Source organism: Engraulis encrasicolus, chromosome 20 (genome assembly GCF_034702125.1).
Source record: "Engraulis encrasicolus isolate BLACKSEA-1 chromosome 20, IST_EnEncr_1.0, whole genome shotgun sequence".
NCBI lineage: Eukaryota > Metazoa > Chordata > Actinopteri > Clupeiformes > Engraulidae > Engraulis > Engraulis encrasicolus.
Window position 1 is genome coordinate 8,284,567 of NC_085876.1, and position 72,089 is coordinate 8,356,655.

Below are 72,089 nucleotides of genomic sequence, written 5' to 3' on the forward strand. Positions count from 1 at the left end.
AAGCTTTAAATGTCATAGCTGCTTCATATTTGAATAGATTAAAACCGGCAACAAGAACATAAAGTACATGTGTAGATATTCACTACAGTTTTTCCCCTTTCTCTCTCTTTTCTGTCATTCTCTCTCCCTCTCTCTCTCTCCCTCTCTCTCTCCCTCTCCCTCTGCTCCCCAGTCGACCCAGATGTGGAGGTGAGCCCCACGCGGCTGGACGTGTCCTTCACCACGCCGGAGCCTCCCCCGCTCTCCACCACCCAGGCCACGGGCGTCGCCCCCTCCGCGCCTCCCGCCCCCGAGCCCAGCGCCACCACCTCCGCCCCGGGCACCATAGGAGGAGGAGACCCGGTGGCCAGCGGAGGTGCCGGCCCCGAGGAGAACACCACGGAGGAAGGGGAGGTGGTGGTGGCCGGAGCCGTGGAGGAGGACGAGGAGGCCAAGAGGAAAGAGGAGGAGGAGAAGAGGATACGAGAGCAGGAGCTGCTGGCGGAGAGAGAGCGAGAGAAGGAGAAAGAGAAGGAGAGGGAGAGGGAACGAGAGCGGGAGAGGGAGAGAGAACGGGAACGAGAGCGGGAGAGAGAAAGAGAAAGAGAGAGGGAACGCGAGCTGGAAAGGGAACGCGAGCGCGAGAGGATTAAAGAGAGGGAGCGCGAGAGGGAGCGCGAGCTGGAGAGGGAGAGGGCGAGGATCGCGGCGGAGAAGGAGAGGGCGGACCGGGAAAGGACAACGGTGTCCCCGTGGGCCGCCTCCATCCCCATGGTGACCACCAGCCCGGCGCCCCCTCCCCCCATGCCCGACGGCGACTCGCTGGCGCCCTCCGGAGGCCCCGAGGAGTTCAGCACAGCCGAGGAGGCGGAGGAGGAGATCTTCCTGTCGACCGACGAGCCCCGCCAGCCCTTCCCCACAATCCCCTGGGACCGGGACACCACCACCGAGCCGCCGCCCACGCCCGCCGATGACGACGACGTGGCCGTGACGGACACACCCCCCTCTATCGACACGGACACGTTCCCGCCGGACGCGGAGGACCCTGCGTGGGGGGAGGAGGAGGAAGAGACGGAGTATGACGAGGAGGAGGAGGAAGTGGTCACTATGGAGCCCACTACTACGACTGTTAGCACGACCACTGAGAGCACCACAGAGCAGACCACAGTGGTGGCACAGGTAGGCAGTGGCTTTGAAGCATGAACCCACACACACACACACACACACACACACACACACACACACACACACACACACACACACACACATACACATACACAATCTGACACTTTGCCACTCACAAGGTCTCATACAAACACACATGTTTGACTGTTTGACACACACACACACACTGCTACAGTGTCACACGTGTACACACAGACACCGCACACACGCGCACACACACAGATCGGACACATACCATGCATTAACTACCACATCGACCAGACAAGTAAGCAGTGGAACAGTAGTGGTTTGGTTTCCACCAGTCCACTTTACATAAACACCCAGAGTGACACACCTAGATATTAACCGCCGCAGTTTACACCACTATGATTTCCAACTGAGGCATGGAGACGTACCAACCACACACACACACACACACACACACACACACACACACACACACACACACACACACACACACACACACACACACACACACACACACACACACACACACACACACACACACAGCTGCCCACTCACTACTACACACTCCCTACCGCTTGGATTAACAGTTCTTCTGCCACTTTGGCATGGGAACAGAGCCACACACATACACAATAAAAACACAAAATAGTGCTTGCTCCCTGGCAGGTGCGGTCCACACACACACACACACACACACACACACACACACACACACACACACACACACACACACACACACACACACACACACAGAGACACACACACACACAGAGACACACACACACACAGAGACACACACACACACAGAGACACACACACAGAGACACACACACAGAGACACACACACAGAGACACACACACAGAGACACACACACAGAGACACACACACAGAGACACACACACACAGAGACACACACACAGAGACACACAGACACACAGACACACACACACACAGACACACACACACACAGACACACACACACACAGACACACACACACACAGACACACACACACAGACACACACACACCAAACACGTGTCATTCTCCAATCTTTATGTGCACATGTAAAATGGCGTTTGAAGCTCACACACTAACACACCTGTCTCATTTAACAGTCTTTGTGTCCATGTGTGAATTGAAGCTCACACACTAACACACAGGCACACACACACTCACACGTGTCTCCTTTTCGCCCCCCTTTTCAGACAGAGGCACCCGTCATCGGGAAGGAAGTGAACAACGAGGTGGGGCTGGGCCCCGTCCCCGGAGACGACTTTGAGATCCGCGACAACAACAGTCGCCCGGACAACGAGCTGGGCGCGGGCCGCGAGGTGCCCGAGACGGCGCCCGAGGTGCCTGACCTGACGGGCAACACTGTGGACCGCGTAGGCAGCTCAGCCGCCCAGATGCCACAGAAGAACATCCTGGAGAGGAAAGAAGTGCTCATAGGTCAGTATTATATGCTCATAATTATGATATTAAACATCCTGGAGAGGAATGAGATGCTCATAGGTCAGTATTATTTATGAATAATTATTGTATTAAATATCCTGGAGAGGAATGATGTGCTCTTAGGTCAGTATTATATTATTTTTTATCATATAAGCAGATCGTCTTCCTGTGTTGGTAATGTTATGGCTTTTATTTAGTTTACCAAGGCTGAGTATACAGTAGCCGGTACAGCTCCGTTTTCCAGGATGAGAAAGAATAGCTCATAATTCAGTGTTTGTTATTAATCTTTTAAAGTAATGCCTTTTGTTTTTTTAACCCAAGAGGTGAACATAATTTATTTATCCTCTAACGTAACCTTGGGTAAACCCATGACCAAAGGACACATTTGACATTTACATTTGTATGTTTTAACAGATCTTCTTTCTGTGTTATTTAATAAATCCCTTTATTTATTTAACCAAGGGTGAATATGCTTCTGATTTCTAGGGATAGTCCCCACTTTTCCTGTGAGTCCCCAGTTGGTCGACTCTAAAATATAAAGTTATTTTAAAAACACACGCTGTAGATACAGGAACGTGTCCAGTTTCCAAGGAAATGCAGGGAAATGTTTTGTTTTCATCTTCTTCTTGGAGGTCTACTGGCCTCCCTGGTAGAGAAAGGGGCACCTGGGGTACCCCTCCATGCGCAACCGATGTCCGTCTCAAAAAATGTCAGTATAGGAAAATAAGCAACAATTGAGGCCAGGGGGATTTCTAGCCCTCACGGACTCCCTGCGCAGAAGAATACAGAACTGTGGCTATAGTAATAAACATGGCACAGAAAAAGAGTTAGACGGTGAAATAAATTAAAATAAATAAAATAAAAGAACAATTACACCTGGCTGTTTGCTACATAAGTTACTTTAGAGAAACACTCAAAACATTTCAAAAAATGTAACCCATGTTTTTATGTTAGATTTTTTTTACCTCCCTTAAAGGGAAATGTTTCAGTTTTCCTGTGCATTCTACAACAGGGCTAATCCAATAAAGCTGTAGTGGCAGATCTGCACACTAGCTGAATGGACTCCAAAAATGATTAAAAAAAAATAAAATAAATCAACTCCTACGCCTACGGCAGTGTTTCCCCAAGAAAAGTGGAGTGTTCCTTTAAGCCTGGGCTAAATTGGGTTGCGACGCCCTGTAATGGAGGGGTATTGATTTTAGCATATCAAAGCACCCTGCACAGTGCACAGATCGGTGTTGTATAACTGCCAGAGCATTGCTACTGTAGGTGCACCAATAAACAGGCACTGCCAAGGCACAATCTTCTCAGCCCAGCTGCTGATCCTGAATTTCAAAATCTTTCACTTCCATCACTTTTCTTTTCCTGTGCAACGTATTTTTATTTCAAACACATCGTAGACTAAAATCTTTTAAAAACCGGAATTCTCCGGACTGTGTTTATAGCTACTGGCCTTGCTTAATGACACATTTAGAATGACCTTGGCAGGCTTTTTAGAAGCCACTTTCCCTTAGCAGACTACCAACGATTTCACATCGGGAAAGCTCCTGCAGCAATTAACCTATAAGGCTGGCCCCGTTAAAAGGAAACAATACTTAATACACTGGCACTAATGACTGCACTTGTGGTCCGGGCCAGCTTCTGCCAAAACGCAGCTTATCTGCTGGTGCAGTGGCGGGCGGATCAGTGGCCTTCGCCAGTTGTCTCTTGGGTGCATGGCGGATGTGTGGCGTTTCTGCTCCAATTGACCCCTCATCCTGCCCCGGCCGCACAAAGCCAGAGAGACGCCATACGTTTGACGTAAATGCCCGTTCGTGCAGCTCCGCTCGGCTCGCTAATTGCCAGGCATTACAGAAACCATCTGATATACTTACAGGGAGTGGTTGAGGGCTGTGTGAAAAAAAGACATGTTTTTCCAAAAACCAAAGTCACGATATGAGTAAGCATGAGGAATGCGTTCAACAAAATGGTAGAATATTATATGCTGCCACTGACCATCAATGTAAGCTACCTCTAAAAAAGCTCTGAAACAGCAGTGTAAGATTGTAGCATTCCACACGTTGTCCTACAGAGCCCGCCATTACTTAGAACTACTGACATTCTGCCTTCACACCAGCGTGGCAGGATAACCTCAAAGGTTAGCTCAAATACACGGCTCCAAAAAAGAGGGTGATTGTGACTGAACTTGCCACTCTTCCTGTAAGAGCCCACAGTCACCAATTTCAGAAAAATGTGCTCATTGCACCAGCCCCCACCCGCTGCTTTTTTGCTTACACAATCATAATGCGCTGCCAGTTCATCAATGTAAGTTGATAAATTACTGTTGACGTGACGGGACAAATTAAATCAAGGACATCGGTTGCCATGCCACAACAGATTTTCAAGCCAGCATCATTTAAAAAAATGAGGAAATCTTTGACAGGGAAACTTTTTTGGTATGAAAAGAAGTATGTTTACCACCCCATTCCCATGGTTTCACTCCTCCACAAGAACAAGATAAAAATAGAGCATGCAAACCAAGTCCAGGGATTTGTCACAAGAGAGAAAAATATCTTTCTTGTTTTTTGCCCAGAAAAATGACCATCTGTCTCCTGATGTCTCATCTCTGTGTCCAATGTTTTGTCTCCATCTTCTCTCCATCTGTCTGTCTGTCTGTCTGTCTGTCTTTCTGTCTGTCCGTCCTCAGCTGTCTTGTTTGGTGGGCTCTTTGCTCTGGTCTTTGCTGACTTCCTGGTCATAGGTAAAAAAAATTCTAAAGACGAAACTAAGCTCATTAGAACAGTGCCTATGGTGTGCTTAGAAGGTAGTAAGTGTCCCTGTTCGAATCATATGTGTTTTAGAAGTTTGAACTTTGCTATTGCTATTTAGCAAGTGCCTATGGTAAGTTAGAAAGTGCTTATTACATGTTTAGAGGTTAGAGAGTGGCTATGGTGAGTTAGAAGAAAGTGCCTATTGTGTGCTTGTTGCCCTGTGTAGAACACGTACAGGCTTCTAGTCTCCCTGTGGTTTTGAATGTGACGCTGTGCTCCCAGAGTTCCTTGCTTCCCCCGAAAAGTCATATCCATACAGTATATCCATATGTTTACAGTTAGCGCTTATTATAAACCAGATCAATTGGAGCAGAATAAAACCACTTCAAGTTTGTGTGTGCGCGCACGCGTGTGTGTGCGCGTGTGAGGGCGAGGGAAAGAGAAAGAGAGGCTTTGTTTAAAAAATAAATAAAAAACAAAGCCAGAAGACGAACATTTTCTTAATAAGCTGCTCAGTTGTAATTAGAGGCCCTGTAATTAAACTTTTTATAGGTCTCTGAATGGAACGTACACACACACACACACACACACACACACACACACACACACACACACACACACACACACACACACACACACACACACACACACACACACACACACATACGTCCTTCACCCTTTTAGTGGTGAACGTGACCTATAGAGTTCCATTTCTTTAAAAGAAGGCCACTGTAACAATCCCGGCCGGCCTATGTCAGAGAGGCCTGGCCAAATGCCTCCCCAAACATGCCTCTCTGACCGCACATGGGCTAGATGCTGCTTTCTTAGAAACCGCCCCGCCTGAGGTACGACAAGGGCTCTACTTTTGAGGCCGACGACACAACGAAATGACATACAATTTCCAGTGGTTCCTGAATTGGAAACCTGACCACTGGCCCTACAGTAGTTCTTTTCGTGTCTGTGTGTGTCTGTGTGTGTGTCTGCTACACTCGTTTTCTTCTCCTGCATTTCATTTTAATTGTATAGTCCGCTTCTCCTGAAGCCGAGGCTAGTGAATTAGATAGCATGGCTCCTGGCAGAGACTACCAGACCATTTTAACCCTGTCCACAGACGGGAGGCACAGTCAGTCAGAGTCAGTCAGTCAGCATTTCTGCCTATAGATGCTTCTCTGTACCACATGTCTCAAAATATGCACCTTAGTCTCCTCTCGTCTCCTCTCCTCTCCTCTCCTCTCCTATGGCAAAGCTGTAGGGGCTCTTCTAGTGCTGTGTGCTGAAATGTGTCCCTGTCCCTTTTTCCATGGCAGAAGACTAGTAGCTCATAGATGTGACGGCAATATCATCATATCTGCAGATATGACGTGTGTCGTTGGCATTTGTGAATATAGATGTGTGTGTGTGTGTGTGTGTGTGTGTGTGTGTGTGTGTGTGTGTGTGTGTGTGTGTGTGTGTGTGTGTGTGTGTGTGTGTGTGTGTGTGTGTGTGTGTGTTTGTACGGGCAGATGGGGTATTGCCTCTGCCAATGCGGATGGAGCCATTTCTGTCTCTTCCTTTGTCTCCGGTGATGCATTTGAACGTGTGAATGTGTTTTGAGTGCCTCGGTGGGTGAGTGTGTAGGTGTGTGAATGTGACGTGATGTCTATGTGAATGTGGGAGAGTGTGTGTCCACGCCTGTGTGTGTGTGACGTGAGTTAGTGCGGGGGATGTGTCCGGGTGAATGCATCCATGTGTGGGTGGGTTTTGTGTGTGCGCGTGTGGTGTGTGTGTGTGTCTGTGTGTGTGTGTGTGTGTGTGTGTGTGTGTGTGTGTGTGTGTGTGTGTGTGTGTGTCTGTGTGTGTCTGTGTGTGTCTGTGTGTAGAAGCACAGATGATGCCATTACCGTCTCTTGCTTTCCCCACAGTGTTTGTGTTTGTTTGTTTGTGTGTATGTTTTCTAATGGTAATGACAGCATCTCATCCCCTGCTACAGTTGTTTGTGTGTGCGCATGTGCACACTGATAATGTTAATGGTGTGCGTGTGTGTGTGTAGGTAGTGGAGGTAGTGGAAATAGCCCAGCCTCAGCTATTGGTGTTTGTCCGTGTGTGTATTGCATATACGTGTATACATATCATGTGTGCTAAGTACGATAGTATTCTGGTGTCTGCAGCGGGGTGCGTGTGCGTGGGTGTGTGTATGCGTGTGTGTGCACTGTGCACGCATGTTTGAACGTAGACAAAGGGGAAGGGAGTGTGTGTGTGGATATGTCTGTGCATGTACTTGGCATGCGTGTACTTTTCCATGTGAACTAACTGGCGTGTTGTGCTGCTGTGTCCGCAGCGGTGATCGTGGGGGGCGTGGTGGGGGCGCTGTTCGCCGCCTTCCTGGTGATGCTGCTGGTGTACCGCATGAAGAAGAAGGACGAGGGCAGCTACACGCTGGAGGAGCCCAAACAGGCCACCGTCACCTACCACAAGCCAGACAAGCAGGAGGAGTTCTACGCATAACACACACACACACACAAGGACAGACACACACACACACACACAAGGACAGACACACACACACACACACACACGTACTGACACACACACACACATGGACAGACACACAAATATACATACACTCACGCATAGACATGCAGACACAAATATGACATGCCACAAGGCAGACAAGCAGGAGCTCTACGTATAACACACACACACACACACACACACACACACACACACACACACACACACACACACACACACACACACACACACAGACCTACAAATACATGAACAGACACAAATGAACACACACACACACAGACAGACATGCTTCACAAGCAGGAGGAGTACTTCGCATAACACACGCACACGTGGACCGACATAAAAATATACACATACATGCATACAGACACGCATATACACAAAGAGGAGTTTTATGCATAAAACACATAGACACACAAATGTACACACAAATCAACATACGAATATAGACACAAACACACCTTGCACACATACACCCAAATACAGACACAGAACAAAATACATACACCATCCACGTGCATACACATGCATACCAACTGAAAAGGTTTACATATTACTACTAATGAGTTCTGTAATTTATTCTGAAATTCCTTTTTACCGTAGCTACCTTCTTCCTCTCTTCTCCTTGCCCTGTCTCCCCCCCCCCCTCTTTTTGTCGTAACCTGCTTGTCTACCCTGCCCCCTATCCCTCTTCCTGGTTCTGTGTCTTCTGTCTGCACCTGAAGCACCCCCACACCTCGTTCCTCTTAGGAGAGTGTCTGTGTCTCTCTCCGTGTAGTTACGTGTCTCAAAAGCAGCAAAAAATGAGCAACCGAGTTTAAAAGGTGGTAATGGAATAAGAGAACGGCGTGTGGAGGGGTTAGGTGGGTGATGCTCTTGGCATGATTGACATGTCGGGACTGTTTCAAAGAAGCAGCTCTGTGCTTGCTCGCTGCTGCTGGACGTTAGATCAACATTGAATGACATTTCATTTGTTTTCCTCCTTTTTTTAAGAAAAAGAAAAAAAAAACCAAAACATTTCATTTTTTTAGTTATTTGCATGAAAAGCAGACAATACAAACCATGGCAATATGATAAGACTGATAGAGAGAGAAAAATAAGGAAAAGCAAACAAACAAACAATCACAGCAATGACGACAACTGAGCAGTTTTTTGTTTTGTTTCAAAAACAACACTGAGCGAACGGAGCTGAGATGAGGAGGTGAGGTGTGTTGAAGGGAGAGGTCATGTGGTGCCTTCCATTGCTCCGGTGCTATAAGACGAGAGGCTTAAGGGGACAGGAGAGGAGAGGAGAGCAGAAGAGATGAGAGGAGATGAGAGGAGAAGAGAGGAGAGGAGAAGAGGGCTGTGGGGTAGCAGGTCAGTGGGGTAAGCTCTGGCAGACTTACCTTTCACTGTTGACACTCGCTCACGTGCGCAGGTCCCACTTCACTCTAACCCGCCATCTTGGAAACAATCTTCTCTTCTCCTACAACTACTACTTTTTATTACGACTTAATGTTCTGTTACGTTTCTTTTTCTCTCTGTCCAATTTATACATATCTTTTTACTTTTACTTTGCCATCCTTCTTTCACTGTCGTTCTCCTCTTTTGGTCGCATATACACACATACACATATGAACACAATGTCTCCCTCTGCTGGTGACTGGGTGTTAGTGAACCTGGCCTTTTGTATCGAAGACGGAAAAAAATAGAACGTTTACATATAGGTCCAGGAATGTTTATGAAACTGTTCAGTGACACTCAGAATAAAAAAAACAAGAGGATCAGTCCTCTGCGTTGTACAAAGACAATTAGCTATCCATAGTAATAGTATTAATAATAATGATGATGATGACAATAACCAATAACAATATATCAACGGGGTCGTGCGGGGGAATGGTGAATATTCTATTTGTAGTGGGTAAGGGGGCTGTATTAGCTGTAAAATAAAGTTTATCTGTAAATACACATTTGTTCTTTAATTTAAAACCCATAAGATACATTCTCCACGGGCTCAGGTCACAAAACACACACACACACACGCACCCACAATGCATGTCCACACGCTCACAAACACACGCACACACCTCTGACACTCACACACACACACACGTTCTGCATTCCAATGCGGTTTCATGGATTCTTTTCACAGTCTTATTGTGACATATCAAAAAAAGAGAAATAAAAAAGTGGAAGTCGAGAGATTTCATTGGACATATCTCTCCCTAGATATCATGAATATTGAATAGCAAAAGTCTGTACTTGCCTGTAATCATCATCCGATGGGTACGGGGCACCCAAACCTTTTTTCTAAGAAGTGTAATGATTCTGATTGGGAGCAGATTCTGGAATTGGATCTTTTTGAATGCATGTTCGTGTTGTACTATTATTTTTTATATATATACACATATATTAATATGACTGGTTGGACATGTTTCATTCGCAATCTGATATCAATCGAATGGGACACTAATATAGCCTTAAGGGGGAGCAGAAGCACAAAGGCACAAACACACACACACACACACACACACATGTTCACACACACACACACACACACACATAGGCCAACAAAAGCATGTTTATCAGCAACTCTGATGAAACGCACCTTTCTTCCCTAACGTCGGCATATATGTGTCGTGTGTGTGTGTGTGTGCACGTATGTGTGTGTGTGTTTGTGCGGAGATGCCACCTTGGCTGGAAGACTATCCCTGAACAAACAGGTGTGTGTCCTCACCTAAAGTCCATATCCCGACCCCACATGCTGTACACGCGGCCAAGTCGACCTTATCTGGCTTGTGTTAGGTGTATACTGTACATATCCTTTTATATTTCTTTTCTTTTTTCTTTTGAAACATATGGCTGACATGGTCCACACATTGACTCGAGCCCCCACACACTGTAAAAAGCGCTGCATGGAATGACTTTTATTTTATATGAAAGAAGAAAGTTAATGTGCTGTATAAACCTCTTTGTGTATTGGTTTAACTGAGCAATGCCATGCATGTTCGGAGGCTACATCTTGACACAGCTGCTGCTGTCTGCAGCATGGGAGAGTAAGGGATCTCACATAGACCCAAAGAAGAGCAAAGTAACTGACTGCTAACGTAAACTAACGGGGGCATGGCGAAATGAAAGTAAAAGTTTGTTTCCCCGTGCCCCTGTTAGGTCATCGACTAAAAGTGAGTTCAAATCCCCCTTTGCTGTAATGAGCCTCTTGAAGCTCAAGGCTTGGAGGTCATCAACACCAGATTCCTCCTTTAAGTTCAACAAACGTAACATTATCCAGGCGGGAAAAAAATGGCGTTGAACGTACTGTAGTTGAAAGATTAACATGTCATTTGTTAGGTTAAATCAATGCAAACCAACTGAGGGGGGAAACAAAGGTAAAATAAGATCTGTGCAACAACTTGAGCTTTTTTTGTGTAAAAGTTGCTTCAAAGCGGCGCTTCTTCCAGTGCACCTATGTGCTGTTTGACCTCTGACACACATGCACACACACAGACATTAAGCTCACCGGAGCTCACATCCAGTCCTCACAAGACAACCTTGTTTGTAGAATGTGTGTGAGTTTGTGTTTATGTGTGTGTATGTGTGTGTGTGAGAGAGAGAGACAGAGAGAGAGACTGAAAGGCTGGTTTCTAGGAGTCTTTTCTATGTAAGCTCTTTGGATGTTTGTACCCTTAACCAAATATGAGGCCAAGCATTACAGTGTTTATTGTTTATTTCTTTTCTTTTTTTTGAGTGCATGTGTGTGCACACGTATACACACGCACATGCATATGAGTTGAGTGTGCGTGTGTGCATGTGTGCGTAATGTATGTGTGTGGAGCTGGTATGGATGTTCATTGTGTTTTTATACATTAGCATTTTTAAAGTTGTCTCTTTTTTTGGTGAGCTTTTTGGCTCTCCCCCACACTCACTAACTTGCCACTCTGTTCTCAATAAAAACACCTGTCTAGGTGACCTGAAAATGTCTCATGTCTTTGTATTCTTTGGACAGAGAGGGGAGGGCATGGATGTGTTTGCGCGTGTGGCTGTATGTGCAGCATGCGCGTGTGCGTGCGTGTATGTAGTCATAGGGGAAGGGAGTACTACAGAGAACTGAGTTACCCTTAATTGTATATTGTGTGTGATGGCATGTTGAGAACAGGCCTACAGTATACGTACGTATGTGGCAAAGAGAAGTAACAAGAAAGCACAGTGTGACTCAAACAAAAAAATATGACGTTTCAAGTTTACCAACTCTGTTGAATTGGAATACATTCTGCTTCATACTAGCCTCATAGCCTACACTAAATGTGACAACAAATACACAACGATAACTAATAAAAATGTTGTGGGGTTATTTTCAACCCCTCTTTACTCAAAGCTGACAAAGCAAGCCATTCCAAATGTTCAAATACTGTACAAATACTTTTATCCGCTATTGGGATGGTACGGCCTTTGAATAACCCCACCTTGTAGGCCTATGGTATATCTATTCGTTTATAAAAAGAATACTTTACTTTCACACACTGTTTACTTAATAAGTGTTAGAACCTGGTGACCTTGGTGTAAAATAAAACTCTCTGAAACCAACAGTACTGTGCAATGTGTACACAAGTAGTATTCAGTCAGGGTTGCTGCTCGTGGATGCAGCTTTAAGCCTCTACTGCCCTCTGCAGGCTGCTTACAATAACACATTTTAGAGCGTTCTGCCACCCCCATGGTAATGTGGTCTTAGGCGCCTTGGAATGTTATTAGCTACTCTGGTAACCCATTTTAAGGATGGAGTTTTCAACAATTGCATTAAATATTGTAATACGTGGGTCTTAAAGGGACACTGTGCAGGTTTTTTAGTTGTTTATTTCCAGAATGCTACCTATTCACTAATATTACCTTTTTCATGAATACCTACCACCACTTTCAAATTCAAAGTGTTCATTATGACTGGAAAAAATGCACTTTTCATACATGAAAAGCGGGATCTTCTCCATGGTCCGCCATTTTGAATTTCCAGAAATAGCCATTTTTAGCTGTAAAACTGACTGTACTTTGGCCAGAAAATTATTACTTAGTAAACTATCATGAAAAGATAAAATGTGGCAATAGGCAGCCCAGTTTCAATGAGCAGTATAGTTGCAGTACCTTTTTTGACCATTTCCTGCACAGTGTCCCTTTAAATCGATTGCACGATACAGGCAGACCTGAATTTAAAGTAGGCCATTGACCGAATAGCGTCCTCCTCCTCACTTCCATGCTGGCTGATAATCTTTGTCTTTCCACTAATCTTTTGGCTGGGCCTGGATTTCGCTTATGAAAGGAAGTATTGGCTACATCAAAACATAAACTCTAATAATCTCCACCATTGCCTCTAGTCTTCTAAATTATGGCATGGTGCACCTTGGCGGCCCACTGTTCTTATCCACACACACAAAAAATGAAGAGACTATTTAACTCTAAAACTCCGAGATGCACTATTATCCACAACAAATGGCCTGTAATTAGTGAACACACTAACAGAAACTAGAGGAGAAACTTTCTGGGTTTTTCTGGCTTAGGCTATGAAAGCAGAGGGCCTGTAAGCAGGAAGAAGAGGCTAATTTGGCTCGTCATTGTCCATGAGATAAACACAATCACTACAGTCTGTAAAAGTCTGACTGAGATAGGAATAATCACTAACAATTCTGTAAAAAAGCATTTCAGGATATAAGATATGCCTGTACTGTAGGTCCTGAGAATTTCTGACAGAGAGCCTGCACAAAAGGAGGAGCAAGCTACTTTTAATTGCCAGTATTCATGCAATAAATACAAACTAAATCGTAAACTTGTGAAACAAAACTGTAAGACCGTGTGACATAGTGACATTGAGACAATGAACCATTCTATTAAAAAAAACATCACGACCTGATCTTTTCCTTTGAGTGGAGTCATTCCTGAAAGAAAGAAAAAAAATGTTCTGGAATTTTCTAGCATTGCCCAGAAAGCACCCTTAGAGCAGAGGGAATGAAAAGGAGAATTACACTCTTAAACGGTGTGACTGGAATATGGTGTAACTGGTAATTCAGTTAAAAAAAGAGTTGAGTAGGGTCTGTCGTTACAGGCCGAAAGGGGCCCCCGATTTTAGGCTCGTTACACTGTGGGGGGATTACTCTATCAGTGTACTCTGTCCCAGGACCAGCCGTTAGTGGCCCTGGCCCTTGAGCCAAAATATTTTCCCATCTAGGAGAAGGCTGGGCTGCCGTGACTATAAGCCAGGCTGGGAGGCTCTGGTGCGGCATACCTGTGGGTGCTGAGCTAAACCTTAGAGCCGCCATCAATCCAGACAAAAAAAGCAAACTGCTGACACCAGCGACGGTGCAGAAGAGTGGAACTAAGTAACACCAAGTAACGCCGGTAAATCCCTACAAAGACATAAATGTGGGACAGTTATTAGAAGAAAAATAAAATACAGTAGACACTTTGTTACAGTAGATGAAGCCTGTAATTCGACCTTTGTTTTCTTTCGTGGGAACTACAAAAAATGACAGCCTCTGTGAGTACACAACCTGCATGTCAAGTTGGGAGAGGAGTTGTCTGTCAGAGGGAGATTTGCATACTACACGGTGTTTCTCGAGGCGTAGTTCAACCAATAGCAGCAGGGCAGCTTTGATGTTTATGTGTGATCTGTAGTTAATTTCTGAACATGACGATAAAATAGACATAGTACTATTTTCAGTGTTTACACTCTGGGATTATATTTAGGGCCCGTCCGAGTGTGTGGTAGGATCATGGGTGTGCACAGATAGGGACGAGGTGGTGATAAAGCACCTGCCCCTTTGCCCTATTGGACAAAAATGCCCTTTTTGAAAGTTATTCTTTTGGGAGATTTTTATTACAATGTACTGTGGTTCATGTTGACATGATCATCTAATACCTGACAATTAAACTCATGTGACAATAATGGTCAGATATAACATATAGGCCTACGGTAGATTACAACCTCTTCAAAGAGCTGCATGTAATAACCGCAGGTTGAAAAGAACAGAAACATTGTTGTACTCAAGTAAATGTATCTTGGCTTAAATTCTACCCGAGCAAAAGTTAAAGCACCCATCTAAAAACCTACTCAAGTAAAAGTAAATAGTGTTTCACTTAAAATGTAATTTGAAAAAAACGTTCTTGGTTACTACTCAGGCCAGTTGATTTAAGTATTTGGGTCAAAATGTAATCAAGTACAAATTAAAGTACTAATTAAAAAACTAGAACTAATTTAAAAACTACTTAGTCTTAAAGGTGCAATGTGTAATATTTTTTGTAGTTTATTTCCAGAATTCATGCTGCCCATTCACAAGTGTTACTTTTTTCACAAATACTTACCACCACCATCAGATTCTAAGTTTTCATTATGACTGGGAAAATTGCACTTTTCACACATGAAAAGGGGGATTTTCTCCTTGGTCCGCCATTTTGAATGTCAAGAAATGGCCATTTGTAGCTGCGAAAATTGCCGTACTTTGGTCATACTACTAGTAAATAGTGTCTTATTACTTAGTAAATATCATGAAAAGGTCATATTTGGCAATAGGTAGCACAGTTTCAATGAGCAGGGTAGTTGCAATACCTACTCTGGCCACATCCTACACAGTGCACCTTTAACATGACAATGTAGACCTACTCATGAAAGCTATCAATTACAATACATGAATAAATGTAATTAGTTACTTTCCAGCCCCTGGTAATAACCCTCTATAAAACCACATGTACATGCCAAATAAGAACATGAATGGCAGCTGTATGACTAGTGTACACATTTTCCACAGGGTTCTGCTCGCAGCGGTATATTCTTTCTGTCTGTATACTGCTGGCCACCCAATCGTATATGACATTTATGAAGTCCTAGCTGTAGGCAGCGCTCCGTGGATTCGAGAGCACAGGTATGCCATACCAGACATGTCAAGAAAATGTAATCCCACAATCGTTGACCTTTTGTTCACAGAAAGTTCCCTTCAGGTAACTGTAAGAAGAGGTGCGGTGAGGATGTAAGAGGAGGGGAGTGGAAAGGAGGAATGTCAGGTAAAGTCAGCGTGTCTTAAAGGCTGGGTCCCTTTCACTGGTGTTAGTGAAGAGTGAACGTTCAGAAACACCATGTTGCACACCTTTAAAATGACAGAACTGCTCCCTTTATTGGTAATTATTTTATTATGACAGGACTGCTAACCAACACTGATACTACGGCCATATATTCAAAGAGAGGCAAAACACAAAATGAAAAAGGATAATTTTGTTTTACTTGATTGGTAATACGATAATGCCAGTTTTCAACATGCTGTGTACAGTATGTTGGACTGTGACCAACACTGATACGGTAACATTCCTTGTAAAATCCCTACATAAAAAGCTCATTATTCTCCCTACAGAAGCCAGAGGTAAACATAAAATTGACTTCTTTTGACTGTATATTTTGCCGGTGAAATCTCAACAGTGTTTTTAAGGATTTTAAGAATTACATTTTTCCTTTCTAGGAATCAAGAAATGAATCCCAGCCCACACAAAGACAGTGAGAGTTGACGAAACAGTTAAAAGTGTTTTACTGTGTGTTGTGTGTACTTATTTTACATAAAAGAGAAGCCCACCACTAAACTCAGCCACGGTACAGCTATGAATCAGCAAGAGTAAATTACCACATTAGTGGTGTGAAGTTAAGGTGGGGTCAACAGCACTGAGAGAGAGAGAGAGAGAGAGAGAGAGAGAGAGAGAGAGAGAGAGAGAGAGAGAGAGAGAGAGAGAGAGAGAGAGAGAGAGAAGCTTATCAGCTGAGAACAGATTTGAAAGGAACCTGAGGCTCTGATGCAATTACCATCCATGCCTTCACAATCACGAGGCCCCTTCTGAAGTGGCCGTGTCTATTTACATAGGAGGGCTCTCGCTTTGAGATGGGATGTGATGTGACGTCCTGTACGCTTGCTGAGTGAGATAAGTCAGAGGTGAAGTGATTATCATTGCCTTTGGCAGTTGATGTTTGGTAAACTTATGGCTCAATGTGTGTGATTCATTATTGTTACGTCATTGGAGCATAGGGGGATATAAATGCCCATAAACGCCTATTAACAGTTCCCTGGTGGTGCTATTGTGAACAGAGCAGTCGTGTACCATCCATTTCCCAACACTACCCATTACACAGCACAACACATTTCCCTACCCTACTAACTACTCTCTCACACACATTCTCCTGTCTCCTGTCAACTCTTCTCTGTCTTATCAATAAATACAGAAGCAAAATGCTTAAAATGTTTTAGCTTTTTTTATAGTCCCTTATGTCATGGATAAGGATACACATATTTTGCACATCTGGTTTCTTGGGATTTTACTATTTTTCGGATAGGACAGTGGAGGAGAGACAGGAAGCGAGGTGGGAAAGAGAGACAGGGAAGGATTGGGAAATGACTCGAACCCGGGCCGGGCCGGGAATCGAACCCTGGCCGCCCGCATAGCAGTCCAGTGCCCAGCCGTTAGAGCCAAAGCTGGGCCACATCTGTTTTTTTTAAGACAATAACTTTAACATCTTAACATGGAGACTGAAAGTCACTATTCATTATAGAGTATTCTTTCTGAATTCACGTTGAAGAGTAGGACTGATCAACAGTTGAGAATACATAGAAAACACAAGTGACTCCCATATCTAATACTCTGTAATAAAGTTTTGGAGTGGGGAGTTCCGTGTCAGGATTATGCTTCGGCCATTGTTAGACAATTCTCTACTAAAGAAAGAACCCAATGGCTGAAACGTAGTCCATTGTCTTCTTCATATATAGTACAGAATCTGCAAAAGACAATTGAATCCTGCCATGAAATTATTTTTTTTAAAGGATTTTATGTGTGCAGACTCACTCCAAACTTCAGTTAACATTTGTCCTGCACCTTTACCTGGGGAGAGCTTCTTCTACTCTACTGCGCAATAACCACAGCTGTAAATCGCATTACGATAACTCTTTAACATTCTTACTCTCAAATGCCGTTGCTCTCCCCTGTTTCTCCCACCAAACTTTCCACAGAAGCTATGGCACACACACACACACACACACACACACACACACACACACACACACACACACACACACACACACACACACACAATGTGTGTGTGTGCAGGGCACAAACACATTACTGAGATGTCACAGCCATGCATCATAACCACAGCTCTGTTGGCCTCTGGCCTGGGGGCTACCGAGGATGTGGGCGGGCTTAGAAGCATTGACGCCATTGGCCAGAATAGACATGTCAGACATGCTGCGGCAGATAATATGTCCCACTCAACAACACATCACTGCCAAATCTTCATTCACTCTCACACACACACACACACACACACACACACACACACACACACACACACACACACACACACACACACACACACACACACACACACACACACACACACACACACACACACACACACACACACACTATCTCTGTCTCTCTCTCATTCTCTCTCCCTCTGGCTGTTGTCCTCCTCGCACTTGCTCTTGCACAGTTAATTGCACAGTTAATTCAAAACTCTACTACACTCTACTGAAGAGTGTTAATCACTTGAGTTGCATTTAACCTTTCTTCTATACAGTGCATTTGGCTCCACTTCAACACTGTAACATTTACTCTGTGCTCTCTTGTTTTCACTCTGTTTCCTTCCTCTCCTCTCTCCCGTGCTTTTGCTCTTCCCTCTCTCTGTCTCCTCCTCCTCCTCTGTCTCTCCCTCTCTTTCTCGATCGACAGCAGCTATGTTCTCTTTCCTTAACACATCCACGCTAGGTCTTCACTCACTCTCCTCCTCTCCCCTTCTCGCTGTCTCTCACTCTCTTTTCGTCAAACTCTCTCCTGCTCACTGTGTGTAGCTCTCTCTCTCTCCCTCTGGCCCTCTCCTTGCTATCTCTCTCCCTCTGTTTCTTCCTCCTTACTAGTTTGCTCTTCCTCCTTCTCTCTCTCTCTCTCTCTCCCTCTCTCTCTCTCTCCCTCTCTCTCTCCCTCTCTCCCACCTCTCTCTCTCTCCGTCTCGATCAGCAGACGCTTTAATATCCACCCAATAACACATCCCTGCAAAGTCTTTACTCATTCTCTCTTCCTCTCACTCACTCTTACTCACCCTCTGTCATCCTCTCTCTTTCTACCTCTTGCCCTCTCTCACACTTCCTCTGTCTCTCCCTTCCTCACATGACAGCTTAGTTTGTTTTCTTTTTTTTTCTCGATCCATCTCTCCTCTGCTCTCTCTTTTCTCTTCCTTGCCTTTTCTCTGTGCTATTCATCCCATCTCGTCCAACAGGTCCAATCTCCCCCCCAACCCACCCACTCTCTCCATGCCTCGCTCTTTCTCTCTTACTGTTTCTTTTATGTATATCTCTCCATCTCTTCTCTCTCTCTCTCTCTCTCTCTCTCTCTCTCTCTCTCTCTCTCTCTCTCTCTCTCTCTCTCTCTCTCGCGCTCTCCCATGACCCAGACATGCACAGGTAACTACTGCTTCAATAAGTAATTTCGGCACACATATATGCCTGAACACACACGCACATACCCAAGCATGCACGCATGCGCATATATGGGTAGATGACGTGACGTGAACATTTTGCTGTCACAGGCTCTTAAAATTAAGTAAATTCATGCTTTCGAAATTGTCAATGTTTTAAATGATCAAACTAGTGTCCATGTTGTGAAAACGTAATGTGTAATAAAACCAGAGTTTAAATAAGTATACTTAATTTTGAGTCAAATGCCACATTTGTCCTATGGTGTGACTGTCACAAGCCTGGTTCTAAATGTTATAACATTTTTAAATAAATAATCAAAGCTCAGTCATTTCTCTAAACAATCCTGGCATGTTTTTCAAGGTGTCTATTTTGGAAAGTGGCAATGTTTAATTTTTTTCCAATTTTTCTGAGACCATATGGACTTATGAAACTTTGTCACAGAAAACAATATCCTGTGGTGTGACATCACATTTTTGGGTAATTCTGTGGATAATTATCTATTGTTGAAGCTCCAGCTGTTCTTAAATTGTGACTTCAGACCCTTAAGAAGCCAATAGCAAGGGTGGATTTTAGTTTTTTCTCTCAGAGTTCTTCAGTCAATCAATTACGTTTTGCTACCACAAGATGTATTAGTTTTGTAGTCCTTTGGTGTGACAGCCATAAAATACATTTTGACAATACTGTATATTTTCATATTTTTTTCTTATGTTTATGTATGCAAATGCATCTTACTAAAGGTGAAATTGTATTTCATTTGGCAACGACATGACTTTAAATTAACTCAAAAGCTCAAAAGTCCTATGGTGTGATGGTAAAAGTCCTATGGTGTGACACTTTGGAGGATCACACCAAAGGACAAACAGGTCACACCAAAGGACTAGATATCTGTGAAATAGCTTTTAAAACAACTGGTAGTAATTTTTTTTGTTTTGTTGTTTGACTAGATAGCCTACATATTGTGTATTCAAATTACTTATTCCTTTATTGGCCATTAGAATTTATACTTTGATGCATTGTTGATGAATATTTGCTGTTGATTTTAGATACAGTCAAAGGATATAAAATGTCATTAATGGTGCTTTGAAACCATAGAATATAACGGTAACAGTGAAGGAAAGATCAGCGAGAGAGTATATAGAGGAGTATAGATGAATAAAGTATGCTGCGGAGAGCTCAATATATAGCATAAATGTGCTTCCCAGCTTCAGATACCAAACAGGCACTGGCCACTACACACTACAGGTTCAATGGTGTGACAGTCATAGCATACCTACAAAGAGGGTGAGGTGTGATGGTCATGCCAAGGTCACACTTCAGTATGAGTCTTATGAGCTCTGCAGGTTACATTTAATGACCTCATGGTTATCATTAAGTGTTAAGATAGGCTGATAAGCTATGACTCAAAGACTTATAAGTGCAAAGTGTAGGTCCATATTGACTACAACATTACATTATGATCAAAAGACAAAATAATCATGTTGATACATTTGTTTCTGGCTCAGTTTTGCATTTCTGTCCTTTAGCGTGACATGAATGTCCTACGGTGTGACATTCTTTAAATGCTCAAATATTTGTTTGAACTTAACAATATTTTTGATAAACACTGAATATTGCATTAGGGAAGAACAAATTATCATCCCTGAAAAGTTAGTATAAATTCGGACAATTTTGAAAATTTAAAAAGAAAGATATCCCTGTATTTCCTCGAAGGTTTCTAATAAGCTCACCTCTAATGGGGAAAAAATACTTAAATGGTAATTTCTCATTTAATTAACACTTTAAAAAATTGCAATAAATATGAAGAGTGTAACAATGTTCATAAAACTCCATCAAGCCATTTCTACATTACTTAATATATATATTTCTTAACGTCACACCAAAGGACATATTTTCAGCAAATTGCTTTATCAACGTAAATAAATAATCAATTAATAGACCTACATTGTGACCACTTGGATTTTTTGAAAGATCAATTGCTGCACTACGTAGACATATACTTTTTTCCCTCATAAACAATGTTTTGTGAAAAAAATGTTTTTTGCAGCCTATCTGTCATCTACCCATATACCCATATACCCACACACACACACACACACACACACACACAAACACACACACACACACACGCACACAAAGCAGGTCTGTTACGTGATCCCCAGGTGTGTCATTACATCCAGAGAGAGAGGGGGACTCTGGGAGATGTCAGTAAGGATTCAAGACAAACAGAGAGTGAGCTGTATGCCTCTGACCCTGGCACTGTGTACACAGAACAATCTGAGCCATGCATGTCACATTCAGCCCGTGTGTGTGTGTGTGTGTGTGTGTGTGTGTGTGTGTGTGTGTGTGTGTGTGTGTGTGTGTGTGTGTGTGCCTGTGTGTGTGTGAGTGAGTGAGAGAGAGAGAGAGAGTAGTGTGTACATGTGCATGCGGTTGAACTGTGTGTGTGTGTTTGAGGGAGTATTTCTGTGTGGGAGTATGTCTGTGTGCTTAATAATTATTTGCAGACAAAACGTCTGTCTGTAGGTACAGTACAGGTATGTTACACAGAAACAAAGGGGGGCGGGTAAGATGGACAAAGAACAACAGTAAGAATGTGTTTGAACATGTGTTGTGTGTTTGTGTAGTATGTGTACAGTATGTGTGTGTGTGTTTGTGTATTTATGCGTGTGTGTGTGTGTAGTGTATGTGTGTAGTGAGGTGTATTTGTGTGTTGTATGTAAGTATGTTTGTGTGTGTGTGTATGTATGTGTGTGTGTATAGGAGCGTTCTGGGTGTGGCGTGGCAGAGTAATGCTGGCACATTCCTAGGCTGTGCACCACGCCTTTCCCTTCCCTCCGCTTGCCTTCCCTTCCCTCACCTTACCATACCTGTCTTGCACTGCCGCATTCGCACTAGCTGAAAACAGCCAGACGACCACTCCCAGCCCCAGAGAAGCTGCCCCGGCGGGACAAAGGGGTCAATTGTCCCGGGCCCAGAGAAGAGGGGGTGGGGGTAGAGGGCAGAATTGGGCTCGTATTATACCATGTACAGGGTGGGGAGCCCTTTCAGATGACTTTGTCCTGGGCCTGGCCAAAGCTGTCAGCGGCCTTGCCTGGCCACATACATACATACATGGCTGCAGGTCAAATTACTCAAGAATAAGCCTGTCTGTGTGGTGACATGAAAAAGGAAATAACATTATTAATTTCTATTGTCTTTGGATTGATTGACATGTAGTTACTCACTCTCTCTCTCTCTCTCTCTCTCTCTCTCTCTCTCTCTCTCTCTGTGTGTGTGTGTGTGTGTGTGTGTGTGTGTGTGTGTGTGTGTGTGTGTGTGTGTGTGTGTGTGTGTGTGTGAGAGAGAGAGAGAGAGAGAGAGAGAGAGAGAGAGAGAGAGAGAGAGAGAGAGAGAGAGAGAGAGAGAGAGAGAGTGTGTGTCTGTGTGTTGTGTGTGTGTTCATGTCTGTCTGTGTGTGAAGGGTGTGTCTGAATAGTACTCTAACCTTGTGGAGATAATTTACTTGCACTTAGGACAAAAGTACACAACATAGCCTACTATAATGCATGGAGGGTGTTATGTATGTCCCTTATGGCTCAGGTTTTAATATTTTACTCAGGGAAAAATGTGCGAATAGAAAACTGTATGCCACACAGTCATTTTGTCTTGAGGGAAAACTATAAACCCGCTTAGTCAAACTTTATGAGTTTGCTCCGCCTGGACTTGGTTTCTATGACCTTGAAACCTGGAAACTTCAAAAAGTTTCTTGCTCCAAAAGTATAGACATGCAGATTTTCCATTTGCTTCCATTTCTCTTTTTTGCAGTCTCTCTTTCTCTCTCTCTCTCTCTCTCTCTCTCTCTCTCTCTCTCTCTCTGTGTGTGTGTGTGTGTGTGTGTGTGTGTGTGTGTGTGTGTGTGTGTGTGTGTGTGTGTGGGCAGACGCACCACCAGACGCATGTGGACAAGCTAGGGACACCCATATGAAACAAGACAGCAAACAAGACAAATTGATTAATAGATATGCGCGCAGGCACCCAACAACACGAACACACCGTGAAACAAAACGATTAGGCTATAGCTTCTCTTCTTCTATGTCAACCTGTTCAGTTTTTTTCTTCTGTCTTTTTTTTTTAAGACAGCTGTGACGTTCCATGGGAGGGGCCTCTCGATCCCAGACACGGGAAGAGGACGACTGGTAACTTTTTCCCTCGGCAGAAGGCACGGGCAAAGCAGGAATCGGCCGAGTGCGAACAGGTTTTGCAGCGCTTTGGGTGGAGTCCGCGGGGCGATGGCAGGAATGTAACCTTGGACTTCGAATGGGAAAAGTGTGAGCAGGTCGTTGGATATACTGCCGGAGATCGAGGAGCGACTGGAAGAAATTTAGGTGAGAAGAAACTTGTGCGCAAAGTGAGCAAGGACCGTCCGTCCTCATTGTAAACATAGCCTATTGTCAAGTATCAGTGGCACCAGCCAGACTGGACAGCGTAGCTTTGCTGTATCTTTACTCTAGCAAGCTGTAATTGAAAACTAAATATTGCAAATTGCATGTTGTATTGGCTCTCCTGCTGATCTTGGTAGGTTTTCAGTCCATTGCGAACAATGGAGTAGTTTCTTCTTTGCCCATTGGAAACGTTCAACTCCTACAGGCTTGCGCATTGTCCATAGCCTACCTATTCAAGGTAGCCTATGCAGTGACCGTTGCGGACCGACAGGTGACAAGTAGGCCTACCTTGCTGCCCCATTTGAATGTAGATAAAGTGACAGGGGGTACCATTGTGAGAGCAGATTCCGTACGTTTGAGTGGATCGACGAAAACAGACATTGCCGTTGTTCCTAATCAGTTCGTGCCGTTATGGCGAGTGCCAACATTCAGGCGCACTGAGAGGGAAATCAAAACCAGTCATACGCCTGGGTTGGGATGAGTGTCACATAGGCCATGACAAGTGCTAGTGAACATTCATTTGAAACAATCAAGCTTGTGGTGTAGTGGTAGCCTACTTTCAAAAAACAAACTGTGAAGAACCACCAAGAGCAATTTAGGCCCTGTTGAAATGCGTTTTAGACAGCCCACCATTCGAAATAATATCAAGGATGCACTGACTGTATTGTCTTATGAGGACACCTCCATGATCTCAGATTTCAATCAAAACTCCTAATTAAATTAAGATAAATATTATCTGTCCTTTAGCCTACAAGCAAATTTGTTTTTGTGAGTTGGCAAACTTAAATTTCAACTTACTTTTTAAATGATTATAGTTGTTGTGTTACATGATGACTCACCCTGTCATTTTCACAACTGATAACTAATTTTAAAGTTCAGTCATCCTGTACCACACCAAAAAACAAGAAAGCAGGTAGGCCTACTATGGGGGGGGGAGGGGTGGGGTAGTCAATCAAGCTTTGACAGCCTGTCAAATAGTCAAATGCATCAGGTGTTGAAACACATTGTGTAGGCAGTGGAATGGCTGGACCATGAGGATGACATTACGGTCTTAATATATCAGGGAGACATCACTTATGCATGCTTTACATACCTGTGTCAACTAGCCTACTTATTAAGTGTGACAGCCAAGTTGTTTCTGATCATTACATGATAACAACATAGTGTATAACCGCTTATCAGTTGTAATTTGCATATATCTACTGTAGCTTAAATGTAAACATTCTGTGTAAGAGGAAGATCATATCCTATTTGAGAATATAAATGATACACACTTTTTGTAAGTAATGCATGATTGTATGCAGTAAAGTAAAGCATGCATAGTAGGCCTAAGCAGAGTATATAGGCCTAGGCAGAGAGACATGTGACTATCATCATTGGAAGGGGTATTTTGTAGCCTATATAAGTTTTATAAAGTATGACTTGAAAACACCTAAAAGTAGCCTATGCATTTTAGGATGAACAACATTCACAACACAAAATCTGTATCTGTTCATGGGACCTTTAGCCTAGTCAAGATGGTAGGTGTTTGTTGTCAAGGTGGCCACCTTCTGCCAGAGGAAACCCATGATATCTATAGCACAACCCCCCCCCCCCCCCCCCACTCCCAAAGGCACATGAAATTACATCAATTTACATAGAGAGTGTCATAATTATGAGCTAGGAATTAAAGATAACATGCCTGCCATCTATGGAGAAGTATTAACAAGGTTTTAAAATATACTTTAATGAATATACTTGATGTTTTTTTCAATATCACTTCTTTTTTTAACTTTTGGCCAACTGAGGGCCCCTAGGCTTCAGCCATATCTCCTGTGCATTAATCCGCACCACACAATAGAAGCATAGTGGAAAAGTTTCTCTTGCGAGTTTCGAGGGGGAGGAAGGGGTTTCAACCAACCCAGAACACACAAAACAAAACATGATAGTGTGTGAATAGCTAAGAAGAATATAGCAAGGACAATGGCTATAGTAGCTATATCATATCATGTTGCCTCCTTCCATCACCATCTGTTCTGCAGCCTACATCTCTTTGTCATGGGAGACGCTTCTCATTGGCTGTTGAGCTGCAGGTAGTAGCAATCACTGCAAGATGTGATTGGTTAACATTGTGTTTTGAGAGTGACAGTGAGACTTGTGGATTGTATTTTAGTTGTCCATTGTCAGGGTCTTGTGTTGCTCGTCAACAAATTTGTCCTTTTTCATAAACATTTAACCCTGCCACTAATTTCAAATATTTACTGCTTATGCGCTTCAATGTTGGAACAACACACGTTTTAGTTCTGTCCCAGTGCCACTCTTGTCATTTTAACATCTACTGCCATTTAACATCAAAGGACCACAATGGAAATCAGTCTCCAAGCTTTACTGTGTTATCCTGACACTCTGTTTTTTTAATGTATTAGAACTGACAATGTCAAATGAAATCATTCATTCATTCAGGGGTGGAGAACCTATGTCTCGGGGTGCGTTTACGGTCCTTGAGGCCATTTCATCCGGCCCTTGACATAATTTTAATGTTAAGCAGCTTCACATGAAATATCACATATTTTGTTAAGGAATCTTAGAAATTACATTTGCAGTACAATTAAGTTATATTTAGGGGACCCAGAGAAGGTGGGGTCTGTTTTAAAGTAGTTGCTTTCAATGTAGGCCTAAATTGCAGGGGGAAATCCTGGTTTGTGTTCATAGTACGGCCCTTGGAGTACTTCTATGGCCCTTGGAGGAATTTGAAGTGACCCCTCAAATGAAAAAGGTTCCCCACCCCTGCATTATTGGAACTGGGGTTGACGCTCCATATTTATGCATCATCGTGAAATACTTTGGGAACGGATGGAAATTAGGCAGGATAAAGCTGCTCAAGCCTTAGCACCATCGGAATGTCTAAATTCATGGGTGATATCTTGTGTTTTTGCAGCATGAAGGTGAATGTAGTTGACAGAGTCGATTGGGCGAGAATGTTACCCACTGGCCCTTTAACTTGAAATGCCGTTATCGTCCACAGTGCTAAGTACTAATTGTAACTACATGAAGTACCTCAAGTAATTCAATTAAAGCATCTGAAAGTACATTATAGGCATGTACAAGATATGTTAGGGAATGCATTAGAGCATTTTTACTAAACAGCAATGTTTTCATTTAATCAACATTAAAAAATGTGGGTTTATGAAAAAAAAAGTCCTTACTTGGTTGGCTGCTGTAATTGTAGGCATCTCTGTCTGAGCTTGATTGGTGGCACCGTTGGTGGTCGAATGACTTCAAAATCAACAAAGAGAAAGTAATTTACAACAACCTCTTGGAATAACACTTTCACTTTAACCTTCAGCTTTGGTCTCCAGCCCAGCTGGCCATTGAAACTTGGAGATTGAAGTGGTAAACAGGCAGGCTAGCAACAATTCAGTGGTTATTTGTTCTCATTCAGAATGACAAATGATATTACTGATGCTCAGGTTATTTATGTCTATCTAATTGTATGCATATCTAGTTATGTATGTAATTACTGTATGTAGTTATGCATTTATATATGAGTTTGATGCTGTGAAATTGCAATTGTGCTTTGTAGTATATGGGAACTTTGCTTTCTTTCACAGCTTGGTTAGTAATGAGAGCCTCCTGCATATCACTACAATAAGGCTGGTACATTGAGAGTATATACTCTCAATGGGCTGGTAAGACTGGATATTGCATACTTTAATGGCAGCACACACCCTGGACACAGAGAAGAGATAGTAATAAAGAGAGGTAGCACATCGCTTCACAGACATTATGGCCACCCCCACCCCCACCTGTACACATTCAATGCCTTTATAGATGCATACACACATAGCTAACTTTATAGACACACACACACACACACACACACACACACACACACACACACACACACACACACACACACACACACACACACACACACACACACACACACACACACACACACACACACACACTCTCCTTCAACTTCTGGAATAGAAAGGAAATGTGAACAAAGTAGAGCGGATAGGAGGATACAAGAACAGACAGAGGTAGATAACTGGCAGGCAGAGGTCGTAAAGTGATAAGAGATAGGGCAGCGAAGTGGCCCTCTCTGGTTACAAGCGAGCCCTTTAAGGCTGTTAAGGCAGTATGAATGTAGAGAACTGAGAGGTACTGAGAACTGAGATGTAGAGAACTTGTACAGTGACCCAATAGGCACTGCACTTACCCTGTTAGTACAGAGGCGCAGAACTGAAAGGTACTGCAGTTTCCCTACATTCACATTGCCACTGGACCGTTGAGGGTTGACAGAAGGCGTGTCTGGCTGAATGGGGTTGTATTTTCATGTAGGCCTACATGCTGTCACTGTCTGATTGCCAAATGGATCTGCGGCAACCATCAAAGTTGAAAAAACTTTTGGCAGAGGCAACAGAGCCGACGGCCCCCAAAATGCATTTTGCATCCGACTATGCAGGTGAATAGGATCAGGTAATCATCAGATCCTATGTATTATCATATTTTACCAGGCCTTAAGTACATATGAGCAATTTCTTGAAATAAGGTGTGCTGTTCCTTTAAGGCAGCACAGATGGAGCGAAACTGTTACTGATGTAAGACAGTACAGATGCACAGAGAACTGAGAAATGCTGGATTTACTGCGGCCAGGCAATACAAATGTGCAGAACTGAGAAGCATTGCATTTATTGCATTACGGTAGTACAGATGTACGCAGCTGAGAGGCACTGCACTTAATGTGTTAAGGCAGTACACATGCACAGAGCTGAGACAACTTGGTTGAAAGAGGCGCTGCATTTACTACAGTGTATGTACAAGTACAGATGTACACAAATGTACACACCCCTTGAACACTAAGTGATTTTCTCTGAAACGAGGATTCCACCCACCATCCAAACAGTTCATCCTCATGCCTGCTTTAGTCTACCGATGTGGTCGAACTGATGGGATGTTGAACTAATGGACTTTCGGACAAATAGCATGGAACCCAGCTGAGATCCACAGCATTTGCAGCACAGATAACAGAGTCACTGCACTTGCTGGGTAGAGCTCACCTAGGCCATGTCTGAGAGGTCTGTGTGGTGTTCGAATGGTTTTTTCCCTACCTACACAGTCCATGTTGTGAACAAGTGATTAGGATTCTGGGCCCTGTTTCTCGAAAACATCTTTGTTAACCAGTAGGCTAGTGATGCACAGATCAATCGGCTGCTGATCATGATCGGCCGATATTGGCTAAAAACAGCCTGATTGGTATGGGCAAAAACATGCTCATCAAAACAGATTATGTGACATAAATTACTAGCGACAATTTTCTAAGGCGAGACGTGTTAACAGAACCGGCAAAAAGACTACAGTAGGCCTACAGGTGCATCTTGACAACACAATGACTTCTCCTGTAAAGCCGGGCATATTTTCACTCGTGGGTCTTAAGCTTCTGCTCACACTGCACGATGGAATTTCACTGTTTAAAAGTTCACAGCTCACGACTCACGTCCTCACACTACACGAGCCGACAGTCGGATGCGAGCAAAATGCTTCCACTGTACGACGCGACAGGCATGTTTCCCCGATCTGCAGAGGAGGGAACATGCGCACCTGAGGTGGAGATGAGGTCGCGCTCAACAGCGAATTGCACGGCCCTATTAATTTGTGCATGTGAAGTGTCAAATCGGGACGTAGCGCTGCTTTAACTGTGCGATTTACGCACGAGCCACGACCAGAATTTCAAACCGTTTTGATTTTCTTGCGACCCTGCGATTGCACGATCGTGAGGCGAAATCGCTTGTCGTTACCCCATGTACACTGCACGATGCGAGACTCACGATTGACCTGCGATTGAACAAGAAATCGGCCCGACTCTCAAAAAGTCGTGCGAGTGCCAAATCGGGGCAAAAGTCGCACAGTGTAAGCCCAGTTTAAGATGTAAATCTTGCCATATGCAATGTAATGTAAGCTATGTAATGATGAAATCCCTCGAGGACCACTAACCATCAGACATCTAACAATGCAACACTCAACTGAAAATGCAGAGTATGAGAAACTTGTCAAGATGAAGCTAACAGGTTCATCCCCATCCCTTAGTCAGCAGCCGCACATGGTAGCCTAAGGCGCTGTTAACTCCAGGCTCTTTGACAGTGTTTTGCTTCTTGTATGCGGTAGAGACTATCCTAATACTTCAGTTTTATTTAAATCTTAGTTTGTTAGTTGTTAGTTGTACATAGGCTGATGCAAATTGTGATTATGATTGGTCTACCTCAATTTAGAAAATGTCAGTATACTGTAGACAGTCAGATTACTAATAGTCTGAGGACTACTAAAAGGAAAGATTCCAATTGTTTCTGTGATGGGCAGTGATCAGTGATCGGCAGATCATCATACCAGTTACCGACTTAGTAGATTGCCAATGCGAAATTGCATTGCATCCAAGTAAGTTGCTAACATAGCAACAACGCTGTCAAGAACCACATCCCTGGATAGTTCTGTTGTCAACATACAGTATGTAGGCCTAGTTATAAAATGAGGGTCATTTTATTTCATTCTGTGTAACCCTTATTTGCCCTGGGAACATTCCACAGAACATTCCAATGTTCAATAGTTACAACAGCAGGGCACAAAGTAGTCTTTTATTGGGTGTTTTAGCACTGTTGTTGGCTTCCAAACAGGGACTGTCCCTATTAAAATGTAAAACATCTGGTCACCTTCACAACTGAAGAACATAGGAAACAGACAGTGACTGTAGTGACACATCATGAAGACATGGGAAGACAAAAGTGCTTAGTTTGCAAAGTGACATGAAAAAAACATAAATTATGTGTGTACTGGCAATGTAGTGCGACATCTGGCATGTGTGGGTAGAGAAAGTGTTCAACTGTGTGATTACTATAGGGGTTGGGCTCTATTCATTTTCAGTTATGTTATATATCAGATCTCCTTATTATTCCATACTGTATCAACATCAGCACGACTTGAGCATAGGGATGCAAACGATTAATCGATTAATCGACTTTAATCGATCAATGCATTAATCGATTAAAAAAACATTAATCGCAATTAATCGACAATTCAACTGACAAGAGATCCAGGTGAAATGGGCATGTGAAGAGTGTGTGTGAAGAGGGGCGTGAATAGTGGGAATATTTAAATCACCTTTGGATTAAAGAATTGAAATAGAATTAATTTAAATGTGGTATTTTATCTCACTTTTTAATTAAAATTTTTAGACTTGGTAGTTTTTTTTTCGAGAAACATTGAGATTTCGGGGGGGAAACGCAGCTTATCAATTAATCGTAAGTCGATCGATAAGGCTATCAACTAATGATTAATGAATTAATCGATAATTTGCATCCCTACTTGAGCATGATGACTGAATAAAAAAAAACATTTGATTATTTGCCACTGAGTCCACCCACTACAGTACGTACAAATTCATATCTTTGTCCCTGAATTTTTCCTTTTTCCTCCTGTCTTTTTCCACAGTTTGTAAAGGACTAGTGTATATGCTATTCAAAGACAGTTGTTCTTGTTTGGTGTAATGGCAATGGTTGTTGTGAACTTGGAACAATCACAAGTATGAGTAAAATAGTTACATGCTTCTCTGCCGTAATGTACTGAGAATGCACCCATTCACCAATATACAGGTATGGGTAACTCTGCCAAGAATGTACAGTTCACAGGAAAGTGGCCATTTTCAGACGGCATTGCTATACGGTAAATGTTACGAAATACATACAGCCCAGTGAAATATACCGGTGTTAACACTGTTTCCGACAACATTTGGACCAACTCAAAATAGTGCTATGTTTACTCTTTGGTCAGTGTAACCTGTAGGCTATGTTCAGTTTTCTACACAATATTGTGTTGCCTAAATATTAAAGAGCTGTACAGTTGAAATTACACTGGCCACCAATAGAATTTTACGCTGACCTTTGACTCCACTGTTTGACTGTTTGACTTTCCGCATTGCTGGAAGTAACATACTCAATCTGGATTTCTCGGAAATACTGACACCTCGTTTTTTATTGTGTGAGCCAGCCAATTCCTCTGTGCACAAAAAACCCCAAATCTTTTAATTAACAAAACATCACCCTGTGGACGTGTCTGTGCATGGACCCGTTTGCTAAGGAAATGCCTGAAGATGTTTTTTTGGATTCACGCATGTGGCTGTAACCGGTAGATGGTAGAAAAGCCTGGAGTAAAAAGAGTCATGATTCATTTGTAAGTAAAAGTGGGCTACATTTGAATCACAATATCTTGTTAGCGTCGTCTCAGGTGCTCACGTAGGCCTTCAGTTTTTACTCTCGTGCTGCTGAAACCGTACCCTCCCGAAGGGTGTAGAACTAGTTTCTGCACAGCAAGTGTTACAGGAGCATTCCAATGCTGATGCTCTGTTCTGACACGTTGTCTTATTTTCCTACTAACACATGAAGCAATGGCCTCTTTAACCTTTAACTAACATAATATTGTGTTATATTGCATTATGTTACATTTACAAATATGTTACAAACTACATCAAGATATGACACCATAATTTGTAATGACACTAAGTTACTACCCCCCCCCCCCATTATCAATTACTGTGAATGTGCCAGCACTACAGTATCTAGTGTAACTGCCACACCTGTATTAGTCTACTTAATATTACTCTTGTATTCTATAGTGAATCTCTCACTTAACTGATTGTGTTCTTGTTTGAGGATAGTACACACTAGAAGAGACAAGATATCTCTGCATGTTTTGAGCATGAGTGTGCGGATGCACACACATAGCACAGTTTCGAAACAGGTCAAAAAGTTATCATTTAGAAAACCCTTGGAGCGTGTGGGTGAGGTTGAATGGCGTATAACATGAAGGGCAGGCCTATACACTGTGACAACACGACTTGGAGAACAGCAGCCGTTCAATGGTAGTGAGTGAGTGACTCCCTGCTTCAGGCTACAACAGTGAGTCACTGAATGCTTAGTCACAAGAGAATTCTCTTTCTCTCTTCCTCTCTCTCTCTCTCTCTCTCTCTCTTTCTTTCTTTCCCCCTATCTCTCCCTTCTCTCTGTTGCTCTTTCTATCACTCTTTCGCCCTCTGTCTTTCTTTCTCCCTCTCTCTCTCTGAGTCACTTTCTGTAATCCTGTGCCAACCACACCAGACCACAGACCATGTTTCCGTGGCAACTAGGCAAACACACCCATACATGCCGCCGGTCTGCTCCACTCTAATGTATTTGCGCGCGCTGTTTTCTTTTGAATCTCGACCTGACTGGGGGAAGCCATGGAAAAGTATGGAGCTAATTGCGAGTATGGTGGAAATAATAAGCAGTCCTTGGAATAGACCGCAATGGCGTTTGTCCAGTTGATTTTGTGTGTGTGTGTTTTTTTAGAGAACCAGAAATAGCCCAATAAAAAAGTGGGAGTTCTTTGCTCAGCAGAGCTGCAATGCTGTTCAACTTTTGAGTGGTTTCTGATGTCTTATAAACAGTTTTTACATAACAAAACCTTCATACTGTAGAATAATATTTGGAATAAGCCAATAAACACCAGCGTGATTTCGCTAAAAGCTTCAGGATATACTGTAATTATAAAGAGGAAGTGGTTACTTTGGGATGCCCTTTCTTCCTCAGTTATCCTAATATGGCAATGCACTGTGATTCAGTGAGTTTACAGTGTCCATCTGCCTGCGTAAAAAAGTTGATGAGGTGGCATAGACAGAGCATGTTTGATCAAGTACATGAGAGCATCACAGCAATTACAGGTCTACACACACGCGCACACACACGTTACACACACACACACACACACACACACACACACACACACACACACACACACACACACACACACACACACACACGCGCACACACACGTTACACACACACACACACACACACAAAGGATGGATTGCGAAACTCGCACTTGCAGATGTAGAAATTGTTTTGTTGCTGTGGTTATGCAAGTGCTATCACTCCAAATAGATATAGCTCCCCTTCCAGTAGCAGTGGTGTTTACACCATAAAAACAGCCTTGTAATGTGCATCGTTGAGGGGGTGAGGGAGAATGAAGGGAAATTAGTCCTTACAGGCTACGTCTATCTTATCTTGGTAACACTTTAGAATAGGGATCGTGCTAGACACTTACACATGCCTTACTGACTGTATTAGTAACTTATGTTAGAAGATGTGTTCAGAAAAATGTGTCATTTGTTTATTTCAAAGGACTTAGTAAGCTCATACAGACAGGCATTAGGCATATATTATATTAGTGCCTTACATGTAAACCCTATTCTAAGTGTTATCCTTATCTTTAAAATTTCAGTTAACAATTGATTTTCTAACATGAATCGTACATGTAAGCCATGTTCTTTGTTCTAAGCAGTCTGCTGACATTGAAGACAGAATGTCCAAACCACTCACTTCAAAGTCAATGTTTGAATTTACCCTTTGCTATTGATCCTCACTTACTTTATTAGAAGACTATACAGTGAATATACACTAAATATACAAAATCCTTCAGTAATATTTTCACAGAATAAAGATAGCCATACTTATGTATATAACCTTAACCAAACACTTCTGTCAGACAGCGAGAGAGGAATGCCCTAACCTACGACCTGATAACTAGAAGCAGGTTCCGTCCCAGGAACTTGCGAGTTGAAAAGGGCGTGTTACAAGGTGCAGGGTGTGTCATCATTTTCTAGGTGTGTGGACATGCCACAGACAGGCAGGGCGAGTCAAAAGTCACAGATCACGAGAAAGATCACGGAAAGATGCAGAATTGTTTTTCGAGGCTATGATTATTGTGTGGAGTAAAAAAAAAGCCAGGCGCATTATTGTCTCTACACAGTGAAAGTGAAGTGTTATATCAACACTTAGGGAGTACTCTTGGACCAAATACAAGTCAGAGAATGCTGAATCCAATCTCTAAGTGTTGAATTAGCGTCACTTTTTTTTTTCACTGTGTGCTCATTTTCATTTCACCACCACAGGGTGTTCGGTAATAAGCTGTTAAGACTTAACAAATGCGGTTTGCCTGACTGCATCTCAACACCGCATACACCTACACCTGCGTGTTTAGACAACTCAAAGGCAACACCAGCCTTTCCAGTCAGCCAGCCTCTGGTGACCTTTACATGAAGTATCACTTCTATGTACTTTGGCAGGAAGGAAGCCAAACTGTGATTAGGATTAGCTGCTATGATTTCTGATTCACCGTATGTTTTAAAAATTGCATGTAATAAATCAGTCAAAATGGGGTATTTTGTTCCTTTTAGTTCAGTAAAAGCTAAACTGAAAGGATGGGTATTTAATAATGAAAGAGATGACTTCATTTTTTAATGCAACACACAGCTAAAATGACTAAGCCTACTTCAAAGCTCTCTACAAATTCAGTGTTTCGGAATTCTGAGTGAAACAATTGGTCATTTTCAGACTCTTGGCTACCATAAATGGTACATATTTTGTGCCGAACATCCAATAATTAGATAATAAAAAAACATACTGTACGGGCTACGCAAAGAATCTCGTCTAGGACAAATATAACGCAATACTCAAATAGGGACAATGGCCTTTCTCTAAAACAGATATGTTCCCATAATCACCAGGGGAACACATGGAACAATTCCAAGGGCCCAGTTCTGACAGGAATCCGTTTGAGGAGGAAATACATGATATATTTTGATGGTATTTTTCTAGCAGTGCCTTTGATAATCAAAATTGTTTTTCTGCCTTCTAGGTCTCCCTCTAAGCCCCAACCTCCCCCCTCACCTCACCTCACCCTCCTACCGTACCATTGGCCATGGCCCACCGTTCGCAGAGCTCCTCGGTGGGGGAGAACCCCCTGGACCCCAACTACCTGCCCCCCCACTACCGCGAAGAGTACCGCCTGGCCATCGATGAGCTCATCGAGAACGACGAGGAGGGCTACCACCAGTTCTTGCAGAGCGCCAACGTGGTGGGCTTCCTGTCGCAGCTGGAGATCGAGCACATCAAGCGGCACGTGCAGCCGCCGCAGTCCCAGCAGCAGGCCCCCTCCAGGACCGGCTCGCAGCTGGAGCTCACGTACCATCCGACGGAGGACGACACCTCGTCCGACACCTACTGGCCCATGCACTCGGACCTGGACGCGCCGGGCCTGGACCTGGGATGGCCGCTGCCACAGCACTCGTTCGTGGGGCCCACGGAGGTCACGACCCTGGTGAACCCCTCTGACCCAGAGATGCCGAGCATCAAGGAGCAGGCGCGGCGGCTTATCAAGAACGCGCAACAGGTGAGCACACGGCTGAGTATGCGCTCTAAATACTGTACATCGTATATATATATATGTATATGTATATATATATATATATATATATACAGTGAGGAGAATAAGTATTTGATCCCTTGCTGATTTTGTTGGTTTGCCCACTAATAAAGACATGATCAGTCTTAAATGTTAATGATAATATGTATTCTAATATGGAGAGACAGAATATCAAAAATAAAATCCTGAAATTAACTCTAAAGAATATATATTAATTGATTGATATTTAATTGAGGGAAATAAGTATTTGATCCCCTGCCAACTATTAAGAGTTCTGATCCCGCAGATCAAATGGCACTTCCAATCAACTTGTTATCTGAATTGAACACACCTAGTAACCTACACAAAAGACACATTGAATCTGCAGAATCAGTCCATAGAATCAGTCAATCAATCAAACTAAACTCGCCAACATGGGACAGACCAAAAAGCTGTCAAAGGATGTCAGGGACAAGATTTTAGAACCCAACAAGGCTGAAATGGGCTCCTGGATATTAAGGAGCAAACTGTTGGTGCATTTCTTCCCAATTTTAGGACATACAAAATGATCATCAATCATCAATCTTAGGCCTGTCTGTGGTTCCATACAAGATTTGACCTTGTGGGAATTTAATAACCAGAAAAAAAGAGATAAAGCCCCGTTAATACTGTATGAGAGGAGCTAGGAAATGATCTCAAGGCAGCTGGGACCTCAATCACTAAGAAAACTATTGGAAACACTTAATACCACAGGGAATTAAAATCCTGCAGTGCATGTATGGTACCCCTGCTTCAGAAGGAACCTGTTCAGGCTCACCTGAGGTTTGCCAATGAACATCAAACTGGATTAGGATATGATTGGTAGGTGCTGGAATCAGATGACACCAAAATCAAGCTGTTTGGCATTAACACAACTGCCAACAACAATGTGTTTGGAGGAAGAGAAATGCTGCCTATGATCCCAAGAACAACACCTTCTCCAACATCATAAATGAAAGTGGTAACATTATGTTTTGAGGTTGTTTGTCTGGCCAAGACACAGGACAACTTCACATCGTCAAGAAATGGATGGAGGGAGACATGTAAACGTACAATGCTGCATGCCAACCTCTTTCCCACCACCACTAGACTGAAGGTGGGTCATGGATTGGCCTCCCAAAATGATAATAATCCATAACATACAGCCCAAGCAACGAAGGAGTAGCTCAGGCAGAAGCACATTAAGGTCATGAAGTGGCCCTAGACAGTTTCTAAACATTAACCCTATAATAATCCGATGAAGGGAACAGAAGCTCCCATTTGCCAAGCTACAGTCATACAACTTCAATGATTTAGAGATGATCTGCAAAGAAAAGTGGACAAAAATCCTTTCTAATATATCCACAAACATTGTCATTAACTGAAAGAAACATCTGACCTCTGTACGAGAAAACAAGGGCTTTGCCACCAAGTATTTTGTCTTCTTTGACTAGAGGGGTCAAATACTTATTTTCCTCAATGTAATACAAATCAATTAAAATATATTCTTCAAAGCTATTTTCTGGATTTTCTTTTTGATATTCTGTCTCTCCATATTAGAATACATTTTATCATTAATATTATAGAATGATCATGTCTTTATTAGTGGGCAAACCAACAAAATCAGCAAGGGATCAAATACTTATTCTCCTCACTGTATATATATATGTATATATATATATATATATATGTATATGTATATATATATAAATAATGTAATATATTGGTAAATTTTAGAAACACAACGGACCCTGTTAAAGTAAAGAAAGCACAGCAAAATATGTTGTATGATGTAATCTGTATTGTATTATATGAGAAGCGGTTGGGGAGTCTGGATAACAGCTTTTAGAAACGCAATGGACCTGTTAAAATAAAGGAGAAATTCTCTTCTTATGATCTTGTGGGAATTAAATAAAAAATGGCAATTTAATATGCAGTACATCACATTTGTGGCATGACTCAACAGAACTGGATTGTTTTTAAAACCAAGATAATGTGTTAAAATATATCTTGTAGTGTTCCATGCATCCGTATGTAGGACATGCTGCTGAAGTGTTCATGGGTGTTATGTACTATGTCATGTCTGAAGGATGATTAACGACTATTGTGTTAACTCATCTGCGTTGTAAGGCTCACTTGGAGTGAAAATATTTGAACTGCATTATCAGCAGTGTCGACATCAACAAAGGCAAACTTTTGAACCAGCCATGAATGCCAAGAATGCGGAGAAGATGAAGCAGATTTTTTCCAGGCTTAATTTTTCATTTGGCATCTTACAACATCCATCCATCCTTATCACACTCACACATATATCCAGTATCCAACTGTGAAGGGCACCCATTTTTATGATGTTCTCATGCATATCATGAGTTGTTTATGTTGATTTTGAACCCCAACCTTGGTCCCTGGGTCCGGTAGCTTGAAGTTCAGCAGCGATATCACTTAACTCGACATCATTTTATATTGCCTAGTGTAAAGACTTTCCCTTGATGTTTTTTTTGTTGTTGTTTTGAAAGGTCATCGCCGTGGTGATGGACATCTTTACAGACATTGATCTCTTTGCTGACCTCCTGGATGCTGCCGCCCGCCACGTGCCCGTTTACATCCTGCTAGACGAACAGAATGCCTACCATTTTCTCAACATGGTGACAAACTGCAAAGTCAACTTGGAGATGATTCATGTAAGTTATTAATTTCTTATGGCAGCCTGTCTTCCATAAGATAAAACACCCCATGACTCAGAAGTAAAGCTTTAGCAATCTGAGCAGTCCATTCCCTGTGATTAGCGCTTTAATGCAAGGCCTCAATTGAAAGCTTGTTGTCATCAAAATGGCAATGACAAAGTCTTAATCTGTCACTGAAGACAAATTAATGTTATGATGTAGTTGTTGTTTGCTGTTTCAGCAAACACTGAATCGGATCCCTGGCGATCTGATCTGTACTGAAGGTGTTTCTATCACACTATTGCTGTCTGTTCCATGTATTCTGTGTTTATTTACTACCTTCATACTTCCACAAAAAGCTTAGCAAGTTAGGCTAAATCCACATGTGGGCATGTGTGTTTATGTTATAGATGATGCGTGTACGGACTGTATCGGGTGTCACGTACTTCTGCCGCACGGGCAAGTCATTTAAAGGACAGGTGATGGACCGTTTCCTGATGACCGATTGCAGAGCTGTGCTCAGTGGAAATTACAGGTAAGAACCTTCCATGAAAAAAAACTGACCTGGAACTGCCACTCCCACAGTTTAGGGTTTATGGTTGACCTCATCCCATACAGTTAAATACATGTTTTATGAACTGTACAGATCATTTGTGTCTTAACATCTGTTGCACATGAGGCATACTGAAAAAACTGTTCTATTGTATCATCTCACGTAAATATTGGTTAATTAGTTTTAATGTTGGTTACCATAAATAAGTCACATGTGAAATGCAGAGGGCACATTTTATTGTGCAATGTGTGTTATCAAAATGATCAATGAGGCTGCCTTTCTCTTTCACTTTATAAACATTTCAGTGAGAGCTTCTAATCTGTCTCATCTTGTTTATTGACAGCTTCATGTGGTCTTTTGAGAAGATCCATCGCTGCATCGCCCATCTCTTCCTGGGGGAGTTGGTGGCCACTTTTGATGAGGAGTTTCGAATCCTCTTCGCCCAGTCCCAGCCTTTGGTGCTGGAAAACGCACTGGTGCCCTCCGAAGGCGGTGGGTACTTCGGCAGCAGCCAGTTTGGTAGCCTCAAGAGGTCCCAGTCCATGCGTCAGACGCGCGGCTACTTCCGCCAAGCAGAGCTCTCCTCTTATGCCTTCGGTGACCGTGTGGATTCTTCACTGCAATTCAGGCGAGAGGACCCCTTCCGTCACACCATGGAGCATGGCGGTGGAGGCATGAAGATAGGAAAGTACTCCTCGCAGCAGTCCTTTCGCATGCAGCAGCAGGGCTACATGGAGCAGGGCGGGCGCTCCTTCATGGCTTCGCAGCAGGTCGAGAGGAACGCCTTCAAGAGGCACAGCTATGCCGAGGGCACGCAGGAGAGCTACTCCTCGTCGCGCACGTACATGAAGCACCGCGTCATGAGTAACCTGGAGGAAATGGAGCAACAGTACCAGAGGGAGCAACACATGCACCATGCTGAGGGCTTTGGAGGAGCTTACGAGCAGCTCCGCAGTCGTGCTCTAAAGCACACGGACCAGCACTCCGATGGCGGGTACATGCCCGAGTTGGAGCCACCGTCCGATTACAATGTCCTGACGTCTGACGACCTCAGCCATGGACAGTCTCACCCGCATGCAGGACGCTACGACCCAACAGGCCACAAGAGGCCCACGGCGGGCCAATCATACGCGTGCCAGAGTTCCCCGACTCAAACTCACCCGCCAGACTTAAAACAGAGGTTTGATGGTGCTAAGGGAGACCATGGAGGACAGGACCACGATGCAAAGCAGGGCTTGAGAGACTGGAGAATCAGCTCGTATCTCAGTGCGTATGAGGACGCAGATGACGAGTGTGCACAGGAACCTCTTGGCCCTGACGCCTTCGACGAACCGGACTCTGAGCGGAGATTTGAAACCAGGGAGCATCCCAACAGGCCAAAACTGGATATGCGACCAAAATATGGTAAACCTATCCTTCCTGACAGAAAAGGCATTAGGGACAGTTCCAAGGACTTGAACATAGCTGACGAGTCAAAGATGAAGCCAGCGGACTCTCTTTCCTCTTTGGGGACTGAGGACGAGGCAGAGGGACGAGATTATGGCCTTACCAAACACGAATCTTTCCGCTCCCGAATAAACCCAATGCTGCAAAGGAGCTCTCGTCTGAGATCTTCACTCATTTTCAGCTCCTCGAAGTTAGAGACGCACAATGCGTCCACGGCGGAGGACGGTGACGGTATTAAAACCTCATCTGTGGTGGCTGAAATCCTGGAGAAGAGGAGGTCACTGTCAAGGGAGCCTTTTGACTGGAGCAAGCACAAGAGGAATCAAGCTACTGACTCAGCAGAACCAAAAACCTCAGACAGCAACGCTGTGACATCTGGCGAGACGACGAAAAAGGCCTTAGCGGAATTAAAGGAAGAGACCAAAGAGGACACCAATAAAACCAAAGTGGAAACATCCAAAACTACTGAAGAGAAAGAATCAGCAAATGAGAAAAAAGATGTAAAAACCCTGAACATGAATGATCCCGAAAGCCGACTTCTATACTTTAAAGAACTCGCTGCAAAGAGAAAAGTAGCAAGGGAAGAACTGGAATCCAGCACAGAAAGAACTCATGGAACAGGACTGAAAAAGTCTGATCTTTCAACCTCCACAACTACTGCTGACAAACCTCCTGAAGTTAAAGTCAGCGAGGCAGAACATGTAAAACCAGGGCCAACATCAAAGCCTCTGGTGACCTCAGTAAAACCAAAACCTCCCGATCTGGTTTTGGAGAAGCACAACACAACCACCGATACACAGAAAGAGGAAAGCCTTGAGGTAAAGAAAGATGCGAAAACTTTGAAGCCCTTCCCCTCGCCCAAGTTTTTCAAAAAGGACCCCCTGAAGTCATTTAAAAACACTACTTCAACTACTACCCTGTCACACCGTCTGTCGGCTGGTGAAGAAATACTGACAGATGCCACAGATGCAGAGAAGAGCGAAATGAAGAAGTCCCGTAGCCAAAGTTCATCCGTGGCACCCTCTGAATCGCGTGACCATGGCAGCCTCACACGTCAGGGCTCCAACACTTCACTGAACACATTACATGCTGACGGAAAGGACACCAAAGCGCTCGACTTCCTGAAGAAACAGACACAGAGACTCAAGGGCTTCATAGGATCGAAGGGAGAAAAGAAGGGAACCCAAGCATCAGATAGCAAGACCATGAAAACAGTCCCAGAAACGAAAGAGGGGACCACAGATGCAAAGTCAGACCACTCGGCAAGCTCTACGGAGAACCACAAGGCACCAAATAAGCCTGTCCAATCTCGCTACCAGACCTCAACGGCCAACGTCCTTTTCAGCAGCAACCTAAGGGATGACACGAAAGTGATACTCGAGCAGATTTCTGCCAACAGTCAGAAGAACCGACTGGAAATGGCAAAGCAGCACGAGTCAACGGAGAGCGATGGGGGCGTCGATGGCGCAGGTCAGACAACCGACCGATTGCAGGTCAAAAGCCGGTTTGGTGGTCGGGCTCCCTCCAACCCCCAGGATAGAGATAACCTGTTGAAGAGGATCGAGAGCTTCCGAAAGGAGAAGAAAGTCTACAGCCGTTTCGAGGTATTGCACTGTTTTGAGTACTTTTGCACTTAACTGAGTATATGATCCAAAATGTATGTATTTTGAAACGTCTCTTTGTGTTGTAGTTGTGTTTTCTTTTCTGTTTTAGTATTATTTATTTTGGTGTTATTAAGTATTATTGTGATGCTTATACTGTTTTTGAGGTGCTGTTTCCACTTAGCCGAATATGTTTAAATGTGGATATTTTTTTCTCCTGTTTAGGTGTAAATGCAACATGTGGATAAAAATAAAAACTCCATTGTAACAGGTGCGTTTTAGCCCTCTAAACGGGATATTTTCTTCAGTCATATTTTTGATATGTGGATTTTAAAACTCTTTTAAAACTGTATTTGTGGAATCGGAAGGCCAACATCAATGCGTTTTCAAAAATATCCTGCTAAATGGAAACAACACCTCTGATCCCTTTAATTCCTACTTTTGTAGTTTATCACATAAACGAGAGATGGTTTTAACTGTTTCAATGATAAAAAAAGACATACTGCATGTTGCAAACAAACAGCACACTGTGAAAGCAGTGTTCTTAGCATGCACAGTACAGTGTGCTGGGCGCAAAAAACCCTCTGTGAATTAGGCTTTTAGAGTGTGTGTCTGTATTTCTGCTGTCTGTCTGCTGTGTAGGCTTTCAATCTGTTAATAGTATCATGTTACTAAGTATAGGACAGGAGACAAACCTCAAGCTCACTCTGATTTTGTGACCTAGATTTCCGCTTTTCCCCTTTAACGCAAGACATCTGTTGGCGTACATGATTAATCATGTCATCGTGCACACTGTACTCTTTTTTTATTGATTGCGACTACGTCATTATTTGGGTATGGATTAGATGGAATGATTTTTGTGGATAAAGGAGGGGAGGAAACATAAAGATTGTCATACATAGATGTACACTCACATGTTTGTTTTCTTTTAAACAGATGGGAAACAACCTGGGATAGCAGACGAAGGACCTGGAGATGGTCTGGAGACCATCTATCCTCTGATAGCCTTATTGTACCAAACACAAATATTATTTTTTGTTATCAACTAATGGAGATTATTACAATTTCAGTCACAACAATTGACCAACCTCTTGTGTCTGGGTCTGGGAACACACAACCACCAGAGAATCTTGTATTATATTTTGCAAAGGTGGATGGCGTTTGGACTCAGATTCTACACTTTAACAACCTGGCAGTGCCAACCAAAGTTTTTTGTGGTCAGCCCAAGTTGCCCTTATTTGGACACCATGGAGGCCTATTGTTTTGGACACAGCTTGAACTTGTGTGGAGACACATGCACACCGGAGCAAAAGCACACAGACACACACACACACACACACAAACCTCACTGCCCAGTGTAAATATTAAAAACAAATACCCAGTGATGAAAGACTGCAGTCATAGAACAAACCTACATTTGACATTGTGATGTACATACTATATTTCTCCACAACATCCACCCCACACCCACAAAACACAATATGTTTACCCAGTGTCTTCTGTGCCAATGTAAACTGCTGTCAAATGTAGCCAAATGAGGCTGGAACTGCTTGAAAATCCTCTGCTAAAAGAAACCACAGGTAGCGTCAAAGAGTGGAATGTAATTGCACAAGGTAGAATGAAAGTGTAAGTGTTAGAGAACAGTAATAGTACGAAGGAAAGAAGGGTTTGTCTTTTTTAAAAGCAACTGAACAACATGGCTGATTTCTTAGTTAAACTCAAGTGGGGTGTACTGTACATTGGTATGTGTTTGATAACCACATCAGCAGGAGTGCTACATGTTTTATGTGAGGGAAAGCAGTCGGTCGGCAGTAACTCTACACACTCAGGGAAAGGCCATGCCCCAGTTAAACCGGAGAACCCTCACGTACAGAGGCACGATGTAATGTATTTCTCCACAGAACTGTACAGGTACTTGTGGTGCTGTTTCTACCATGTTTTTTTTTTTTTTTTTAACTTCTATGAGTATGGGGTGGAGCTAATGGTTCACTATAATGTGGGCGACGGACTGTAGTGGGCCCATACCGTATGTCTGTGTTTATCCTGTGTAAGGTTTTTTTTTTTTTTTTTAAATGATTCAGCAAGGATTTTTTTGACAAAGTGCCCCCCCCTGTAGCCTTGGGACCAGGGACCAGTCTGCTTATGCTTCCGTTTTTTTGTTTTGTTTTTTTCCAGTCATGCTCAAGGGGAAAAGACAACTGTCATTTGCGACGAGGGACGACATAGTCAAACTTTTATGAAAGAGTTTTTTTTTAAAGGACAGTTAGACTGATGTGCAGTTGGCGCAGCTACAGCTGATCTTAGCGTGTACGCTGTTGTATCTTTGTTAATGGAAACAAAAAGTGTAACAGGGAACCTGGCGTTGCTGAGCGGTGAACAGCAAAGACATGTATGTACGTATATCCTATGTCTATGGTGCGCAGTACCATAATGGTGTAGGAATTTAGAGCAGTTGTTTTATATGGCACTCTTTTGCAAATGAAAAAAATAAATAAAAATTAAATGTGCATTTTCCCATTGTAACATTTTTGTGTGTCTATTTTCAAGATGTATGGATAATAACCTTTTGAATTACTTTATATTATGTATAATTATTATATGATGACGATGATGATGAATATAATCACAGCATGTCACAGAAATGGTTGTATAGTCCGGAGAACTTGAAGTTCTTCTCCCGTAGGATCTCTGTTACCTTTACTCAAAATAATACCTAATAAGTGCTAAGAGGAGGAAAGGACAGTGTTCAATTCATTTTTTTTAAATATAAATGTATTGTAGTTTTCATAGAATAAATAAATGTGAACAGCATTTACAACATATCACTTACTTAATACAAAATGACTTACTGGCAAGGCAAACAGTTCAGTTTAAAAACTCCTGACAGCATGTGACGGTGCAGCTCATTACATATACGATTTACACGTTTTTTTCAGAGATTGTGTGTCATTGGGTGCTTGAGAGAGGCTCACACATCAGGGATGCTGGTTAGGACCCTCTTCACACCTCTGTGGTGAGCAACTCCATATCGATTTCGATGGGCCTCGATATCTTCTCTATGTCACTCAGATCCTGCTGCTGCTCAGCAAGCTGCTCCATCCTCAGCTTCTCTACACGGACACAGGCAGAGACACAGAAAACAATAGTAGACGTTTCAGTACTTAGTTTGTAACTATCCCAAATATGTGAAGGCCCAAAGAGTAGGCTCTTTGTTGAAGGTGGTAGTCATAAAGGTCTGAGGCACACTGACTTTAGAGAAAAAGGTCAAAAACCTTTTTTTTAAGGGAGAGCACCTATGTGTTTCGACCGCAAACCATTAGTGCATCAGCATGTATTAGGCACATTTAAGGCTGTAAATGAGTGTTTCTCAACGGGGGCGTTGTGGAGCCCTAGGGGACGTTGAGAAGGACACCAGTGAGAGGGGGCAGTGCTTAGTTGATATGGTTGAGAACCACTGCTGTGAATTAACATCCGCCAACCGGCCAAATGCTAGTGAAAAAGTTTGGCTGATAGAAAAACAGACTTGCAGAGAGTGTATGTTTGGTTAGTAAGATTATTATCATTATTATGCAGCATGTCGTCCTCTGCAGTCCATGCATCGAATGTACAAACTATCACATGAACCCTGAACGACATCACAACAGTCGGCATGTTTCTTTTGAACTCAGGCAGACCAGCCATTGTCAGACTAGAAAACAATGCTGTTCTGGTTTAACAAGTAGCTGGTGTCTTTGTGCTATGACAACATGAGTTAAAAACAGGCAGCGGTCAGGCTATTGGAATGTTTGGAGGATAAGCATTCTAGAAGACTGTAAGGGTCCACAGAATGGGGAATCTTACAACCTCTCATTACATGGGACTTTAGTTGGGTCATTTATGGAAGTTCCGTGACCGTGGAGAGGAAAGGTTTGTTTCCCACTGGATTTGTCATCTATAAAGTTTAAATAAAAAAATGAGCCGGGGTGCCCCTCACAAAAATGTGGGGATATTTTTTAGAGCCCTGTATCCAAAATGGCTGCTGCCAGCCAAGCTAGAAATTAGCTTTTTAATGGTTTTGCCGACAATGCTGCATAATACATGGTTTCTGAGACTATCTGGGGCAAGAAATTCACAAATTATGTAGATTTATTGATTTGACCTATTTCTGATCTTCAAATTCAAGATGGCTGCCACTTTTGGCTCTTTAAATGTAAATTTTTCAAAATCGTCAGAGAGCCTTAATGTTAGGCTCAAATGAAAGGTCTGCTCATACTGAGTTCAGTTATGGACAGTAAAATTACAAGTAGGTAATCTGAAGGTCATCTGAAAGGGTAAAAAAAGTGAAGGTTTCCTGGTTGATGAGAATTAAACTGCTGATTAGTCGGGTCGGGTCATAATGTAGGTTCAGTGACCATTCTCTGGCAAGGGTGTTTTGATGATTGATTTGACCTCTATGGACCCTTAGAAAAGATTTAGCCCCTTATGTCCCTCCCAAAATCCCGGCATTTTTTGCTAGAGAGGCAATTCAAAATGACGTCCGGCGCCATCTCTAAGAAATAACTTTTAATCTTGAAATGAATCATGTATGAGGACACTTTTTCATACATGTCAACCATGAGGATTCCCAAATCTGACATTATTTTGATAATACAACTTTGTTTTGACATTTTGAAATTCAGATGGCTGCCATCTAGAACAGTCGTTTTCAATGTTTTTTGGTCATGACCCCCCCAGAAACTGGACTGGGGACCCCCAATTTGTGTAGCTCCATTCCTCATGCATAGATATTGAGAAAATAGCTGATCTACAAGCACAAAATACCTTAAATTATGAGGCGTAGTGGGCTTGTAGGTGGGCGATTTTCACAATGTTCGGCTTTTTAAATATTATTTGACAATTTGGCCAATGTTTTAGCATTGTTTGTTGATAGCTTTAGATGCAGTGATGGTATTTCACTTTGAGAGTCCTTACATTACACCCCCCCCGCCCCCCCCAAAAAAAAGGTCTCGACCGCACAGACAGGTTGAAGACAGTCAAACGTGTAAAGTTCTCCGAGCTGCTAGAAGACTGTTGTTGAGGAATGTGTTGACCTTATTCAAATCCCAATGGCATATAGAGGAAGACGCAGAAGAGCAAGCTCATCCAGAAGATCTCCCTCCAATTGTGATTGAAGAACCCTATGTTTCTCTAATTGACATGGGCATGATCTGGAATATGGCAACTCCATCAGTAGAAGATTGGCAGACACAGGACGCCACACCATACAATTGGTTGGACTATGTCCAAAAGGTGTCTCCAGCATTCTTGCCTGCCAGTGTGGGATAGCGCTGTAGGTACGCCAAGTAGTTGTCAAGAAGGCAGTGTTGGCGGTAAGCTGTTTTGCATCTGAAGGGAGACAGATAAAAGACTCTCTTTCATGGTCTTCCACTTGGAAGTACAGGCTTCAGCCCATGGTGCTACTCTTTTTTATGTGCATAGATCACCAGTCTCATGAACGCAAACCAGCTCTTCTCAGATGACACATGGCCTGGACGAGCTGATGAGGAAAGTGGGATCTGTTGTTGGCACAGAACTGGAGGCTCTCATAACCACAACTGAGAAAAGGACACTGAGCAGACTGGACTCTGTAGTGGACCAATAACCATCACACCCTTGCACTCAGTCTTTGCTAACCAGAGAAGTCTGTTTCAGCCACAGATTCCGTGCCATATCCCTGCAAAAGATGCTCCCTGTATGTGCAGGTCTCACTCATCATCTTCTGTTGAGCATGTTGTATCGCAGGGATCATTGACATTGGTTACACGGTGAGAATGAGAATGGCGGGCAAGGATGATGGATGACACCTTTTTGACACAGCCCAACCACTTGTATGATGTGCCGTGCCGTGTCCCAATGGAGTTGCCATCCTCCAGATCATGCCCTTGTCAATTAGAGCAACATGGGGTTCTTTAATCACAATAGGTTGGACGGAGATCTTCTGGATGAGCTTGCTCCCTTGCATCTTCCTGTATATGACAGTGGGCTTGAATAAGGTGAGTAAGGCCACACATTCCTCAACAAAATGGTGTTCTTGCAGCTCAGGGAGCTCAAGTTGACTATCTTGAACCAGGCTTATCACTACTTTTGAGAGCACTTCTGTCCATTTCAGCAGCTCTTGTTTTGAGTCCCTCAACGAGCTTCTTTATGCAAGAATGCTTGAAAAATGTCAAAATTTTCTATGTGCTAGATCAGTGGTTCTCAACCTGTGGGTTGAGATCCCCTTTTTTGTGGGGAAGGTGTCAATGTAGAGTAGAGTAACTTTATGTCAATGTAAGGACTCTCAATTTTTAAAGACCATCCAGAATAATCATCACACAATGCTAAAACATTGCCAAATTGTCAAATAATAGGCTATCAAAGAAGTCAAACATTGTGAAAATTGCCCATCTACAAGCCCACTACTCCTCATAATGTGAGGCATTGTGGGCTGGCAGATCAGATACTTTCTCAATATCTATATATGAGAAATGGAGTAACTTGAATTGGGGGGTCACTGCCTAAAAAGGTTGAAAACTACTGTTTCTAGATGGCAGCCATCTTGAATTTCACGGCCAAAACAAATTTTGTATTATCAAAAATGATGTCAGATTTTGAATCCTCATGGTTGAGTTGTATGAAAAAGTGTCTTCATGCATGATTCTATGTCATTCAGATCAAAGTTATTTCTTAGAAATGGCGCTGGATGCCATTTGTCTCTAGCAAAAAATGCCGGATTTTTGGGAGGGACATGGGGCTAAACCTTTTCTAAAGGGTCCATAGAGGTCAAATCAATCATCAAAACATCCTTGCCAGAGGATGGTCACGGAACGTCACATTATGACCCGACTGTTTAATTCTCATCAACCACAAACCTTGATCTTTTTTTACCTTTCAGATGACTTCTGCATAGCCTACTTGTAATTTACTGTCCACAACTGAACTCAGTATGAGCAGACCTTTCATTTGAGCCTAATATTAAGGCTCTCTGACGATTTTGAAAAAAATGACATTTAAAGAGCCAAAAGTGGCAGCCATCTTGAATTTGAAGGTCAAAAATAGGTCAAATCAATAAATCTACACCATTTGTGAATTTCTTGCCCCAAATAGTCTCAGAAACGATGTATTATGCAGAATTGTGGGCAAAACCATTAAAAAGCTATTTTACAGCTTGGCTGGCAGCAGCCATTTGGGATATAGGGCTCTAAAAAAAATTCCCCACATTTTTGTGAGGGGCACCCCGGCTCAATTTTTTATTTAACCTTTATAGATGACAAATCCAGTGAGAAACGAACCTTTCCTCTCCACGGTCACGGAACTGCTATAAATGACCCAACTACTTAGTAGATACTTTAATCTGATGCAACATACTCGAGGACAGCAATCAAGCAACAGCAAGCACAGTAGATTACAGAGTAAGTCCAGTTGCATAGTGCATTTTGGTGTAGGTTTGATGGTGAGTTATAGCTGTTCTTCAATAACACACAAGGCCAAGTGCACTGAGAGTGTGCAAAGTACTTATGTTTTATTGTGAGTTGGCAATAGAATGGTTATCAGAATATAAATTATAAATGTTATGTTATAAATGATAATATTCTTATGAAATATGTAATATTATAGTATTACATGTCAGTCAAATACAATGACAAAAACATTGATTTATCTCCATAATGTTGAGATAAATATACCATATTTATCTGTTTTATTCCTCTGGTTCTACATGGAACCAGCGTTTACCCCTGGTGATATCTATCTATCTATCGATCTACCTATCTATCTATATATCTATCTATCCGTCTATCACATCAGAATTACAATAAAACATTTTAATATTTAATAACACAAACACACACACACACACACACACACACAGACACACACACACAAACACACACACACACACACACACACACACACACACACACACAAATGCTGACCGGCTTTCAGGAGCTGAGCTGTGGTATTCTCTGCAGTAAGGATCTCAGCTGGGAGCCTCTCAGGAAGCTGTCGGAGGACACAAAAAAAATCAGGAACTGTGATCACCCTCCCTCACACTTATTCATTCATTCATTCATTCATTCATTCATTCATTCATTCATGCATTCATTTATTTATTCATACAGACAACACACATACATACAAACATACATATTCATAGTGTACACACATACATGGATCAGTGACGTTTCAGCAGTAGCACACGTCAGGGCGGCACAACGACAGCCAGTGCCACTATAGTATGTTTTTTTTTTGTCTGTTTGTTTTATGTGGACTATCTAAGAAGCATATTAATTGCAGCGTATCAACCACCAATTACTAATTAATTCATGGGCATTACATGCCGTTGCGCCACCTGACGTCTGAGCCCAAAAAAATGTTTTTGACCTACATACGCATACACCAAGTACATAATATACATGAAAACATACCGATGCGTATTCGTATTCGTATACATAAACACATACATACATACATACATACATGTGCACTGCATACATACTGTATATATATATACGAAGAGTTCAGATGTAAAACCCCCTAAGTGCCTTTTCAGAAAATAATCTTAATTAATTTTAATTTAATACAAAGCTATTAAAATTGCATATGTTTTATTTAATATATGTAATATAACTATATATATGTATTATCAAGTACATGAATGTAAACCAGACCAACAACGGGGTTCTGCAAAAATATAGAAGTGCAGGTCTTCAGAAATGGAGTTAGGGTTTTTTGCATCTGAACTCTTCATACATACATACATACATACATACAGTACATACAACATAATATGAAGTTTAGACCACATACAAACATAGCAAAGAGGTTCTTGTGTTGGCCCATTAGCTGCTGCAGTTGATTCTCAAACTTCATCCTGATGGAAAAGAATGCACACACAGAGAGGCACACCTGTTTTTCATTATGGTGACTGCACACACAGTACATCATTGTTCTTCCTCGCCTTAACCCATTTTGTCCTCAGCCCTTTTTGGGAAAGGGTGCCCTCTGCCTATTAAATCCTAAATATCTCAGCCTCCGAAGCACATACAAACATGAAATGAGTTACATTTAAAAGCTAGGACCCTCATTTTATCTTATCATGTGTTCATTCAGCTCTAACTTACCCACATTTTTAATAAAACAGCTCAAATCTCTAGAACCTGAATGCAGCGTATTGGTATATGTGTCTCCAGGACACAATGGGTTAAGTGACTTTTTCCAGAGAAAATAGCTCAAGAACCACATTGTGGTTGTTGAGACATGGGTGTGTGATGTCATCCTGATTTAGCCAATAATATCAGTCCATTTGAACAGGAGTAGGGTGAATGTGTCGTAGGGTGGGGTATCGCAGCCATGTTCCTGTACCGATTCGATGTCAATTCTTAGGGCTCTGAATCGATTAATCACGATTCAATTCGATTCGATTACATTAATTCCGAATCGATTCAATCTGTTCCCTTCTTGGTGTCAGGATTTCCCCCAAAAGATGCTGTTGCCTATTTTTATATAAAATGTCAAAGGGCTGTAGCTTGACAGTGCTAACAGATTGCTAATTTTTAATACATAGGCCTAGGCCTAATTGACTAATACCAGAGATTTTGATAGGAAGGGGAGATAGGACAGCCATGTAATCGTACATAGAAATTAACGGTGAAGATTCATAACGCAAATATGGCGTCTACCCGCACATCTCCCGCCTTTCTGGTAAAAAGACCCAATGTGCCTGCTGAGCTGCGGTGCCAGTGATCCAATCATCTGGCTGCATCGGCGCATGCGAAATGTTGCGCATGCTCAGTTGTGAAAAGCCGTTGCTCCCGTGCCATTATGGAACTACTGTGCCTGCGCTCTGTCAAAAAAAACGTGAGAAAAGTGGCTTAAAAAGCTTTGTTTTGACCACAACCAAGCAGTCTAGATTGATCAATTTTTCACGATGGTTTCAACCATATGGTTTTCACAACCGCTGGGTTCTTCCCCGTCCGATACTCAGTTTCCCTATTCATTTTTCACTCTTAGATCTGGTCTACTTAATCGCGAAATAGCACTCCGAAGGCGTCACCAAGATGGCCGCCATATGTCCCGTCTCAATCTAAACTGTCTCTGCTAATACCTACTGGGTATTTTCCATAGACCTAAATTAAACAAAAAGAAAAAAAAAAAAAGGTTTTGTGCCCTGTGAATCGATTATATGAATTTTAGATTAAATTGATCGATTATCGATTTAATCGATTATTTTACCCAGCCCTAGTGTGTCGTTTCACTTGCCTTGTCTGGTTGTCTGGCCCTTGCCCGACCTGCAGTTCTGCCCAGCTTCGTGAGCTCCACTACTAGGTCTGGGAGCATGTAGCAGGATTCCATTTCTCCAGTCAAAAAATAATCACATGTACTGCTTCAATATCAGCAAATTTTCTGTTGATCTCTAAAGCGTCAATATAGACTATAATATGTCCTGTGACTCCTCAATGCGAGCTGCCAATAATATTCAAGTAATAAATGCTCCGTCTTTTTTTGAGTGGAGGAATGGAATCCTGCTATATGCTCCCAGACCTCTGTGTGTGTTGAGCGCCACCAGGGGGCTCAAGAGCTACACACACACACACACACAGGTCTGGTAGGAACCAGGCTACTTGCCTGGTACCACTCATATCTGATGGTTCATCCGTAATTACTAAGTATACCACCTACCAAGCCATCCTAAGTGTGACACAGCCACCTCCTACCCAACATTAAGTGTGGTGTGTGTGTGTGTGTGTGCGTGTAATACCAGCAGGGGGAGCCAAGCACAAACCAACTCATGAACACCCTTGGATAAACACACACACACACAAACACACACACACACACACACACACACACACACACACACACACAAACACACACACACACACACACAAAGTCGCATTTATTTCTACTTTATTTTATTTTTTCCTACTTTATTTATTCCTACTTTAGTTCTACTTGTCTATATGCTCCTGGACCAAGAAGTGTCAGTAAAATAGCCATAGATGATCATGTCCCAATGAGAGGCACAGCTGCTACTGTACCTGGTCTTGCGGTGTTTAAAAGTGGCCTCCTGTATCTGACACCTGTACTGCTCCACCCGCTCTTCTTTCTGCTTGCTCTGCTGCTGTTGCCTGCCATGAACATAATACACGTAGCGTTCCCATGAGCACATATGTACTTTATTGTACATAGACGTATTTCTCTCTCACACACACACACACACACACACACACACACACACACACACACGCACACACACACGCACACGCACACGCACGTGTGCAATGCAATGACACAAGCATGCATTCAAATAACTCACCAACATGTCACAGAGACACACACGTGGACACATACAATTCATATAGGCCACCTAAACACATACTGTACCTTCCATAAACACACAAACGAACAGGGCATCGGCTTGAGATCCATCTCTCCACTCCATATTACGTAACATACACATACACCCACACAGTAAAACTGAAGATATAGTCATGATTCCAACCATTTAGGAAGAGAGACGTGTTACCTAAGACATCCTGCGCTAGTTCGCCACTCGGGGCTCGAGATCGCGAGCTACAAGTCAATTCACAGTACGATACCACTGAGCTTAAGGTCCAGATCGATAGTTCAGCACTACCGTTACAGTATGGTGGTTTGGGATTGAGGTTTGCTAATGCTCTACCACCAAGGGGCGCCACTGAAGGCTGTCCCCTTGCACGAGTGAGGCATAAACGCAGTTTTGTTGTGTGCAGTGTTCACTTGTGTGCTGTGGAGTGCTGTGTCACAATGACAATGGAGGTCGGAATTTCCCAATCGGGCTTTCACTTTCACAAACTATGCTTGTTGGCATCCATTACACATGTGCAATACATACCTCTGTGAATCCTGGTCCATCTCCTCACACTTGAACTGCAGCACCCTCAGCGACTCTGGGGTCACACAGAAAAACATTGCCTCACTGACTTGACTCGGATTAAGTCCGTCTTAAAGTTTTTGGCTTCAAAATAGCAGAGAAGAGGAAAATTTAGAGAGAATTTAATGCAGAACGGAGTCATTTTGTGTTTCCGTGGAATTACAGTACTCATAAACACATGCAAACCTTACTTGATTTCCTTTGGAGTATCTCTGCCGTGCTTGTACTGTACTAAACACAGATCTACTGTTTTTTTATACTGATGTTTAAGCTGCTCTGCTCATATGTATGGATAAATATGGTAGAAGTCTCATAATGCACACTGTTCCGCCAGTGGAACACTGTAATAGTCACTACTATAGTACCATAGTACTACACGATTACGACATTACACAGTGCCTTTAGTAATACCATAGATTACAATGTGGTCATCAGCTAATTTATGACAGGGGATTTTAACAAATTACTATAACTTCTAGGGGTGGAACGGTTCACAAAATTCACGGTTCGGTTCATATCACGGTATCAAGGTCACGGTTCTCGGTTCTCTACGGTTCTTTTTTAGTTCATGATAAATGGTGCACTGGGAATATTAAACCCTATTTATATAACTGTAATTATAAAATGATGATGCGCAAGTTGAATCAGCTGTCGTCAGCCTTTCAAATGCCCTCTTTCAAGTGGCTAATAGAATCAGGCTTATCACTAAATATCCTACATATGGTTTTTATAGGCTTATATGCTAATGTATTAATCAGAGAGACTGGGTAAGATACTCCTAGAATCTCTACTTTACATATTTTTCTGGGCAGTACATGAATTGCGGTTTGCCACGGACTGCATTTCACGGTTCGGTATGGTGTGTGAATTGTACGGTTTCGGTTTTCGGTGCGGTTTGTACCATCCCTATTAACTTCATTATTGTCTGATCTAAAAAGGTAAAGAAATCAGGCAATTTAATGTAAGAAAACTGTTTTTACCTTCCTTCTCTTTGAGGGTTACTTCCAGCTGAAAGGACTCTGCGCACACTGCAAACATACATTCGGCAATTAAGGTTACTTGATAACACTATTTAGTCTATTTTACAGTTTATTTTTTACTATATGTACATTTTTACACATATTGACATGTAATAACATTACAGTATGTACTTAAACTGTACTTTTCTACCCCTACCCCTAAGACAGTGTTTTTCAACCACTGTGCCGGGAAACACTAGAGTGCCGTGAGCGATCATCTGGTGTGCCGTGGAAAATGATAGAATGACTGTTTATATAGCCAATAGATTTTTATTTTCAATAACATTTACAATTGGTGGTGTGCCTTGGCATTTTGCCCTCAAAAAAGGTGTGCCTTGGCTCAAAAAAGGTTGAAAACCACTACTCTAATCTACAGTTCACTGCAGTAAAGTATGAACACTAAATGAATGAAGGCGTCATCAGCATCATATTATATAGTGCAACATTGTCACTGGAAGGTATTAACAAACTTGACTTCATGGTGTACTCACAGTTCTCTTCTTCATGGTGCAGATTGTCCTTCAGAGTTTGCGCCTCAAGTAACTCCTCTTCCAGGGCTCTTTTGGCTGAGGACAAAAAAAAAAATGGCATGCAGATTTTTTTGATATTGTATGTGATATCTGTGGTGATTACAAACCTTTGAAATATAATGGAGCTTAAAATGTTGGGACAAATTTGAACTCTTTAATACATTCAATGTATAAGGTTGTTGATACCAACATGGTAATGACCAAGTCTTATCAGAGCTGTTGCTTAAAGCTCTCAGTAATGTCGTAGCAATGTTGTTAGGGTATAGTTCATTTTTTCTCAAACAGTGAGTCAGATTGCTGGGAGTCTCATGCATTAAATGGCTACCTACATACACGCACCAGGAAACTACTAATTTACCAGCATGAACATGTTACTGAAGGCAGGACCGCGTTATCCTATGGTGCAACCGGTGCTGCAGCACCGGGCCCCGCCACTAGAGGGGGCCCCGGACGTCGTGAGATTGGAAAATATGAAACGATATTTGAGACAATCAATTGTACTTTTGACGCATTTCGCCATCCGTAGGCAAGCAGAGGCGCATATGCATATCTTGTCACCAGGCTGGACAGGCAGCTTGGGCCCCCCAAGACTGTAGCTGGGGAACAGTAGTGGCGATTTGTTACACGTGTTCTTTCTTTTTAATTCTCGCTTGGCCCCCCTACTGAGCCTAGAATCGCCTCTGCATGCACGCAGGAATCGGAGGTCGGAACTTATCATTTCAGTCAGATGCTTCTGGTTGTGTGCCACCAGTGAAAACGGTGGTCAATAATTTTATAGTTTGATGATGGACTACTGTCTAAAAAAGATGTGAGAAACTCGGCGTCAGCACTTGCTTCAGATTGTACGGATAAACTTCAGCCCGGCATGGATTAACGCATTGAAGAGAAGGTTGGCAACGTTATCCATTTTTGGTCAGTGTTATAATCGCTTTTTGTAATTGTTGCATAGCGATCATGGACTTGTGCAATCATGTAGGCTTAAGCTAAGCAAACAGAGCACAGCACACCAACCTAACTTTATCTTATTCTATTGTTAAAACATGGGGAAATAAATCACGCACCCAACTGCATTCGCGAAACAAAAGTCTTGCATGGCGCGGCGAGGACCACTTCTGAGGTGTTTTTTAAAAAGTGTTCACAATAATGCTACGTAGCAAGTGCACCAACCAGCACTCAAAGTTCTGACAGTCTGACAACAACAGGGCAAGCCAATCTAGCAAACACTAAAATGATATAGGCTAGTCGCATTTCCCTAAAGCACTGTAATAGGTCTAATGTCGATGCTCTGTCAGCGTATATCTTTGCGTTCGGCTTTGTGTTCAGTTAAAACATGCCTGGGTACCACTCGCGGATTGTTCAGTTAGCAAGTGGCTCTTATCTGGGAGGGAAAAAAACTTGCGTGATACATCCACATCCACATCTAAACATTTGGCCTACGAGTTTGCACCGTAATCTACTGTAATGATTGCACACTATTGCACTGTAATGCACCATCTAGATGAAAACCGCTGACTTCTTAATTGGTAGCCTATATGGTACATTTTGACGGGATTTTCGTGACAGCTTCACTTTGCTGTGGTTCGCTGCTAAGGGGATTCCCCTTCCTCGCGTCAAGCGACAGCTGAGTAGGCTACTTTCCTTTGACAGACAGCCAGTCTTTCCAAGGCCATTGGAAGTTACATTAATTAACACGTGTTTCCCACGACGGTTTCGATTCGACAAATTGGTCGGCAGCAACGTAGCAAGAATAAGAGACTTTTGGTTGTGCTTCAGTTTGGTAGTTCTAGCTGAGCCGACGTTTACTCTGCTGAACGGTAGTGCACAGAATCTCCTCCCTGTCAGTTGGCTAGGCTTCCAATGACTTGCGTTGCGACTAGTGGTGAACTCAGCAGGGGGTTCCGCGCACCTTTTTTTGTGTTGGAGTAGAACGTGTAGCCTGGGTTGTTTCCTGCGAATAGGCTATGGCTCATTATAATGTGGTGTAGGGGCCCCGGATTGCGTCTGCACCGGGCCCCGGCGAGGGTTAACGCGGCCCTGACTGAAGGCTGTCTGGAGGTCTGTTAGTAAAACATTGCTATGCCATCCTTCTGTAACCCATAACCAAAGGAGAAAGCAGTGGTGGTGATCAAAATTAGTCACAGACAAGTTTACAGAAACAGAATTTAATGGAATGCAGCATACATTATAAATTGTTTTGTACAAGTCAGGAGCCAAATCAACCCCTAAGTGGTATTTTTGTTTGTCATATTTTGTATGAAACTTTCAATAACTAGTGAAAACCTACAATGGAGTTACACTCTTGTGTGAAGTCATAGGGATCTCAAATGGTGCACTTGTGCACTTCGGGCACTATGTTTCAGTGCGTAACTAATACGGCATGCACACTGAAACATGAACACTAAAGTGCACAAGTGCACCATTTGAGATTCAGCCATAATATTGTATGTTATTCTCCCATCGCACCACATGATGGCAGCAAAAACTGAATCAACGCCTTCAGGTTCTGCACTGAACCAAGGCTGAAACAGGCCAGCGAATCAACTACTACACTTATTCTCAATGTGCAAAAAGTGTCACTTGCCCCACACAATCGACTGGCATGATATAGTTTAAATGAGAAGAAATTTGTCAAACAATGTTAACAAGAGTTTATCCCTCTCTCTCACTGTGTGTGTGTGTGTGTGTGTGTGTGTGTGTGTGTGTGTGTGTGTGTGTGTGTGTGTGTGTGTGTGTGAGAGAGAGAGAGAGAGAGAGAGAGAGAGAGAGAGAGCGAGAGAGAGAGAGAGAGAGAGGGGGAGAGAGAGAGACTAGGGCCTGCCCCATGAAAGAAGTAGAGCCACACAACTACAGCTTTACAACAGTTACCTTGCTGAAGTTTCCTCAGTTTCTGTGCGAGATCCTCCACTTTGGGCTCCTTCCCCTCGTCTGATGAGAGACAAAAAAGGCTGTTGTTAGTCCTCCTAAGACACATTCCCTACATTTACATCTACAGTACATTCCCTATATTTATACAGTTCATTTAATTCAACACTTTCAGAGTAGGATCAGCTACAAGAGTAGTAAATCTGATTGAGTAAGAACACTACAAATATACTACAAATACAATGTTACATCATTCAAAGTTGAGCAATTATTACTTCTGCTGCCAATGCATGTAGATTATGATAGGGTTTTAGCTGACTGTAGAAACGCAGATTTCAGCACCACGCACGTGGACAGCGGACACAGCGTTGAAGGCCCATAACGTGGTGTTGCGGAATGGTGGTATGAAAAAGTGTGGAGGTATGGCGGTATGTCGAAATGGCGGTTCCCCCCCTATTCAACTACCAGTGCAGTGCACCGCCCGCTCTTATCAATATCAACCCAGCTCCCAAATAACTTACCAACTTACCTTGCTTCAGAGACAACTTCATGATGTCGTCCAAGGAGAAACCTTCGAACACAAATTAAAAGTAAGTTGAAGGGCGCAGAGGTGTTTTGCTAGAGGTGCTAGCAGTAGCTATAGCTGGTTGCTAAATCTAGCTCGCCCTCACCAACAACAAACGTTAGCATCTTATTTCAGCTCACTAGCTTGTCTTCATCGTCGCTGATTTTGTTTGGTGTGGAAATGTTTGCCAACAATTAACTTTTTAAATTGGTTTTGTACAACGTTAACACGTCAGATTTCTGTCTGGTAAAGAGCTAACTTACTCGCTAGCTGATTAGCTTGCTAGAGTCTACAGAGCGGAATTGTATCCGAAATGCTTACCTTCTGACAAGCTCATGGCGGTAAAAAATATAAATTGACTGCAGAGGAAAATACTATCTTAGGTTGTAACAAAGTTATCTCACAAGCAGAAACGGAGGTTCCTGTCAACACAATATCCACAGCCTGTAAACAATGACAGATTACTAACAGAAAATGCAGTCACTTAGGTAGCCAGCCAGCAGCAGCAAGCAACACTTTCCATCCCTGCTCGAGCCTATCGCTCATGCATCCTCGTGATTAGAACACTGACAAGTTAATAGCCTATGCATGAAATTAATAATATGATTCACATTTAAACGTTTGCAAATTAGAAAAACCTTGACAGATGAGCTAGGCTTCAATTCAAGATATTTTCAAAGTATATTCAAATTCAAAAACGAAGATCCAATTCCTCTGCCATTTGTGTGCACATTGGTGGGCATTTGTGAAGGCCTATCCTTGTAGCTTGACTAAATCATAATTAAACATAACATTAACAATTTATAAGAAAATCATATCAGGCAGGGTTTCTCCCAGGACTTTATTTCGAAGGTGGCCACCTTGACAAAGACACCTACCTACACCTTGACTAGGTGCCCTTACCTGAAAAGATTAAGATTTTGTGTTGTGGATACAATTTCTGTGTAAGTAAGTTGCTGAATGTACGTTGACTAAATAAAATTTATACTTTTTGGGTTTTCATAGCCCTATCAATTTTTTTACGGAAATGCACAGAATATGTTTACCAATACCAATGATCATAGTCAAGTGTCTCGGATACCAGCCAGCCCCCTACCACCTTGACTAATGACAATTCTGCGGGAAACACTGTGAGGCCATCTAAATCTGACAGATTGCTCAATACAATTTGGGCCAGTTTGTTTGAACATTGTACTGCACCTCCTGGCTGACTCAGCACAGCAACCAGCACCCAGAAAGTGCTTGCTCTGCTCCATCCTCCAACACCCTCCAGCATTTCATTGTGTGCATTATGTGAATTTGTTGTGTGCGTCATATCCATCATCCTGTTAATATATATACCTTTCTGTACATACCCCACTGTTTTATAGTATCCCTTTAATGTCTCAACTGAAGTAAGTGCTTTCAACCCTGTCATGAATTGCACGTGTGAATAGTGACAATAAAGGGCATTCTATTCATTCTAGCTGCTATGCTGTTTGCTTGTCGCACTGGCCTCAAGTTCAAGTTCAAATTCAAATTTTCCTTCACCTCATTTGACTTTATTGAACTTTTAAAGTGCCACTCACACACTAATTACAAATATTGCAGAACAGTTGCCACGCAGCAACTAACCTGCAGCAAGACGCCAACGACTGCTGGCTAAATTCAAACACCTCCATGGCCTGGCAAAGGTAATATTGGCAATTGATCGATGTGAAAGCATGAAAGTGAAAGCCCATTGGTAAACTCCAACTCCTATTGTTATTGCTACACAGCAACTCCACAGCACACACGTGTTCACTGCACACTGCACACAACGAAATTGCATTTATGCCTCACCCATGCAAGGGGCAGCCCTCAATGGCGCCCCTGGGGAGCAATGCGGTGGGACGGTACCATGCTCAGGGTACCTCAGTCATGGAGGAGGATGGGGGAGAGCACTGGTTGATTACTCCCCCCACCAACCTGGCGGGTCGGGAATGGAACCGTCAACCTTTGGGCTGCAAGTCTAAGCTCTAACCGCTTTCCCATGACTGCCCTTGTACAACTTTGTCAGAACACTTGAATGATGGTGAAGCATGGGCGTATCTATCGCTGGTTCAGCAGGTGCAGTCGTGCCAGGTCCTTACTAAGGTTAAATTGGTAATAAATCCCTAATTGTGCATGAATAAGACATTTGCGAATACATGCCAAACAAATGTTTGATTTTGCTTTGTACATGCCTTACAAGTTACTTATACAGGAACATTTATTAGTGCTAATAGATGTATCCCTAAAATAAAGAGTTACCATTTTTTGTAATACTGTATCATGCTAGTGTTGTACTTACACCATGAATTTACTTTTACTTGTACTTTTACTTTTGACACTTCTGCTTGTAAGTTATCAAAACTGCATTACATTTCCTCTGTGAAAATCAATCTTGTCCATGTATTAGATGCGAATTATCCTAAAGTTGTGTTAACCTCTGAGGGTCCATGGTGGATACTCGCACCAGGGCCCATGACTGACTTGTTAAGCCAGTGTGGTGAACATACTCTATCCTATGAACACTAATGCTCTCTCTCCACTTCCCCTTACGTCTTCTTAGTGTATGTTATTATCATTAAGGTGAGGAGTTTTCACCAAATGACACATTACTTACTCATCCAGCGCACAAAATTAATCAACGACATATTATTATTTTATTATTAGCTGTTTTTTTTTTGTGGTTGTCGTCTGGGGAAATGTATCACACAGACAAAGTTAGGCTACTCAAGTTGCAACTCTGACTGTTACAAGAAGCCACAAGGTTTTTCCATCTACCATGTGAGTGCACTTATATGAATATTTGTTTGATGTGGTTCTGTTTGCCATTACACAACAGGATGTTGTTTTCAACAGTGAGCAAGTGTGCAATGCTACAAAGAGTAGTGACTGTTAGCAAAAGTTTTATGGAATAGCAACAAATTAAGTTATTATGTACTGAAACCAGAAGTTCTACTCATGCACCAATGCGATGTAAAGCCTTTTGACACTGTTAACCCTTGAAGATTGAGTTGCGTGCAACAAACATGCACTCCTGAGCAAAGATAAGTGCATGGGTAGTGTGGTGTGGATGTGAGCAGGGGGAAAGAGAGATCAGAAGATTAGACACACAGAGAGATAGCTTAGAAACATCCTGTAGTAGAGAGGTCTATATTTAAACAGACGATAAATGAAAATGAATGCAAGGAAAAATCTGCAAATAAATAGCATATGAATAGGAAACCATTATTGCGTAAACAAAACCATTAAAATAAAAATATTACAGAAACGTGCATAATCAAGTAGCCTTGTTGACACAGGTGACATTTTTCTCTTTTCGTTTTCTCTCACACATCTGCCCTATCTGGACATCTGCAAACATTTTATGCAATCCATGGAAAGAACAGCAAAACAACTAACTGTGTAATTTCTAAAAACAGATTTCTGTACAAAACATATTGATATTTCATGTGAATCTGAGATCTGATCTGCAGAACATTAAGATTATATTGGGGGCCAGATAAGACGGCCTCACGGGCCGTAAACGCCCCTCGGGCCATAGGCTCTCCATCCATGTTGTATACTGGTGTATGTATTTGTTTTGGGGGTATTCAGCCTTTATGCGGACAATACAGTGAAGATGGAGCTCGGACACTAATGGGAGACTGACATGGAGAAGGGTTGGGACATGACCCAGGCGGGATTCAAACCTGGGTCCAGATGGGCAATGTCAGGCATGGTATGGTGTTGCGACATAGCTACCCCAAGTAGTCTGATTGTTTTTGACAGGTCCGAGACCCTATGCTCTGGCACGACAGTCAGGGACAGATTATTGCACAGGCCTATCAGGCCCAAGCCCAGGGCCCCAAGAGTCAAGAGGGTCTGGAAGCCCAAGCCTCTATATTTCCATTCTCATATTGCGTAAAAATCACAGTTAATGAATTTCCCGTTTGTTTTTTTCTCGTGGGACAACCTCCTAAACCCTCAACAACATAGACTGTCACATCTGTCCTTCTGGAACCCTGAATTGTTTTTGTAAACTAGCAACACCGTTTGACGGGGGCCGTTCTTGTTGTCTGGTAGAGGGGCCATGGAAGCATGATCAGTCCCTGATGGCAGTGTTGAGATTTTTTGTGATGATATGCGTGTGGCACACGCTGATAAATGAGGTGCCACTGCTGAGGTGGCAGTCATTACCTCTTCAGGACCAAACGACGTCTCGGACAACAGAACATTAGTGAGTCATGCAGCGTATCTCAGGTAATGCAATGCTCCCCTTCAAAAATAACTATTGGTAACGTTAGAAAGGCTACGCACACATGCAATATCTTAAATGCAAAAGCATTTGTAATTTGGAGGGGTTCAAATGTCTTGACTATTTGGCAAAGCTTTGAGACGTGTACCCTAGCAATAGGCCTATTGAATGCATAGTTGATGCAAAATATTGCTCCAACTGTTGAAGACTTCCTGTTTCTAAAGCAGGGTAACAGTTCAAGGCAGCAATGACTAACGCTGATGGATGTGAATGCTCTATTCCCCATTGTAATACATGTAATATTGCAATTTTCATCAGAAAAACTTGTCCTTCTAGGAATTTGTCAATACATATGTTGTGCATGTTGTGAATATTTTTTGAGAGATTTGGATCATCTATATAGGATTTATTATCAAAACACCTCTGGGGTCATTTATGACCCTGAGAGGATCCATGAGATACTCAACATTATAATGTCCATTGTTGTTGTAATTTTCAAACTCTGATTTTTGTATTTTGTGTCTTTGGGCAGGCCATGGTCAGCAGACCTAAAATATTCATAATATAAACATTTATAGTATTAAAATGTAATATATTATGTAAATAAATAGGGCACCCCCTGCGATAGCCAATGAAGCATATTGTGAGGGCACCCAGGTAGCATTTCCTCTGTTATTGCTCCATATTTGTTGATATCATGGCACAGTGGTCCTAGACACATTCTGAGAATATGAAATGGAAGTCATCCTGATGAACAAAGAGGGAGGAAACAAGTCATCAGTGTAGAAATCAATGGCGTTTTTAGAATTTTCCTTATGATATGGCTATACAAAAGCTGAAGCATCAGTTGAATATTTTTTTTTTGCTCTAATATATATGGAAGACACCTTTTCACAGCTACAATGTCCAGAAAAAGTTTAAAAGAAATTTTGAGTGTGCATAAGGTTATATGTTTGAGACATGGTTTTGTCTATGTAAATTACCATATTCTGTGATCTTGTGATTTCATGATCCCAGAAATGTTTAGTACCCTGAAGTTTTATTACAGAAATATCATCTCTGGGCCTAATAATTATGGTAAGACTACTACAAGTGAATAGGCTAAATAATGTAAATGATAGATATCACCATGAAACTTTCTCAGTTGATTACTTGTGATGAGAGAAGAAAAAAAATGTATAGGATGTGTTTTATATTTTGATGTTTACATATGCAAATGAGGGCATACATCATATTTAGCATATACGTAAGTTTGACTGTTTTTTATCAAAACAATAAAATGTTCAAATTCACATTTTTTTTTGCTTTAGATGAGGGACAAGTATGTGCAAGATGTAAATAAATTTGAATGAACCCCAAAAAATAATTTATGTAATGGTATTTCTATATGAACTCCTTGGGGTCATAAATAACCCCGCTCGGTCAGATTAGTCGCAAAAACAGGCCGGTCGCTTGAGGGTTAAGGCCTTCATCAGGGCGGATAAAAATTGCAACCTTGAGTGCCTCAGCATCTGTCTACCTGGACCAAGTTTGAGAGCCCTTACACTGATAAGCACCAAGGAAAAAAAGACCCAGAAGCACTCCAATTACCTGCTTGTGTTAGAAATATTGGCTACTCTTTAAAAAAATGCGCCAGTGGCAGATTCCACATGGGTCCACACCCCTACTATGTATTGAATATGGCCATATTTGGACATACTGCACCACAGTATTTTCAACATTAAGCCACTTTTCTGAGTTGTTTCTGGGGGGATCTAAAACATAGAAGACAACTCAAAAAAGTGGCGTAATGTTCAAAATAGTGCAGTTGTCCTTTAATCCCAATGTCACCTCTATCATTTTAATGCTGCCAGCTGCTTTATTCTGAGCTTGTTACTGTTATGCGGCTATGTGCCTCAGTTGGGATTAGCACAAGTTTAGGTTATGTATATTAATATAATAGTCAGTCACTAGTTTTATAGTAGTCAAGAAAGTAGTCAAGAAAGAGTTCTCTCACTTTGTAAAGTGTGTTCCCACTTTATTAAGTCGTGTGCACGTCTAGATAAAGCGTGTGCATGCTTTCCCAAACTGTGTGCTCGTCTTGTGAAAACCGTGCGCTCACTGTATATACACCTCATGAGCACAATTTACTAAAGCATGGTCACACTTTGTAAAATGTGCTGACATTATATTGACTGCCAAGAATGAATCATGATTGTTCAATAACGTTACCATGTTTTTTAAATCATGGCCTGCAATAAATTGTGCTCAGGAGATACAAAGCGTTGGCACGACTTTAGCTACTCGAGCCCACGCTTTAGGTAAAGGTGCGCACACACTGTTTGCACGAGCACACAATTTAATAAATCGAGGGCACTCTGCAACTAGCCTGGTCCTGATCATCCCATAATACTACCATTTCACAGTAGTGGAGCCAATCCTTTGGCGGAAGTACGTAGGATGGCTCGCGACTCTCTGCAACGGGCAGCTCTCGTTTTATTAGGGGTCAGCCCATTGGTCCCACAGCTCAATGGTCCCACAGCTTATTCCTGCTGCTCCATGTTCCAACATTTAAAAAAAAAAAATTCAAACATAGGCCCTATTTTCCACAACTCCATGTTCCCACATGTCTGAGTAAACTAATAGAACGTGGCTTTCTCTCTGCCATGGAACATAGGACCTCAATTTGAATGCATTCTTAGAAATGTGGAAATGTTAAAAGTTTTAGAGTGTGGGAACATAGACACTCTCCCGTTTTATTGGCAACCTCTATGCATTGTCTCATCCTTGAGCCTTTCAAGGCTCCGTATTATGCATATTCATGTGTGCATTCATGGAGCAGCTCTGTACTTGTACAATTACGATAAAGGCTTTCTATTCTATTTAGATTCTGTTCTATGCACTTTCGCTGTAGTCTCTGTACACACCTGTAAAAAGGCAGTGTTAACTCAACACTGAAAGAGTACTCTGGGACCAAATACACTCTAGCCAATAACATGTGAAAATCAGATCTCTGTGCTACCACTATGCATACATAACGCACAGGGTGTTGTTTAGTAATTGCCATTGTGGTAACAGCTAATTTATAACAGGGGCCGTGGCTTAAGGGGTTAACGCTGCATTTCTTTTACTGTGTACCCATTGTTTTGCAGGCTGGCTGCTGTGTGGCGTGGTGGCAAGGCTTCTGATGCCCGTGTCTCCATATGCCCACATGCCCCTCTACTGCCATGAATACTTGTTTCCATTCCTCTCCGGGCAGAAGCCGTCGGCGCCTGTCCTCAGCCTGCTGGTCGACAAGGTCAATGAGGCCATACGTGAATATGTAAGCTTTTTTCACATAGGGCTTATAAGCACATCGAGCTTATAAGATTAAATTGTCACCAACATGGTAATGAGCATGTCTTAAACTATACCTTAAAGCGATCCTATGCAACTTTGACATAAACACATAGATATAAACCAGAGCCGTAGGCTATATACGGCTCTGATATAAACAACTTTATAGCGGCCTCTAGTGGTTCTGCCGAAAATGTGCATTGAACTAAATTAGACAGACATTGGCTTCGAGATTATGTGCGAATTAAATTTCGTCGTCTTCTGTAATTAACCAGATTCCCTTCCTTGCATTCAGTTCTCTCCACTTCTAAGGGGCTTTTATCATATGTGAGATTCCCCCCCTTGCTTATGAGTTGGCTGCTTCGTAATTCACTTCACACAACTGCAATCATGTTTGCACTTCCCTCAGATGGATATTATTTGATCCACTTGTTCTCGGCAGATATCCCCGTCTATATTTCACATTTCCAGTAACTATGTAGGCCTACCTGTAGCCTACATTAGAAGAACGAGGAAACAAACGGCTATTTTGTTGTCATAATAACGATTTCGAGGTCGAGGTGACAAGACGCGGTTTTATCTCCTGTGGTGTTGAAAGTGAAAGTGGACATCCATATGCCGACTAGAGATCACGTTTCGTCTCCTCTTGATCGGCAACAACATATATTTATAGCCTCGCTCGACTGATTGTGTCCTTTGACATCAAATAAAATGTGCGACATCAGATTTCAACTCGTATTTGTGTATCTTTGTAAACTAAACGAGGTGGCGTGGGTTTTGAGAATGCTAATGCATACATCCCAGTGTGGTGAATGAATGAAATGAAATCCCCATCTTATGGCGTTCGGCTCTCTCCGGTTTGAAGCCCTTTTCCAATGTTCACACAAGCGATTTATTTGCCTGTTCAAACCTTTCATCTCAATTATCTCGTGATTTATTTGCAGTCCCATTCGTTGTTTTCAGCTAGCCAGTAGCCAGTAGCCAGCTTTCAGCAAGCTGATGCCTTATGTAGACCTCCTTGGCTGCTGCTTAGTTAGCACACAGACCTAATACAGGTCTGTGAGTTAGCAAACGAAGGAATAGGTCTCGCTCCCCTCATACAGCATAGAAATCTAGACGCCCCTAGCGGCCACAAATTGCACAACAACAAAAGGCGCGGCGCCGCCAGGCAAAACTGCAAGTGCTGTTTCGGAAAAGGAGCACTAGGCGGTGATGGAAATATTGCCATTTTCCCCATTACGGGTCAGTCAAGCAAAATCTTGAGTACCAAGCCATTTCATGACTATGAAAAAGTTGCATAGTGTCTCTTTAACCCCTATGGGCAAGGCCACTATTCAGTTATTGTCACCAAAATTGCAATGACCAAGTCTTAATCTCGCCAATGGCATATCAGTGTTGTTATGATGTAGTTGAGAGCGAATGGGCCTGCCGACGGGCCCATCTGCACAAAGAGGGTGCAAACCTTGTTAATGTCATAGCAATGCTGTTATGATGTGCTTTTATGGGCAATACCATCTGCATGAAAGGGCTACAATTTATTAAGACCCTTTTAATATGTATATGGATATTTTCTTGATCTATATATATATTTCTTTGCCTATATAGGCTATGTATATAGGAGTGATTCTACAAATCGGCTACGCTTTTAAGTCCATGGATTCTATTTGCCAATTCCACTAACTATTAACTGCATCCAATGATGTTTTCTACTGCTCCAGGCCTTTTTATTAGAACACCATGAAAAAGTTGAATTATTTCCATAATTCCATCAATAATGTTAAACTGTCATGGATTGTAGATTCATGGCCCAGGTTTCTTAACTATTCCAATCATTATTTTTTTTTTCTTTTTATATACGTTGGCCTTCCAGCTCAAAAAACCCATGAATTGGGGAATTCGCATTATTAGAATATTGTTATAAAATCACTTTTTTCTTCATCAAAATTTGGGTCACATTAAATCAGTTGAAATTTGGTACTTTCTACATAACATGCAATGGTCAATACTTGGCTAGGACATTCTCTGTCTTCATAATGGCCATGATGCGTTTAACATTGAAGTCAATGGCAAAAACAGTGCATGGGAGTTATGGAAGCCCAGATATCCTTGATGCTTCTATTATTCTAATAAAAAGGCCTGGAGCTGTACATTAGCACACATTTATCTTTCATATAACACAGAAAGTGTAGACATGGCATTATTTCCCTCAGCAAGAACGAATATTTAATACTGGTTTTGGGCATTTTCATGTCGTCCCGTTTTCCAAATGTCAGATTCAGTCTTCATATTAGCATGTAAAGACACTTGTTTTGCCCAAGACGATTGCAAATGTTGATTCACAGTAATCATCACAATATGACAAAACTGTCAGAAAGACCACTGTCCTTTCTATTATACATGAAATTTGCCATTTTGTGTGTGTCCACGAAAACTGTGTTAACCGTGTCACGGTCTGAAACCCCCTCCATAAATCAGTAATGGTTTGGTCTTAGGCCATACGAATAACATCACGTGATGTCATAACCTCTTTGGCAGGATATGGGAAGACTTTTTGGTAAGTTTTGAGCTCCATCCTCCCATAATTTAATCCATTCTTTTTCATTTTCTCATAGCGGGAAAATTGTGTTAAAACTGTGTTATCAACATATTCATAAGAATCTGAATTAGAAATCACATGTAGAAAAACACAGATAAAGCATACAAATACAGTACATGAATTGATTAAGGTGTTGTGGTGGAACTTCTGAGGTCCTCAGTTAGCATAACACCATAAAAATGGCTGAAATGTCAAGCCGTGTTACCGTCAATGGTGTTACAATTAGCTATGACAGTCAGGGTTGCCAGATGAGGCTGATGATTTCCAGCCCAAAAAATGTTCAAAACCCTCCTAGAAGCACAAAATCCCGCCCAATTCTATTGATTTCTATGGCAAAAAGTGGGCAGGTTTTTCTGATAAATGCCATTTTTACCCGCACACGGCCATCCTAAGCAGCCCAATTGGGTGAGAACCAGCCCAATCTGGCAACACTGATGACAGTTGAGGAGGAGTACTGTATGTTTTTGCCAATTTATCTCCATATTGACAGACAAAGAAACAAAATAATTTGTGTTCTAGGGAGATGGGTTTGTCTGCTCTGTTTTTTCTCCTAAAAAAGTGCCGACTTGTTCCCCTGCACTGTTGACCGTAACACAGTTGAGTAACACGGTTGACTGTTTTGAAAGTGTTTTTGAGCTATTGATCCCTTATGTGTTGGAAAAATCCTATGAACAGACACTACAGATTATCTCTGGAGAAGGAAGTCTTGTGTAAGGAGGGTGAAAAAATTCCAATCAGACGTTACAGGGATTTATAATCAAAAATGTGTCAGTCTGTATCACAGTGAATCATAAAATCCTTCTTATGAAGCTCAACAATCACATTTTCTATATCAGTTGCACAGATTTTTTCTCCTAAAAAAGTGCCGACTTGTTCCCCTGCACTGTTGACCGTAACACAGTTGAGTAACACGGTTGACTGTTTTGAAAGTGTTTTTGAGCTATTGATCCCTTATGTGTTGGAAAAATCCTATGAACAGACACTACGGATTATCTCTGGAGAAGGAAGTCTTGTGTAAGGAGGGTGAAAAAATTCAAATCAGACGTTACAGGGATTTATAATCAAAAACGTGTCAGTCTGTATCACAGTGAATCATAAAATCCTACTTATGAAGCTCAACAATCACATTTTCTATATCAGTTGCACAGATTAATGACAACATTATTGCTAAGGGACATGAGCACTTTCAAACGTATGTTGTTTCAACTCTGTAGTATTTTTATATATGTTTGAAATGACATAGTATTTGTCCATAACACTGTTGACAAAATAATCAAGCAAAAAAAAANAATAATAAAAAAAAATAAATAAATAAATAAATAAATAAAATAAAATAATCAAGCAAATGTTCGCTTTCATTAGAGTATTTATCAAATGATTTAAGATTAAGCTTGGCAATTTGTTTGTTTGGAAACTTAAATATATACACTATGTAAACATCTAGGTCATTTAGTTGAAAAAAGATACTGATAATTGACATTTTGCTTTTGTCACAAGTGTAGGCGAATCGTAGAATCACTCATATATATATATCATGTTTATGGTAATAATTACCATTTACCATGTAATTTCCAATTAATCTCCCCAGATGTGTGGGTGTGTATGTATGTGTGTGTGTGTGTTGTTGGCCTATTGATGTGCTTATTTGTTCATGTACTGTATTTTAATTTTTGTTTTACCTGTCTAGGGACTGCAGATGGAAATTAGCTATATAGCTATAATCTGACTGGCACAAGCCATCTTTTTTACTTCTGTAAACAATGTCTACTGTGCATGGTCCATGCTGAACTAAACTAAATAAACTAAACTAAACTAAAATCAAAGAAGTAATTCAAAGCTTATGAAAAGCTGAGTTAGATGTAGTCATTGAATGTAACTTCACAACGCACATCGATCCACCAGTTGAATGCTGTAATGGTTGTTGAAAAGACTTTACTACTGTGCTACACTACTATGGCATTTCACAGAGCCTAGTAGCAATAAAGAAGAATGTCCGCACACTGCTCCCGTGTTGCTTTTTTTTTTTTTTTTTTTTCCCTCAAGTGAGCGCTTTCGAGCTTTCGCTCTTCATCAGACTAAAAAAAAATTAAAAATTAAAAAAAGCAACACGGGAGCAGTGTGCGGACATTCTTCTTTATTTCTACAATAGCCTACTTTGGCCTTTTTTCATGCACCTGCGTCTTGGATGTGCGCACCACTAACCTACTGACAGAGCCTAGTAGCAAAATCAAAAACTGTATTAAACAAAGCCGAATAAAGTGAATAAAACAGAAAGACAAGGGACAAACATTTTGGGTCTAGCCCATCATCAGTGTTTTGGGGACACTGATGATGGGCTAGACCTGAAATGTGTGTCCCTTGTCTGTCGGTTTTATTTACTTTAGTTTAAATGTAGTGTTTGTAAAATAATTGTTGTTCTTGTTTCGAATGTGTCTTTCCATTCTAAGCATAGGGAGATATTAAACAACATCATCAACCAGTGCCAATTCCAGCCGATTGCCGGGGAGCTGTGTGTCCCTGCCCAATCTGCAGACTGCGACTTGATCCGCTCTGCCTGTGCTCTGACAGAGTACATGAAAAAACTCATGCACTTTTTGAAGTTCGATCTTCCGCACGACAAACTGTGGAAAGCTATAGATTGCCTGCGCAGGGAATTCAGACTCGATTTGATCCCAGGTGAAGACTGCGAAAAGCTGAGCTTGAAATTGACAGAGCCCAATGATACTTTTGGATCCAAGTGTGTTGGGAATCAGACCCTGGAGACACTTCATCAATGGCTCCTTCACT

The 72,089-nt window shown here is 42.2% G+C and overlaps 3 protein-coding genes across 4 annotated transcripts in view; 2 read left to right on the top strand and 1 right to left on the bottom strand.

The window, feature by feature from the left end:
- sdc3 (syndecan 3) overlaps positions 1-8,489 on the top strand; it is a 54,774-nt gene extending 46,285 nt beyond the window's left edge. The window contains exons 3-5 of the mRNA XM_063185329.1: positions 173-1,158; positions 2,338-2,581; positions 7,652-8,489. Of these exons, the coding sequence (XP_063041399.1) occupies positions 173-1,158; positions 2,338-2,581; positions 7,652-7,818 (1,397 nt within the window). The 3' untranslated portion in view covers positions 7,819-8,489. The remainder of the gene's footprint in view (positions 1-172; positions 1,159-2,337; positions 2,582-7,651) is intronic.
- A 14,882-nt stretch (positions 8,490-23,371) lies between these two features.
- Positions 23,372-44,292, top strand: fam83hb (family with sequence similarity 83 member Hb). 2 transcript variants are annotated; one of them, XM_063185331.1, is made up of 7 exons: positions 23,372-23,671; positions 35,435-35,968; positions 38,515-38,679; positions 39,072-39,196; positions 39,558-42,264; positions 42,487-42,532; positions 43,198-44,292. In XM_063185331.1, the coding sequence occupies exons 2-6, from the start codon at positions 35,498-35,500 to the stop codon at positions 42,490-42,492; spliced, it is 3,474 nt and encodes a 1,157-aa protein (XP_063041401.1). In that variant the 5' UTR covers positions 23,372-23,671; positions 35,435-35,497; the 3' UTR covers positions 42,493-42,532; positions 43,198-44,292. The 2 variants fall into 2 exon arrangements, with proteins under 2 accessions (XP_063041401.1, XP_063041400.1); XM_063185330.1 differs by lacking the exon at positions 42,487-42,532.
- A 91-nt stretch (positions 44,293-44,383) lies between these two features.
- Positions 44,384-59,683, bottom strand: si:ch211-199g17.9 (uncharacterized protein LOC108180085 homolog). The gene is made up of 10 exons (XM_063185332.1): positions 59,470-59,683; positions 59,113-59,154; positions 58,587-58,646; positions 55,683-55,757; positions 55,153-55,200; positions 54,134-54,188; positions 53,298-53,387; positions 51,067-51,130; positions 50,193-50,259; positions 44,384-45,371 (listed from the first exon to the last, which is right to left on the bottom strand). The coding sequence occupies exons 1-10, from the start codon at positions 59,483-59,485 to the stop codon at positions 45,262-45,264; spliced, it is 627 nt and encodes a 208-aa protein (XP_063041402.1). The 5' UTR covers positions 59,486-59,683; the 3' UTR covers positions 44,384-45,261.
- Between the last annotated feature and the right edge of the window lie 12,406 nt (positions 59,684-72,089).

Excerpts from the sequence above, each read along its gene's own strand:
- fam83hb (XM_063185330.1), top strand. The coding sequence starts at position 35,498 with ATGGCCCACCGTTCGCAGAGCTCCTCGGTGGGGGAGAACCCCCTGGAC. Across the intron at positions 39,197-39,557 it reads GTGCTCAGTGGAAATTACAG|CTTCATGTGGTCTTTTGAGA; the intron begins GTAAGAACCTTC and ends GTTTATTGACAG. Across the intron at positions 42,265-43,197 it reads AAGTCTACAGCCGTTTCGAG|ATGGGAAACAACCTGGGATA; the intron begins GTATTGCACTGT and ends TCTTTTAAACAG.
- si:ch211-199g17.9 (XM_063185332.1), bottom strand. Across the intron at positions 55,758-58,586 it reads ACTGAGGAAACTTCAGCAAG|CCAAAAGAGCCCTGGAAGAG; the intron begins GTAACTGTTGTA and ends TTTTGTCCTCAG. Across the intron at positions 54,189-55,152 it reads AACCCTCAAAGAGAAGGAAG|AGTCGCTGAGGGTGCTGCAG; the intron begins GTAAAAACAGTT and ends GTGTGACCCCAG.